General features: G+C 35.6%; 2 protein-coding genes and 1 pseudogene across 2 annotated transcripts in view; 2 read left to right on the top strand and 1 right to left on the bottom strand.

Moving 5' to 3' along the window:
* Positions 1 to 25,077: 25,077 nt before the first annotated feature.
* Positions 25,078 to 25,698, bottom strand: LOC114104677 (septin-2 pseudogene; annotated as a pseudogene).
* Positions 25,699 to 28,961: 3,263 nt separating this feature from the next.
* On the top strand, positions 28,962 to 56,700 carry Alb (albumin). Its single transcript, XM_071614804.1, is given in 18 exon segments — positions 28,962 to 29,040; positions 29,721 to 29,778; positions 30,729 to 30,861; positions 41,568 to 41,652; positions 41,655 to 41,725; positions 41,727 to 41,779; positions 42,656 to 42,788; positions 46,047 to 46,144; positions 47,839 to 47,968; positions 48,904 to 49,118; positions 50,722 to 50,854; positions 51,977 to 52,007; positions 52,010 to 52,067; positions 53,517 to 53,655; positions 54,260 to 54,283; positions 54,286 to 54,485; positions 55,825 to 55,957; positions 56,639 to 56,700. Coding segments are annotated over 18 exon segments (1,815 nt in total). The 3' UTR covers positions 56,681 to 56,700.
* A 12,566-nt stretch (positions 56,701 to 69,266) lies between these two features.
* The window catches only part of Afp (alpha fetoprotein), an 18,456-nt gene continuing 15,633 nt past the window's right edge, over positions 69,267 to 72,089 (top strand). Inside the window, exons 1-3 of the mRNA XM_027950901.2 lie at positions 69,267 to 69,351; positions 70,367 to 70,418; positions 71,355 to 71,487. Coding sequence (XP_027806702.2) covers positions 69,267 to 69,351; positions 70,367 to 70,418; positions 71,355 to 71,487 — 270 coding nt within the window. The remainder of the gene's footprint in view (positions 69,352 to 70,366; positions 70,419 to 71,354; positions 71,488 to 72,089) is intronic.

The following is a 72,089-nucleotide window of genomic DNA, read 5'->3' on the forward strand; positions in this document are numbered from 1 at the left end:
CCTGAAAACTCTATGACAGATGGATATTGACATTTCTTTCTCTTTTCATTCCTGCTATAACATTTTAATCTTCCCCAAAGCATTTAATCTTCCCCAAAGCATATAGGGAAATAAAAAAAGAAAAATATTTTAAAAAATTATTCTCATTAAATGTATTTATTCATGTTTCATTTATTTATTTTCCTCTGCCTTCTTTTTCCTGCCTTTAATAAATTAGCTTTCACCCCTAACATTTTTCAGAAATGATTGTATTCTCTCCTTCAAAAGTTCTCTTCTCTCTTCCTTTAGAGAGAGATTCTTGCAGATCATTGTATCTTCACCCAATTTCTGTGGATGTACATTCATCTAGTTCATGCTGTCTCATTTCATTTAGTTTACCTGCTTTGGTCCATTAACATGATTGTATCTCCAGCCTTTTTATGCCCAGCCCATTTCTTATCTCTTCTCTATACCTCCTTGCCTTGATTTTGCTTACTCTTTTGCTTGTTAATAAACATTAGACATCAATTGTGTACAGCCTTCTTCTTTGGAGCCTTATATTTTACTCATCTGTTGATCCTTCACTGCTTTAAAGAGCTTGCATTTGTCACCTATGTTGGCTGAATGATTCAGATTGTGAAACACTTTCACTTCTAGGTTGTTCTCTTTCTGTACTAAACACAGAGCCAATCACATTATTATAGTTTGGATTTTATTTTATAAGCAATGGAGAGCCATTGTAAGTTTTTGTAAGATAAGCAAATGCATATCAAATTTCAGAAAGGTATTTGTATTTGTGGGAGTAATGTGCAAGATAGCTTATGTTTGAAGTAGATCTATTCCTTAATACATCACTACAATAAAATAGAACTGTGAGAAAGAGAAAGTACAAATAGATTGAAAGAATTAAAAACTTATTGACTGTTTAAAAGGGGGCAAAGAAAAACAAAAAGATAAAAGATATAAAGAGTTGTGAGCAAATAAAAAAGTGCACAAATTTTTCACAAAGAAGATGGGGAATAAGAATAATATGATTTCAATACTGGAGAATATTGGCCAAATTATATTGGTTTATTGTGTACATATATGAATATGTAAGAACAACAATCCCACCATTATGTTCAATGATGATGCACCAATAAAAATATAGGGGAAAAAAGGACATGGTTTCACTGAGATCAATGTGAAAGAGGCTGATCAATCAAATGCCATTGACTGTGTCCTTTCACATGCATGGAAATTGTAGCCAGTTCTTTCTCATTGGGATTGACTAGTGACTTGAATGCAGTTTCAGAGCAATGATGGAGAGTGGTATGACAGAAATGTGTGAATTAGGCCAGGGTAGAACTGTTGGGAATGAAGTTCTGAGGTGAACTGGATGGTCCATGATCTACCTAATGACGTGCAGATTAAAATGCTTTTAAAACATTTTTTACCACCAAGCAAATAACTAGAATATCTATGTAACTGATCAATGAGTTTTAATAATGCATAAGTTAGATTGAGGTGTAGAGGGAAAGACCTCTTGCATTATGGAATGGTCATACAACCTGACTTCTATCAAATGGATGTTTAGGTTAGACCTCAGATCTCAGATTTTATATCATATCTTTGCTTTTTATTGAGTTAAAAGTTTAGGACATGAAAGAGTGATAATAGTTACTCACTTGAATTGTCTCTATCTCTGGATATGATGTTACCCCAATGTTTGGAAAAGGCAATTTTTGCAGTGTTAATATTTATATTTACTCTGAACTTCCCTACTTTCAGCCTACTTGGAAGTAGGAGAACAATGTAGAACAAAAAGATGTTAAACACAAATATGTTAAAATTCTTAGTAAGGAAGGGATAACTGGATTTTCTTAGAATTTACCTTGGTTGTTCATTTTCTCTTTAGTATTTTCACTCCAAAATAAATAGTAGTAATCACAGCCAAATAATATTATTAGTATTATTAACACTATTGTCAATACTTAAAGGCAATTAATTTCATTTATTTAATTAAATTATTGAAAGTGCCTTTAGTATATAATTGTGTGGCTTTAATTGATCAAAAGGTTACATTTTTCCCTATAAAAATAAGCCTATGATGTTTCAAGAAAATCCAATAGTACAACAGAATTACACTATTAGAAAATCTAAGAACACCTTTGCATTTCAATGCAGAATATTATAAAGCAAAGCAAATGAAGTTTATGATACCATAATATATTTTAGCATTATTTGTAAGTAGCTATAACTCAAGATCATACAGGATCATTCTTTTGAAGAATAAAGCAGAAAGGTAGAGGTGTCTTTTTATTTGAAATGTAGGTGCCAGAGAAAATGGGAAATATGGGTAGTTTTTGAACATGAGGGTTATAAGCTTTGGTCTGTACTCTTCCATTGCATTCCTAACCAGTGAAGTTTACTGTTTCAGGGGACAAAACCCCTTAAACAGCATGTGTGTATGTCCAAGGTTTTGTTTAAGTTAAAGAGATACAATATCTACAAGTTTCCAAACAAAAATGGCCAGTTCAAAGTTCTACGAACAGTGGCATATAAGCGAATCCAATGAGGGCAACTCTGGTGATGTTCTGTTAAAATTTCAAAGGTCACCATGCATGGGCTTTAGAATTTGTTTAGAGAAGCTGTGATAACCTTTATGCTCTTTTAGCAGATGTACAATTTTATTAATCTGAGACCCACCCCCTGCATTTGATTTATTAACCTTTACCTTGAGTTTCAGGCAATCACATAATTCTACTTCAGGTTACTTGGTTCTTAAAGCTGGGTAACTATATCTTATTTGCTTTTCTTCATGCTCCACCATTTTAAATTATCTTTCTACAATTTCATATCAGTTAGGATTATTCAACTTACTGAAAGATGGCTGAATGCAGTTAATAGGGATCCTTCCTGATCTCCTTGTAAATAATAGGATTGGGCTTTTGACTTGATGCTAAATTCAAGTTTAGGAATTTATTGTTTTATAGATAAAATGGAAATACATCTTAATTATGTCTTATAAACTAGATGTTCCACCTTTAATTGGAAAGGTCTTTTGTATACCAGTCAACAAACAGTCAAAGAAAATTTTAAAGATAAATTAGTTAAGATTGAACCTCATCAAACTCATTAAATAGGGGTTTTAATGTGCAAGAACATACACTACATGAGTACCTTTGGGTTTATCATTTAGGCTTCCCCCTTTCCATTTTTCAAGTGATCAGTTATCTGTTTTCTTTTATGGTTTCTGAAATACAGATTTGCATTTCACTTTATAATGTGTAACAAAATCACAATTGTTATCTGCTGTTAGTTGTAATCGCCTGGTTTCATCCTTTCACATGCCATAAAAAAATAAAGCTTTTTTTTTTGGGGGGGTAGATGTTACTCTCACACTCTTTTATTTGACATCTATATTTAACATACATATTTCTTGGATATTTGTGAAGTAGTTAGTAAATCTATTATTCTATTGGGTTGCATATTTTAAATGAATATTAGGATAATGGGAGAATACAAGACTTAGAAGAACCAGGTTTTCATCCTGGCCTTATCATTTACTAGCATTTGAACTTTGGGCAAGTTTGTTCTTCTTGCTAGGCTTTCCTCATTGCCTGCCAGTGCTGTTAGAAGAATTGTATTTAATGTTCTACAAGTAATTTGTTGCGTAGATGATCATGTTACCATTCTTGTTAGGTCCTGTAATTAAAGACTAGTTCCTGTTTAATTAAATTATGAGGGTCATCTTTTGAGCAAAAACATTGTCAAACAAAAGATTTAATTTTTCTTTGTGAATTTAAGTGGGAAGACTTAAAATGTATAACCTAAGTTCATATTCATGTATGTTTTTATCTTTATTTTGAAAGATAATTATTCAATTATCTTTATCTGAAGATAATATTGAATATATTAGAATTACATAAAAATTTAGTTTGTTTCCAAAGATTTAGATTGTGATTTGCCATGTGTAGGAATCAAACCATTTCTGAAACCAGTAAATTGATCATTTAAAATATTTTGGGTAACATTTCTCTCTATTAAATGTATTTATTTTGATGCAAGGAGAAGAAACAGTAGAAAATCAATAACTTTTCTAAAAAATAATTGAAAAATTTTTGTTTTTAATTCAGAGAACACTTGTTGCATATGTGCTCACTTATTTAAGATATACTTATTGAATGTGCAATATTTTACTCAATGGAGATAGAGTAAGAATTAAGATGGTTTAAGTCCCAATTCTCACAGAACCTATGGTTTTCAGTGAGAAATGTTTTATAATAAAGAAACGAGGACCATTGAAGGCTTTCAAGAGGAGGATGGGAATTCAGAATATAATAATAAGGATTGTCAAAAAAAGATCTGAATTAATCATGAGCCTTTCATTTTCAAAATATAATAGCAAATATAAACATATATATATATAATTATATATGTATATATATAATTTTTATTTATTTATTTTTTGCAAAGATAGGTTACTTCTGGTTACTTTTAACCAGAGTGTCAATTAAATTTGCAGTGTCAGGATTTCTGAGTCACATTTTCTTTTGGAACTCTGACAACACAATGTTTGTTCAACCCTACTCTTTGCCTTTGGTTAATATTTAGGGAAACTCAAAGAGTTCTATGGGTCTCAAATGATCAATGTTTGCCATGTGGATAAAGTATGAGGTTTCTGTGACTCTAGGCATGCTGCAGAGTGGAGTAGTTAATAGCACTGATTTTTGAAGCCAAAACTGCCTGAATTTGCATCTTGACCCCATTACTTGCTAATTGTTCACTCTTGAAAAAATTATTTGGCCTAATGCTTCAGGCTCTTCATTTGTTGAATGGCATAATAATAGTACTACCTTTTTGTGCAGATTAAATATATGCATATTTGCAGGGTCTGGTCTACCAATGAGTGCTATTTAGGGGTTTCTTTGGGGGAGTGAAGACTGCTTCCCCTGCCTTATGCTGCTCGGCCCTGACTCTAAGTAATTTCTTTTGGTTTTTAGACATGAGGGGAACATCTATCATTTATAATGGTTTCAAAGGAATCAAAATTATAGAAAAGAACCTATGAGTCATCTGGCACAATCTCTTCCTTTTATGGAGGAAGAAATAAAGATTTAAAGAAATTTAGTTATTTGTATAATATCACTTTAAGTAATCTAGTAGGTAGGTCAACTTGATCTAGTTTAGTAATGTTGGTCACCATAATTCAGCAAGGATCATGAAATATCCAAATTATTTGAGCCAGTGGGTTATAGAGATCCACCAAGTTGAACTGAGATCTGAGAGCTTTGGCTTACTCAAGGCTACAAATATACTTGATCTGAATATACTATGATGTGAATAATCACATGTCTACCATAGTGTCAAAGTTGTATTGTTTTAAGGGAGAGCTACTACTTATAGGGTCGGTTCTATAAAAGTATTTTTTATTTTTTCTATAAAGATTTTCTTGTGTGATAATTCTTTATTGGGGTCAACTGAAACTCTTGTTAACTCTCAGTGAGTTTACTTTTATGCCACTCCCCTATGTTCAAAGACATATCTGTGATGAAAAAGAGCTGTCTTTAGAGATAAAGACAGAGAAAGAAAAAGTAGTTGCAGATATAACAAAGTTTTGATGATTATGAGGTCACTCTAAAGATGCTTTGCATATACAAATTTCTAATTTTTCTGAGGCATTTATTTTAAATGAGGATGTTAGAATGTGAAGTGAGACACTCATTCTCTCATTCACTGGACAAATATTTATTATTCATGTACAATACACCAGCCAATCATTTTAGCATTGTTTTGTTGGTTTCTACTTTTCATGAATTTTTTTTCAGTAACTCATTTCTATGTAAATTAAGAAAGTTATGGGAGCTAAGAAGACAATTTTAAGGGACTTCTGTATATTCTCTCATATATTTCAGTCTTTTAAAGGATGTATATTATAGAAGGGTTATTGTCATTAGGTCTAAGAAATGAAGTCTGTCATACTATTTCTACTTTTCCTGATTCTCTAAGTATTTTACTGTTATTAAATATCTCTTAGTTTATTTTTCCAAGCTCTTAGAATATCACTTTTTGTTTAAATGTAAATTGAGTTGAATTAATTTCTGTTAAAACATGTTCTGAATTCATTAGCTTTATAATTTCTTGGTTAGAATAGAAAGCTTGCTAATGTAAACACATAATTTGTCAAAATTTAGTTTTAAAATTCCTTAAGTTGAGACCAGACCATCACAATACAGTGATCAAAAAATTTGATGCATATTCCAAATCGATAGAGTGTGTGAGAAGGTACATGTGATTTCTGAGATGCTAAAATCAGGTTGTCAATTCTGATATTTATTGTTAAGTTGTAAAAATTAATTATTTAAAGCATTAATTTTGCTAGATTCTCCCAGAAAAAGTCTATGAATTTCTAAGAACAAGGGCATTTATATTTATACTCTCGCACCAAACTGACTTGCACAAATAATCCTGTTGGATGGAAATAAATATCAATTTCAAAAATGACCTTTAAGATGTCACAGTTTCCTAATGTCAGATGAACATTTGTTTTATCATTGCAATATTTCTAAATTAAGAAGCTCTTGCAATTGATTTTTAGTGTTATGCATCTTTCCCCCTTTCCTTTCCTTCCAACATTTATTAAATTGATGCTCTATCTGCAACAGATAGCATATTAAAATTGAAGAATAATGTACATCCAGTAAAGTATGAGATGGTCAGTTTTCATTATATAAAAGATATTTAATTAAGAAACAAACAAATTGGGAAGTTATTCCCATGGATTTTGAAATAAATAAAATTCCTTTTCTTATTTCCAAAGGTTTTTGCAAACTGTTGAATTCTAGTACTGTAATCATGTGTACTTATAATCTCCATACATATACTAGATTTTTATCAAAACATATTTACTGGTGGCTTTTTCCAACCATTGCTCATTGGGCTTAGGCAATTTTGTCTTTAACTATTGTACAATTCCTGGCCCACTGCCAGTAGGGACTCTGTAAATATTTGTGGACTGATTAAGTAAAACAATGAATATTTCAAAGAAGCATAATGTATTTTAAAATGAACTCAAGATTTCTCTAAAAAGCTTCACTAGGGTATATGAGTAAACTCTAAAAATATACTTAATAGTGGAATAGAAACAAAAAGATACCAGATTAATAAATTAATATGATTTATAAAATAAGAGAAGAAATAATGCTGATTAATCTGTTTGATGGATTTTCCCCATTATATGTGATAGCTTGAGTCTTTATTTGTATCATGAATTTGTGAAACTCCTGGGGTTTGCTAAACATGTGGGGAGATGTAGATAAATTTTTAAAGCAAAATTAGTTTTAATTTACTTGGCTACATATAGGTATAGGTATATTTGTATATGTGTGTGTTAGATGTGTGTGATGTGTGAGAGAGTTCAGGTGTGTTTTGTAAATAGAGTAACTGTGTAAGAATGTAACTTTCCTTAATTAAAAACTTGGGTATATTTTAGAGCACTTTTAGGTTAATAGCAAAATTGAGCAGAAATACAGAGACTTTGCATTTTCCCTTATCCCCTATACTTAAATGTATTGTGTCCAACATCTTTCACCAGAATGGCACAGTTGTTACAATTGATAATTCTACAAGGACACCTCATTATTCCCTGGAGTTCATAGTTTACATTAATCAGGGTTCATTCTTGGTGTTGTGCGTTCTGTGGGTTTGGACAGGTTTATGGTATATATCTACCATTTTAGTACCACACAGAGTAGTTTCACTGCCCTAAAAATTCTCATTGTTTTGCCCATTCATCTTTCCCTCCCCACCAGTCTCTGGTGATCTTTTTACTATCTTCATAATTTTGCCTTTTCCATAATGTCATATAGTTGGAGTCATATGGGGGTATATAACCTTTTCAGATGGACTTCTTAAACCTAATAATATGCCTTTAAATTTCCTCCATGACTTTAATGGATTGACTTATTTCTTTTGAGTACTGAATAGAATTCCATTGTCTGAATGTACTGTGGTTTATTTATCCACTCAACCACTAAAGGACAGCTTCCAAATTTTGGCAATTACGAATTGATGTTCTACAAATATTTAAGGTTCTATAAACATCTGTGGACAGGTTTTTGTGTGAATATGTCTTCAACTCCTCTTGGTAATCAGCAAGGAGTGCGATTGCTGGATCATATGGTAAGGGTAAGGTATGTTTAGTTTTTTAAGAAACTCCTAACTATCTTCTAATATGGCTGTACATCTTGCAGTCTTGCTAGCTATGAATGAGAGTTCCTTTATACCACATGCTTTCTGACATTTGCTGTAGTGACCATTCTGGAATTTAGTTATTCTAATAAGTGTGTAGTAGTATCTCACTGTTGTTTTAATTTGCATTTTCCAGATGACATATGATGTGGAACATCTTTTCATATGCTTATTTGCCATCTTTATATCTTCTTTGGTTGAAGTGTCTTTGACCTATATTTTAATCAGGTTGATGTTGCCTTATTACTGAGTCTTAAAAATTCATTGTGTATTTTTGATAACAATTCTTTATCAGTTGTCTTTTGCAAATATTTTCTAAGTCTATGGCTTGTCTTTTCATTCTTTTGGCAGTGTATTTTGCAGAGAAGAACATTTTAATTTTAATGCAGTTTAGCTTATCAGTTCTTTCATTTAGAAGGAATTTATTCATGAAGGCAAAAAAAAAAAAAAAAAAAAAAAAACCCGCATGCCTAAGAAGTCACTGCCAAACTTGAGACCTTCTAGATTTTATCTTATATAATTTCCTGGGAGTTTTATAGTTTTGTGTTTAAACTTAGATCTGTAATATTTTTTTAAGTTAATTTTAATGAAATTTATAAAGTCTGTGTCTATATTCAGTTTTTTGAATGTGGATGTTTCCCTGTTCTAGCACCATTTGTTGAGAACACAAACTTTTCTCCAATGTATTTCTTTTAGTCCTATGTCAAAGATTAGTTGACTATACTAGCTGATTATATATATGTGGGTCCATTTTTTGCTTCTCCTTTCAGTTCCTTTGATCTACTTGCCTGTTCTTCTGCCTGTTTACTGTGGGTTATAGTGAGTCTTAAAATAGGGTAGTGTCAGGAGGCTGGGGTTATGGCTCAGTGATAGAGCGTCTGCCTTGCACATGTGAGGCACTGGGTTTGGTCCTCAGCAACATATAAAAATAAAGGTATGGTGTCTATCTACAAATAAAAATTTTTTTTTCAAAATATAAGGTAATGTCAGTTCTCTGATTTTGTTCAATATTATGGCTGTTCTGGATCTTTTACCTCTATATAAACTTCAGATTCACTTTGTCAATATCTACTAAATAACTCACTAGGATATTATATTGAATCTATTAATCAACTTGGGAAGAACTAACATCAGAACAATATCATTTTCCTATCCATGCATATAGAAAATCTGACCATTTATTATATCTTTGATTTCTTTAATACATTTTGTAGTTTCTTATATAGATCTTGTACACAGTTTCCTAGATTTTTATCCTAGGATATAATTTTTTTGGGATGCTCAAGTAAATGGTATTGTTTTTTTCATTTAAAATTCCACTATTCATTTCTGATATATAGGAAAGCAATTTACTTTGGGGAATTAACCTTATACCCTTAAACATTGCTGTAAATACAACAAAATCTTCCAGATTTTCTATATAGATGATTATGATTATGTCATTTGCAACAACTTTTCTTTTTCCTTCCAAATTTGTATACCTTTTCTTCCTTTTCTTATGTTATTGCATTATGCAGGGCTTCCAGTACAATTATGAAAAAAAGTGTTGAGAGGAGACATCCTTGCCTTGTTCCTGAAAACATTCCTTAATTTTTATAAGTCAAATTTGTTTCTATTTTGAACCTGTTGAAGTGGAGAAACTAATTTTTTTATATGCCTGGTAATTTTCTAGGCACTCTGGATATACTTAATCACTGGATCCTCAAAACAAAGTTATGTCCTCAATTTGTGGTTGAGGAAGTTGAGACACAAAAAACTAACTTGTCCAATAGTAAAAACTAGTAAATGGCAGAAAGAGGATCATACTCAGGAAGACCATGTTCTTAGTCACTTCTTTATCTGAATTTAGAAGGCAATATCAGGGCTGTATGTTCTTATTGTACATCATGGTTTTTTTTTGCATTGGGAATTGAATCCAGGAGCACTTTGCTACTGAGATACATTCTCAGCCTTTTATGTTTTTCATTTTGAGACAGGGTCTTGCTAAGTTGCTGAGTATCTTACTAAATTGCTGAGGCTGGCCTTGAACTTTCAATCCTTCTGCCTCAGCCTCATGAGTCACTGGAATTACAGGTATGCACCAGCCTGCTTAGCTTACATCATGGGTTTTTTTTTTCTTTTTCTAAAGAGAGAGAGAGAGAGAGAGAGAGAGAGAGAGAGAGAGAATTTTTTAATATTTATTTTTTTAGTTCTCGGCAGATTATTTTTTAGTTCTCGGCAGACATAACATCTTTGTTTTTATATTGGTGCTGAGGATCGAACCTGGGCCGCACGCATGCCAGGCAAGCGCGCTACAGCTTGAGCCACATCTCCAGCCCACATCATGGGTTTTTGACAGTGGTTTAGAGTGGAAAGACTTCTTTACATAAGCCCAATGTATCTGGAAAAATCTTTCTAATTTGAGTGTAATATAGCACACATTGCAATTTTTTAAGGATTTTTTTTTTCACATTGAAGGACATAAAGTGATATTCGCAGGTATTATAGAAATATGACCTCACCACATTGTCCCTTACAAATATTTCTCCACTTATGTTTTAAAAATGGACTTGATAAAACATGAGACCTAACAATAAAATATTATTTTGATGTTTCTTCAAATGAGATCTTTATATTTAATTGAATGACTGTTTTATTATGTTTTTCACTAGAGGTTTTCAGAGTTTTATACTGTCACCCACATTAGAGGATAATGAGACTCATTTGTTGACCCTCTGCCTGTGAGATATCCCAGTTGATACACAAATGCTGGACTCAGCATTTGTCCTTCCTCCAAACTCATCGTCCTTGGAAGGCATGCTTTTGTGTGTGGACTTTCTGTAATTCATTTGCTCAGTGTATACTTTTCAATGGGACATAGTTCAGTCTTTGTCAATTAGGGTTGTAGAGTATTTGCTGTCTGTCTGGATTTTGCAAATTATCTGTGGCAAAGGATTATAGTGTAAACATCAGGTCAGAGGCCTTTAAAGGCAGTTGGATGAGCATTATATTTTTAAAACGTTTAAATAAATTCATCCTTTAATACATTATAGGATTTCTACAGGAGACTTGTTGTATGTCAAAGTCTCTAACTATGGTCAGAGGTGATGCTAAGGTTTAAGGTGTTTAATATTTCTTAATTTCAAAATTCGAAAGTACTATGAATGAATGGAAGTACATAATGCTTGTAACTCTAGCACTCATGGCCTTCTTTCTTGTATTATAAAGTTTTTTTCCCCCTTGCCTTTGCTTTTAATTTATAAAATCCTCAAAAGGAGTTAATGTACACATTTATATTTTTGTGTGTCTCATAAATACTCAGTACTGTTCCTAATAGGTCATTAACTCTCAAGACAGAATTTCAACTTAACTCTTTTTTTCCAGTCATATAACTATAAGTCTATCTAATTTTTTTTGCACAAGATTATTTAATCTTGCAGTCAGGATATAGAAGCATGGTTACAAAGCAAGTAATAAGTCATTATGATATTGGTTAGTGTGATGTGACTAACCAATAATTGTCCATGAAGATAATAATCAAGTGATATTATGCAAAATTATCCATTGACAACTCAGTAGGACTATAAGTAAGTAAAAATGGAAGTTTATTATCTTTTATATCAAGGTAAATTTGTTTTTCATTGTATTGCATATGTGTTTAATCAATCAACAATAACTTAATGAGTTCTCCCCATGTTTCCATATAGACAGCTCCATTAAATTGTGTTGGTGATAGAGAAATAAAATAATTTAAGGCCTCTGCTGTCTTCAAGGTGCATATAAATTACTTATAAGGTGACAAAAAATAGAAGTCTGGGCTGTGCTACTAACCAGCAACATCACAATGCATGTGTGCCTGTCCTTTTCTAGACCCCTACATCCTGCATGCTCCTGGTTTTTCTGTACTTCGCTGCCCCTTTCTGTTGGCTTTCTCTGTCTCTTCCTCTAGCCCCAGACCTCTAAATGGTATAGTCCTGAGGGTTGCATCCTCAGCACCCAACTCTTTCTTGTCTATACTCCTTTCCTGGGTGTACATATTTTTCAAATCCATCACTTTAAATACTATTTATGTAAGATCTTTTTCAAATTTTACTAGTAGCCAGGATTTGTCCCCTGAGTTATAAATTCATATGTGGAATAACATGACATATCTCTCAGGATGTCTGACTTTAAACTTAATAAGATGAAACAGAAGTATTAATTACCTTCCTTAAACCCAGTTTATATCCTCCCACCTCCCTCTCCCCATCTGCCCTTTTCCTTAACCTTCCTCACCTCATAAATGGCCCCAGCATTATCTCAGCTGTTAGGTCAAAACCTAAGAGTCATCATTGAGAGAACATTTTTTTCCCCTTACACTTCAATTCTGTTGGTTATTGCTGACAGCTCTAATCCCAAAGTACATTCAGAATCTTGCCACAGTTTATCATTTCCTTTGCTATAATCCTGGTACTCTGGACCTTTGTCTTCTCTCGCCTGGGCTATTGCCACAGCCTGCTAGTTTTCTGATCTCCAGTCATGACCACTGTGGATCTTCACATTCGTGATCTTTCTAAAGTTTAAATCAGATCTTCTTATGATGCTTCTTAAGAATTGACCTAAAATACAACAACCAGAATAAAGTTCAATCTCTTTACTGAGGTAGAGAGAGCCTAGCTTCTGCCTCCCTCTGGGCTTCATCTCCCTCGCTCTCCACTTGTTCATTCTAGTAGAGCCACCCTGGTCTCCTTTCCAACCTCTATTAGACCCTTTTCACCTACTGTGTCTTTTGCATTGAGTGACATTGTCACAGTGGCTGTCTGTGTGTCATCATTCCAATCTCAGCTGAAATGTTGCTTCCTCAGACAGGCCTTCTCCGACATCCCTTAGTAAAGTTTCTGCCTTTCACTGGTCACATTCATTGAGTAATTTTTGATTTTATTATCATTAACTTAGTACACAAAAGTAAGTCATTTGCATTTTTGCTTTTACTTGCGTATTTTCTGTTTTCCTTCACTGCATTGTCAATTCCTCCAGGTCAAAGAATATGTAGGTTTTATTTAATGTTGAATCCTCAGCATGTAGAAGAGGCTGGCAGGTCAATAAAAATACTTGTTGGTTTTGCTAACTGGCACTTATTCTTATCTCCAAAACAAAGAACATGGAACCAATTTTCTCTAAAGGTTATTTTAAAATTATTATTAGATTTTAAAATTTTGTGTACTTAATACATCTAAGGACTATTTTATTCTTTTAAAACTGAATTGGTCTGAATAATGAGGATAGTAAAATGTTCAAACTGTACTCATTTTCTAGACAGAATAAGTCAGATCTCTGACCACCTGGTCCCACAGAGCTTTCTCCCATCCTGTGTGGATAGTGTTAGAGCTCCTATTAGGTAATCTGTGGCTAAGCATATATGGTTTTGCCTTGTTAGTTAAGTGATTTTTTTTTGTGCATATCTAAAACTGTATTTTTTAAAAAATACTGGGGATTGAATTCAGGCGTGCTTAACCACTTAGCCTCATCCCCAGCCCTGTTTTAAAATATTACATTGAGAGACAGGTCTTGCTAAATTGCTTAGGTCCTTGCTAAATTGCTGAAGCTGGCTTTGAACTCACAATCCTTCTGCCTAAGTTCACAAGCCACTGGGGTTACAGGCATGTGCCACCACGCCCAGCTACTAGTACAATTTCATTTGAACATTTTGAAGCAAGACTGTACTGGTCCTAGTCCGCTTTCTTTCGCAGTACTAATGATAATGTTTGTTAAAATTCACTGAGTGTCAGCTCTTGCTGTTTATATTGACATGTATTAACTAGTGTAGACCTATTGCTACCCTATCAATTAATATTATCCCTAATTATCAGGAGAGAAAGTCAAAGTCCACAGTGTTGAAGTAACTTACCCAATTCCACACAACTACTAAGTATTCTAAGTAGTGGAGTTGGTATTTGAATTTGGGAAATCTATTTCCAAGTCTGTCCTCTTAATAAATACATAATAATATCTCATATGGTATCTAGAACAGATACTGGAAATAGTGGGAAATATGGCACACACTAAATATTTGAAAGAACTCAATGAATAAACAGAAAAGAAATAAAAATGCACAGACACAGCTTTGTGGAGTGTGTGTATATCACACCCAGAAGACCTGTAGATAATTATGACTGAGTGATGCTCATTCCCCAGGAATACTTTGGTTTTTTTCGGTTTGCTGCCTTTACCTGGCTTACATTTTTACTTACCATTCCAGTCCATTTTGCTTCTGCTTATCCCAGAAATTTTGTGTTTGAGCAACATTCATCTTCAAACAAATTCTAGAAATGTCTTATCTAACCTACTTAGCTTTAAAAGTAATAATTGGAACAACTAAAGTGAAATTATGCTTATTAATGGGATATCATGTAATGTAGAGATACAGATATACATGGTGTAATGTTTAAATCTGGTTAAACACACACACACACACACACACACACACACACTCATACATCATTTATTTGAGGTGAAAACTTTAAAATTTTTTTCTTTTGACTTTGTAAAATGCCCAGTACATTATTGTTATCTGAGGTCATCCTGTTATGCAATAGCACACCAGAGCTTCTTGCTCCTATCTAACTGCAACTTAGTACACATTGATCAATGTTTCCCTATTCCTTACTTCCCTCTACACTATCCAGCCCCTTATACCTATCATTCTACTCTCAACTTCTATGAGATCAGTTTTGTTAGATTCCACATATGAGTGAGATCATCTCTGCTTCTGAAGAGAAATACATCCCTGTTACTAAATATAGTAACTTATTACATTTGTTTTGGTTTAACCATAGCATATATGGGTTATGAAGTCTATGTTAACATTTGACCAAACAAGATTTGTCCTTTTGAGTAAAAGAATGTCACCAACATCTCACCCTCCCTATTCTTGCAAACACATTTCATATTTGATGTCTCCTAGGATTATTCTCAACTCTAAGTCATAATGAGAATGAACCAAGGAATAACCTCTAAGGACTGAATTAGGTTGTTGTGGCTGACATTTTATTTTGGCTATCAAGAACCATCAAGAACCATGGTGAGTTGCTATGAATAAGTTTCTCTATAACAACGGCCCTTGTTTTGCTGTATGGTTGAGTTACTGGAAAGATTTTCATGTTTTAATTTTCTAAGCATCCCTCTTGTTTACTAACCTATAACAGAATACAAAAGAATGTAAGTGGAAATTGTCATTAGGTTGGGACTTAGATTCCTGTGGGGAGTGCAAAGAGGAGCCAGCCATAAGGTACATTGGCCAATATTCTTTGCAATGAATATATCTACTGGGCCAATGGGATATATCATTAACCTGTTTAAAGAGATCCCAGTATATATAATGCTAGTGTGTTTTAGCCTCTTCAGTTGGCCATGGTGAAAACAAGACAGCTACTGCTAACCTGTTTACCTCCATTTTATCTAACCATATTAATACTCATGGCATTCTGATGATAAAAGAAAAATGTGGGAGGACTCCTCAATTGCTCAGGGCCTCTTGCCACATGGGTGTAGTTGTCTCTTTATAAAATTAAATTCAATCAATGAAATTTTGAATAGCTCTTGATCCAAGGTATGTGCTAGACTGTTAGATATAGTGAACATGAGACATGGATTGTGCTTTCAAGGACTTTATGTTGGGGATGTAGGATACAAATTGTAGCATTTTACTTGTAAGAGAAAATTAATCTAACAACCTCAATGGAGGGGGTGGGGAGACAGCGAGGTTGGGGTGAGGGAGAGAGAGCATATTTTTCTGAATAGATAAATATGCATTCCAAAGTTCATGTACCAAAGACCAAATTTCAGGCTGTAATGGCTATTTACAAGAGTCAGTTAACCTTCTGTCCCAGTGGGCTAGGACCTGTGTACCTGTGTGATAAGATCTGAAGCAGCATGGAACTACTGCTTTAGTTTCTTCTCTCCACTTTTGTCACCTCCCTGAGATGCCCTCCATTAGAAACTCACAGAGACACTACTAACCCTTTCTATAAAATTCCTCTACTTTTAGGAAGGCTAGGTGTAGTTTGGGAGTAGAAATACTGCTAAGGAAATTGAGAGTATGGTTTTGAGGTAGGGAGAGACAGTCAGGTTTTGTGATGTTTGTTTAACAAATTTTTGATGTTAATCACCTGTTTGATTTTGCCCACAAGTTAAGAAATGGGAATTTCTGGTTTGAGATATGCATTAAAGAAAAGGCACATGGGAATGACAGACTGGGTAGTAGTGGAGGACTTGGTGCCCCTAAGTCCTAGGGAGGAGACCAAGACAGGCGTTTGAGGTTAGGGTTAGGGTTATAGATTTTTTTTTTTTTTTTTACTTTTCAACATAGCCCAAGACAATAAATCTCTCTACTCAGGACTCTCTCATTCACTATGACTACTTCAAGCTTCTCCATTTTCCTCTGGTATTCAACTCCAAGCTTTTCATTCTTAGGTACTCCTACTTTAAAGACAAAATATTAGGAGTTTTAAATGGATTTTGATTCTAAATGAACAAATCTAAATATATCTACATCTATCCAATCCTCCTTCCCTTCAGTTTTGCTAGGTAAGCTGCTCCCCTGCTTATCTTCACTTTACTTGTGAGCTTATCCTTTCAAGAATTCATCCACTATCTCTTCTATTTTGTATGTTTAATACGTGCCTCTCAGTGGAACGCTTCTTTTTGACTTCTGTATGCTCTCAAGCAAAACTTTTCATTTGCCCTCAACCCTCTTCAGCTGCTCCCTTCACATTCAAATTTCTTGGGAGAGTTATCTATGCCAGTTTCTTATTTTCTTTTTCTACTTTCAGTCCTTTCTGTATCCACTCCAGTCTGGGTTTTGGTCTCATCACTCTACCTAAGTAGCTGTATTAGGGATCTCAGTCACCTTCATGAAACAGATGGTTTTTAAATTCTCATCTATAATCCTAGCTGGTAATATTTGTAATTCTTGAACTACTTTTTTCTCAAACATTCTTTTCTCTGTGCTCCTTAGTATAACACTACTTTGACCTACCACCCCTTACCACTTCTATGGGCTGCCTATTCTTGACTCTTTGCTCAGTAATCCATCATGGGGCTCTCCTTGTTTCACTTTCCTTTCTCCCTGGGATATCTCAATCTTGCCCTTCTTGAAGTTTCACAAAGAATGTTCCAAAGTTAGGCTCATCTCTAGATCCTTATATCTTCAATACCTACTTGACATCTCTTCTTTTTTAAAATTTTTTATGTATTTATTTTTTAGTTGTAATTGGATACAATATCTTTATTTTATTTATTTATTTTGTGTGGTGCTGAGGATTGAACCCAGGGCCTCGCACATGCTAGGTGAGTACTCTACCACTGAGCCACAATCCCAGCCCCGACATCTCTTCTTAAATGACTCAAAAATGCCTAAAACTCAACATATCCAAATCCTACCAATGGTTTTTCTATAGGAAGATTAACGCTTCCTAGACCATTGAATCATACAAAAATTATCGCATTATACAGGCAAAAAATAGTCTAAACCATCATACTTGGAGTTTTGTGATGGGGAGAATTCAGGCCCCAACCCTGGCCCACATCTCTGCTCTGCCCATCCTTGGTTCCTTCATGCATTATATAGAAATCTCACTTCTCATTATCCAGCTCCACCCTTGCCCCCATGAATAGCTGCCTCCTGGCCACTCCTCAGTCCTGATTCTAAATACATCAGTGACATTGTTTACTCATGGGGGGATTTATGCATGTCGGAAGCCCTCTCAGGCTCTAGAAGAGACTCAAGGCTATTTGGATAGGGAATTCTAGAGTCATGGTGTCAAATCATGGTCTAAAAGAGAAGGAAGGCAGACTTTTGTGGTCACATATGCTTGGTTTTATAAACTCTTTGCTCCATGGGGCAGAATATAGCTGGAGAAGGCCACAGGAGGTCTTCTAAGCATTAACTTTTAGAAAAGGGACTCTCTTCTTAGGTGAAAATCCAGTACTACTCTTAAATCTCTCTAATATTTTTACTTCTCTCTATTCCTCCACCATTGATGAAATTCAGGATCTCATCTAGGATTGTTGCATTAATTGCCTGACTAGTCTTATATATACTCCTGCCCTTTTCAATCTCTTTCTCACAAGGCAACCAAAATAACCTTTCTGAAGCATAAATCAGATTCTATCATTGAGCTAATAAATCTATTCAACATCTTATCATTGCTTTTGAATAAAAACCAAAACACTTACTGTAGCTAAGATGACATACAAAGCCATCTTCTACTCTTATTCCCCTTCTGACACTATACTTCCCTCCAACTCAGTGGTTAGACTTTCTTAGTTTCTTTAATGCTGTTTTTATTTTTTTTTTTTGCTTCAGACGTTTGCACATGCTATTTCTTCTGCCTAGAAGGCTATTTTTTTCTCATTATGCATGTGAATTTAAAATATTCTAAGCTCAAAATCACATCTCCATGAAGGCCCTTTCAAATTCTCAGGTGCATGCTATTGGTAAAAAAGTACTGATTGAATCAGGAACACTGTTTCTTCCTTAAATATTCAAGTGATTCTATAGACTTTGTCAACTTAGATATATAATACTCCATGGAAGTTCTGTAGTTTTCTACAAGGATATTATCTTGTGGTTGTGGTGGGGCTTATAATATCAAAATGACCATATCCTCATACTTAGCTTTGCTTGGAAAACCAAATAATTGCAAATTATACCTTTTTTTTGCCAGACTGCTTCTCTTTCTTTCTTAACATTTCTGCAGGAAATTTCATCACTCTGTAAATTGGAGCCTGTTTGCTTTAATTTTTCGTAAATCATATAGAAATTGCCCATCTTTGATCCTCCTTACCTCCCTCAGTACTCTGCCAACTTATTCCATTTCTGCAGGCAAAGTTCTTTCACAAGTTAAAATAAACTCAGTGACAAATTTGAAATTCAGCAGTCTGTTTAATTGCATAGGTAGCTAAAAAGGTTAGAGCCCACAGATCTGATTTATGCACAAGATTGCCTTTCTCCAAGTTCTAACTTGGATTCTACATGCATAGTAACTTATAATGTTGCACTGTAATTATCTTTCAATGTTTGTTGAACTGTGGGCTCCTTGAATTCAGGGACTGTGCTTCATTAATCTTTTGTATCCTCAGAGTTTAGTAAATGCTTGCTTGGCATATAGGGGACATTCAATAAATTTTGAGCCTGAATAAGAATAAGAGACACAACTGAAAGTTTGAGACATTATTTAGTGCCTTGTGCCCTGTCAACAAGAACACGGTTGTATTTAAATAAATAGTTACCTAAAAGTTTACTTCACATTTCTCAATTATTTACTCTGTAGTTGAATTCAGTTCAGTCAGTTTCTAGCTGCAGACTTGAACATGTAGATCTGTATATATCTTCATGCTGCATGAGTCAAGTTGTGTTAAATTATCTTTAATGCAATAATCCAAACAAAGTGTTTGCTGTGATGCCAGAGCATTGTTTGCTTTTAGATACCATCGTTCCTGATATTTTTTCTCTCCAGTATTCTGAATAGTTGCAAAAAGAAGTTTGGACCAATCAATCCAATCATTTGCTTACTTAAGCCATTAAATGCAGAAAGGCTAATTTATATATTTTTTTGCATAAATAAATAAGTAGTGTAAATAAAAAATTAAAATTGCGTTGAAATAGTCATTATATGTATTTAAACTACTTATTTAAGTTATTAATACTAAATATACTTGCCATGTTACAAATATAAATCAGAAGCATTTTGAAAGGACAGCACCATTATCAACATCCTGTTACTAAAATTAGTTCTTTATTATCTTATATTATTGCTAAGTGAACTAGTTTTGCTAAAAACTTCTAACTCACATATATTATTCTAATAAGAGAATTATTTCCTGTTCAATGTCTATATAATTTAAAACTAATTTGAACAATTTAATACATATATATCCTATAATATATTTAAAATCACTTTAAAACATTTAACTTATGTAGTTTTACTATAATTAAGGTAGAGATGAATTTTTCTCCTTATTAAAAAAAGAGCACACAGGCCAATTATTTATTTGATTTATTTTTTAAATGTTTCAAGTTTTTTTTTTTAGTGTATTCCCAGGTGGAGAATGTTTTAACTAAAGACTAGCACTAGAAGATCACAAAACACCTAACAAATTTAAAAACTTTAGAAGATACTGAGGAGAAAAATGTTTTTACCCTTTAATTAAAATATTCTGAATCTGATTCACTGAAACTTAAGGAAAGGAATATTATAGCTATACAACCTTTGTACAAGTTATGAAAATTTAGTTTTGTAACTTTAAACTTATTTTAGTTAGTAAGTCTCTTGAATTGCATTTGGAAAAAACATGAAATGTGAATATACTCTTAGTATTGCATTCATTTCTGCTTTATTTGCATCTTAGCTATCATTATGAGTGGAGTCACTAATATTAATTTCTGTTTCTATGTTTATATATTCTATTTGTTGCTAATTTTTGAAAAATGGATAAGCATAGATTATAGGCATTATTTTATTTTACCTTATTTTTTATTGATTTTTTTAAAAAATGACAGCAGAATGCATTACAATTCTTATTACACATATACAGCACAATTTTTTTCATCTCTCTGGTTGTATATAAAATATATTGACACCAATTCGTGTCTTCATATATGTACTTTGGATAATGATTTCTATCACATTCGACCATCCTTGCTAATCCCCTGCCCCCTTCCTTTCCCTCCCACCCCTCTGCCCTAACTAGAATTCATCTATTCCTCTCATGCTCCCTCTCCCTACCCCACTATGAGTCAGCCTCCTTATATCAGAGAAAACATTTGACATTTGTTATTTTGGGATTCGCTAACTTCACTTAGCATTATCTTTCCCAACGCCATCCATTTACCTGCAAATGCCATGATTTTGTTCTCTTTTATTACTGAGTAAAATTCCATTGTGTATATATGCCACATTTTTTTATCCATTCATCCACTGTAGGGCCTCTAGGTTGGAAAAAAAACATTGATCAAAGTATGGGAAAGTCTCAATTTATTAGTATAGCTTAGAAAGTTTGCATTTTTCATTTTTTAATGTTAAGCTGAGCTGTATAGAAAGTAATGCCTGCAAAGCAACTGTTTAACTTAGGAATGAACAAGCTCTCCAACTTGAATCTCAATGCTCTAACTTGTTCTATTCTTTCTTACCAGTTAGGACTTTTTCTCATTTGATAAGATCATCACATGGGAAGCATGGAATCATGAAATATTCAAGGCAGAAGGATCCTTAAGGATAATTCGATCCTACTTGATTCATATGGCAGAGATATACATAGATCTAACTGTCCAAGCCTAAAGCTAGAAATTATACTGAACTAAATGAAACTATAGAGTAAATAATCAAAAAAAATTGAAGTAAATTGGTAGGAAATCTGAGTGAAAATAGACAAAAATTCCAGAGACTCAATCTAAAATGAGAAAAGGGCAGAAAAAGGGACCCTTTCACCAAGGGAGTTTTTGGGGAAAGGAACTTAAGAGAAGGGACAAGCCAAAGATGGTGATTGTGTATGTGTGTGTAGGTGTGTGTCTTTGTGTAAATACCTAGGCAATAATGCTTTATTGAAAAGATTAGTTTAAATTAATATAAAATTGTTGTGTAAAATAAGTGTTTTCAAAATACAATTGTGTTTGAAATTGTCTTTCAGCAAATGAGCAACCATAAACAAAAGTATGTATTTAGATTTGGGTAGCAAACAACAGGGGATTAAGAAGTGCAGTGTAAGCTCTCTCACCCATCACAATTATTATTAGGTGGCAGTTCTTTCAACCAGCAGTTTTACTCAAATATACATAGAGTTTCACTGATCACTTGAATATTTATTTTTCTTTTTTACAGTTTTATTTTCCTAGCAAAGTTAATAAATGTCAAAACAACTCAAATACTTGACTCTGTATGGATGTACTCTGAAGTCATGTAACATTTTTCTTGGTAAGAACTTCACACAATGAGATTAAACATACAGTCTTTGACCATTCACAATTATGCAACAGGGAAGGGGCAAAGTTAGAATAGATTATTTTCTGAAGTACATCTTTGAAACTAATATTTCTTGATCAACACTGACTTTATTTTATTTTTTTCTGGTCAAAACAATAACAACAACATCAGCTCAACTCAAAGTGAATCAAGAACCTAGGAATTAGACCAGAAACCCTGCGATTAATAGAAGAAAAAGTAGGCCCAAATCTTCATCATGTCGGATTAGTCCCTGACTTCCTTAATATGACTCCTATAGTCCAAGAAATAAAATCAAGAATCAATAAATGGGATGGATTCAAACTAAAAGGCTTCTTCTCAGCAAAAGAAACAATCCGTGAGGTAAAGAGAGAGCCTACAGAATGGGAGCAAATTTTTAACACACGCTCATCAGATAGAGCACTAATCTTTAGGATATATACAGAACTCAAAAAAACTTAACACCTCCCCCCCAAAAAAAAATAACCCAATCAATAAATGGGCCAAAGAAATGAACAGACACTTCTCAGAAGATGATCTACAATCAATCAACAAATATATGAAAAAATGTTCAACATCTCTAGCAATTAGAGAAATGCAAATCAAAACTACTCTTAAGATTCCATCTCACTCCAGTCAGAATGGCAACTATTAAGAATACAAATAAAAAATAGTGTTGGTGAGGATGTGGGGGAAAAGGCACACTCATACATTGCTGATGGGACTACAAATTGGTGCAATCAATTGTGCTCTATATGTGTACTATGAATTAAAATGCATTCTGCTGTCATGTATAACAAATTAGAATAAATAAATAAATTTTAAAAATAACAACAACAACAAATTGCTTTCTCATTCTGGAATGAAGCATTTTTTCCACCTCATCTCTTGCTGTATCAAAATGATAGTATTCACTTAGCACCTGGTTCTTTTTAATGGGTTGTCTCCTTACTGCAGGCCCTCTCTGTGCTCAAGGTTCCTAATGTTAAGCATAAATAAAAAAAAAAAAAAAGCAGCTCCTGAAGTGTGTCATAGGGAGACACAGGAAGAAAGAGCAGGAAAGGGGAAGGACAAGGCCACAATGCACAGAAAACAGTCCAGGTGCAGCTTTGACTGTGGGCAGCTGTTGATCAGCTTAGGCTACGGATTCAAAATGTCTTTCATTTTTCTTCCACACATGGAGAAAATGGTACTACACAAATGAAGAAAATGACAATGGCTGAAAATAGAGAAGACAGTCTGTACTGTCGTTTAAAGATGACCCATGCTGCACCTGGGCTGTAGCTCGTGGTAGAGCACTTGCTTCACATGTGTGAGGTACTGTGTTTGATCCTCAGCACCACATAAAAAAATAAACTAATAAACAGAGATAGTGTGTCCATCTACAACTAAAAAAAAAATTTAAAAAAATGTTACCGCTGTCATTTTCCTCCTAACAGAATAATTATTCCAAAAGGGAATAGTTACAGAAATCCAAGACAGGGCAAACTGGTAGGCATTTGGGCTACCTGGGGGAGGGCAGGCTTTGGGAGCAGGAACTCTGTCCAGTGACAAGGTTAGGTTCAAGGGCGTGCCTACCAAAGGACCTCAATTTCCATTGCTGAGGTGGATCTTGTACACCTGCAGACACAGAAAAATGCATTAAAGTACAGAATGAAATATAAAAAGAGTGATTTCTGAACAGGTCCACTACAAATTTTCCTTAAAAAATTATTTTCTAATTTAGTTGATAAAAATAGTGTACAGATTTAATTGCAGTATGAAAACTGGAGCTCACAGCTGCTTTGATTTTCTCCATAGCACAGTGATAACAGCATTACTGGAGACCATCAAGTAAATTGGCTTGTGGTGTATGCTTCTTCAGAGTGGTTTTAAAAATTACCTAGTATGAAGGGGGACAAATGAATGTCAGTAGAGGGGGCAGAGAGAGAAGAGGGGAGGGGAGGGGAGGGGAGGGGGGATAGTAGAGGATAGGAAAGGCAGCAGAACACAACAGACACTAGTATGGCAATATGTAAATCAATGGATGTGTAACTGATGTGATTCTGCAATCTGTATATGGGGTAAAAATGGGAGCTCATAACCCACTTGAATCAAAGTGTGAAATATGATATATCAAGAACTATGTAATGTTTTGAACAGCCAACAATAAAAAATTAAAAAAAAATTAAAAAAAAATGCTTAAATAAATTTTTTACACTTTAAAAAAAAATTACCTAGTATGAGAATCCAAAGACTTCTTAAAATTTATCCCTAAAAGTGTGTTTTTTAAAAACTATTTAAATGTAGACACTGATCTCATTAGATAATGTTATTTTGCTAACAAATGAGCATATGTGTATATGAAATAATGGTATGTCATAGCAGCAAAACTGGTTTTAAATATTGTATACAAACATAAGATCAAGGAAGTTAATCACATCCACATGGTGTGATTTGACAAGTAAAGAGTTTTTAACCAAGTCAGCACACCTTTTTATATTGCTAGATATATGTCTCTACCATGCAGGAACATTGTAAGTCTGAATGTTCTAGATATAAATCATGAATGACTGTCAATGTAATTATTAGTTAGGCCAGCTAAATCAAAGAAATTCAAAATGTACTATATGCTCTCACTGATTCTTGGAAATCAGTTTTAACACTGGTGATTAGTTAAGGAAGAAGAAAATGAAAATGAAGAAAATATAAATTGTAACAGTGGTGAAACACAAATGTTCAAAGTATATATAGCAGGAAAAAATAAAACAAGCAAAACAAAACAAAAACAAAAAACCAACCCACCATATCTAATGCTAAAAAGAAAAAAAAATAAATTTCAGACAGAGGAAAATGTGGATGGGCACCTGTCCAACAATTTCATGAAAACTCAGAGCTCTAGCACTCATTTAGGGTGTTTTCTTCTTCCTTAATGTGTGGTATTCCAGGTCCCCACCTGGCCATCCCTGCCCTGCATCCTTACAATCACCTTTTTGTGGTGGCAGAGCTCAGCTTCCTTTCCAGCAATATGTGGTTTTTATTCAGGTTGTAGTTCTCCACTTTGCTGCCTCCTCTTTTGAGCCTCACAGAATGGAGGTTTTAATGGTGAAGGCCCTGGCTCACTCACTGGAGATCCAGGATGTGGGTGATGCAAATTGTTCTCAGCTCTATAAAGATGTGTTCTGAGTTCTCCATCTCCACAGTACCCATGGGTGGAGGTGGCCTCTGATTTTCTTTTTTTTTTTTTATTGGTTGTTCAAAACATTACAAAGCTCATGATATATCATCTTTCATACATTTGACTCAATTGGGTTGGTTTCTATCAACTGATTGGATCCAACCACAGAGGGCAGGAAACCGACTTTAAGTCTAGTCTTCTCCTTAAAATCTTTATGTTCATCAGACTCTACATCAGGTGAGTGGTGGATCTTGGTGCTATGTTCTTCAGTTCATCCAGCAACCTGTTGTTTTTTCAACTGCTTCAGTTCCTTTAGAGTGAGAGTGGGGGCTGTTGTAATGACTGGCACACCTTATTGTGCACTGTCTTCATAAATGTCACTACTAAGGGCTTAACTTTTCAAATGGTGAAATAAGACAAAAGCCTCAATAGTCTAGGTTATGAATGATGTGCTGTTGACTCAAGCCCCTCTTGTCATGCAGGTACCCTTTACACTCTCATCAATGTAGGAGATAATCATCTTAAAATAATTTCTGCTGTTGATGGCATCACCATAGCTGGGTATGTTCACCAGTGTAAGGCAAATCTTGAGTCCCACCTGACGACCTTTCAGTCTCAACAGTTGAAGCTGCAATTTGGTTAGTTCTTTCAACTTTCTGTGCAGTCCCAGGTATGATTTTTTCTGGGCAGAGATCAATAAGAAATAGGTTGTAGATGAGAATTAATTTCCTAGACTTGAACACCATTATTGTGAACACTTTTTTCCCCACTCATTTTCCATGAACTTGACTGGGACTATTGCAAGTCTAACACAGTCATTTCTGGATATATAAGTTGAGCTAATTACTACTTAGACATCTTTCATAATGTTTCCGCTCTCTGTGGATCAGTTAAAGAAGAGGTAAATATTGACTACGCCATGGGCTCGCCCCTCTATCTTGTTTTTTATGATGTAAACTTTTCTCTTTCTCATCTCTAATGATACCTTTAGCAAATTCTATATTTCTCACTAATTCAAGTGGATATTTTGGAGGCATTGATGGCCTATGGGAGTGATGTGGGCAAAAATTATGTTTGGATTACAATTTTTATTTACATTGGAAAAGCCTGTATAAGTTTATATATTTTGGGAAATTGGCTTATTTTTAATTAGGACATATATCTCCATAAGTGAATATGAAATTAAAATTTTTATTATATTTCCATTAGTTAGATTCTTAGATCTTTTACTTTTCTACTCTTCTGTAATTTTAGAAAATACTCAGGCCATTTCATGATAGGTGGGGTTTGCATATGTCCATTGTATCTTGAGTGAATGCTAGCAAAAGATCCTCCTTTCCCCTGTCTTCTCTCTTAATAAATACAAATTTCCTGTTTTTTGGAATGACTATAAGTTGTTTTTGGAAAGTCCCTTAAAATATCAAGGATATTATTAGACATTGTTGCCATATTTCATGACTACTTGGGGACCAAGCCTGGTTTGAATGACTCTGTGAGAAGCTTGAGGAATCCCAGGGTAGATGGAAGGTATAAGTTTAAGGTTATGATTGAGGTGGTAAGGAAGTGAGACTAGTCCAATGAGATACATCATGTTCTTCCAATCAGTGCCTTTTCCATTTTGTCAAAATGAATGAAAAACAAAGGACAAAAGGAAGAACGGCTCAGGTTTAATTTCCAGTTATATTTGCTTTTCAATTGGGGCATTTTTTTCTCTTCTAAGTTATTATTATACAATTATACTTTCCAAATAAAGTAGTTTTCTTAACTACTCTCTATTTTTAGACCTGTCCTATAAACATGAGAAAACATTAAAAAATCATTGGAGCTATTTTTTCTATTAAGGTCGAAACTAGACTCTCTAAACTCTTACATTAAGTATTTGCATTACCTTCATGCCAAAGTTCTTTGATGATTTACTAAATATAGAGTTTAAAAATTCGAAGAATAAGGTATTTAGAAATAACCAACAATGATGTGGCTTTATTACTCTCAGAACAGAATGTACATGCAGAATTCTTGCCAGGGTTTTCAGAGAAAAAAACAGGAATTCTTACTTTGATTATCTACAAAAGGCAAATATTCAGATGTTTCTTATTAACTAAGATGAATATTAAGTATGCAGATAGTGTTAAGAATTAAGTATTTTAATTTCTCAATTATTCATTAATCATTAATAAGATACATATGCAAACATCATATTGGTAGTGTTAAGAAAAGGTATCATCATTTTATATTTTAAAGTTATTGGATCTTCATTAAATACAGGAAAATCAATTTAAAATTCCTACTCTATCATAATAAATCTTTTTTAAAGACTTTTGATATTTGTCAATGTATTGAATAATATCTTACTACAATACTAAGTAGATAGATATTATTCTTTTTGTTTGTTAAATGAAAAAAAATGTGTAAAGTATATGTGTGAGTGACAAAGGCCCAAATTTGTGAATTAGTAATATGAATATATTCAGTGATGAGATTGCATGCTTGCTTATACATCTGGGCTCACATCAGGAAAAGGCTAATTTTGGCCACTGACTTCAAATAAATATCATCAGTCTTTGTAAGAGGTTAAAAGAAAAATTCAAATTTAACAAAGAAGAATTATCTTCTCTATTTAAATAGAAAATTAGAACTGTTTCTTTTTTTCTTTTCCAATATTTCTGGCTTTTTTTGTAAAGTAGTTTTCTCTAATGGAAATAATTCCATGAGCAAATCTTCTTTAACTTTTGTTCATTTGTGGCCTGAAAGACAAGGCTGATATTCCCTTTCAGGACTCTGAGTCACTGAAAACAAAAACAAAAACAAAATAATAAACAAAAAGAATAAAAATAATAAGAACTCCTGTCTTTCTAATTTATTCTAGCCTCTTCTGTGCATAATTATTTAAAATAAGGTTGTAGAAAATATATTCCTTTTATTATAAAACTTCTCTTGAGTATTTACTAGTTTCTGTACCCGTGTCATGGAGGTTATTTAGTTAAGTTGAATAACTGGCTTATTACTAAGGCCATATCTGTGATGGAAACATGGAACTTGTTAATATCTATTTTAGTCATTATTGTTGCTATGCTTTTTCTCCTAACTTGTTTTTGAGACAAAAATCAGACTTTTTTTTTTCAGACAGTTTCAAAAGAAATAGTAGCCCTATGAAATGTCTCTTTGTGTAAATGTTTCATTGCCTTTAGATAAAAAAGCATACTTGGAATTAATAGTAGATGCAATTTGGATCTTAACTCATTTCCAAGCAAAATCACTGGGTTGGCTGCATTTTTGCAAACATCAAAATCCCAAATTTTGAAATAGGAAATAGCAGATAAAGAGCACGGTAATGAATAATAGGTACAAATTATTTAAACTGTTATGTAAAAATTTGATAAGATATGTTACATAATTTTAATGAATTGACAACGTCTTGTGGAGAAAACAGTTCCAGATGGCAAACATATGCAAGGGATCTAGTCAAACAATTTTTTTTGGCAAGAATCTTATGATTTTGTAATCAGCTGGGAGCCAATGAAATACAAAGATGAATCTAGTTAATATTCTACAATTATTGGTTAAAGAAGTATATTAGGGCTAATTTCCCTGCATTCATCCTACCTTTTCTATCAATCCCACAAGCCTTTGGCACAATGAAGTGGGTAACCTTTATTTCCCTTCTCTTTCTCTTCAGCTCTGCTTATTCCAGGGGTGTGTTTCATTGAGAAGCAGGTAAGAATTCATTTTTTCTATTGTACAACTTTTCTTTTCCTAATAAAATTTCAGTAAGCCCCGCATATTTAAAGAATTAAGTTTTACTTTAGCATTTATTTCTACAATGTGATGATTTTTTTGGTAAATCCTTATGTGGTTATTTAATTAATATAGTTCAATTATCTTAAGTAGAAACAACACTGTGAGAATCACTTAGTGAATGTAATTTCTTTTCTCTCATGAAGGAATGACAGGCAGAGTGACTTACACTTCATAGAACAGAGAAGAAGATAGGATTCACATCTATCTCTAAGACCTACGTAATGCGCCTTGCTTTATTTAAAGTAAAAAAAATCCTGTGTTATTAATATTATAAATAGGTTTCCATTTGTATTTACTTTTAAATTGTCTTCCCAGTTGCTGTTCATAGGCAGTACAAGAGCATTAGATCTTATTCCCATTAGAAAGCAAATTTATGAATATTTAATGATATTTAAAATAATATTCTTAGTGATTGAATAATTCTTCTTTAAATGCAGAATTAATTCACCATTCTAAGACTTTCTGCAGTAATCAGAATCCAATATTTTGAAGCAAATAAATAACCTAAGTTAAATGAAAAGAAATAATGGAATCTAATTAATTGTTTTCTTCAATACTTAAGCATATCTTGTGTTTTTTTCTCTCCTTTCTCTTAGACAAAAGTGAGATTATTACTCGATTTAAAGGACTGGGAGAGCAACATTTCAAAGGCCTGTAAGTTAAAATACAGAAGGGTCAAATTTAATGTTTCTGATTTGCATTGATTATTACTCTAAAAGTCTTATATTCTCCTGTCATCAGGGTCTAAATTCCAGAGCATTGTTGCCCCATAGAACTTTATGCATTAATGAAAATATTCTGTATCAGTCTAATATGGTTGCCACTGGTCATATGTGGCTATTGAGTACTTTAAATATGCCAAATGCAATGGAGGAATAAAATGTCAAATTGTATTAAAGTTTAGTTAAATTGCATTTAAGTGTATAAATTTAAATTAATTTAAAGTTAAATATAATTTTCATTAAGTTAAAATAATTTAAATATATAGAGTCACATATGGCTAATGGCTACTGTATTGGATAGTTAAAAGCTGGAATTATCATACTACTCAGAAACTCTGGTAGAATGATGGAAGGAACTAACATATGGTTCTGCTGGCAGCTCACTTACTAACTCCCCTTTACGTAGCAAATTGTTCTGTGGTTTCTTGGGAACATTTTAATATTTTTGAAATCTAGTAAAATTGATAAATAGTCTATTTTTTAAAGATAATTACCTTCCTACAGCCTAGTTTAATGAGGTATGCATTTTTGTTTTAAATAACTCAAAGGACTTCTGCAAAGCCTACTCTTGACAATTAGATCTAATTAGTACACAGTTGTTTGTTTTCCTTATGTATGTGCATCTACTGACATGCACTCATACACATTTGGACATGGTGGAAATACTGTCCTTCCTGCCTAGGAATATGTGCCTGCTTAGACCGTACATAATACCTCATATGAATAGGCTTTCTGTATAATTATAAGAAAGATATAGAAAACATAGACTATAGACACAGATGTGATTTGCTCTCTAGCATAACAACTTGTTTTATATCAAAGTTTTATTGTGCTACATATTTCTGTTTTTATTTTATTTGTTTTGTGTGTGTTTTGTTTCAGGGTACTGCTTACCTTTTCTCAGTATCTCCAGATGACTGCATATGATGATCTTGCAAAATTCACAACTGAAGTGATTGACTTGGCAAAAGCATGTGTTGCTGATGATTCAGGGGCAGATGGTAACAAACCACTTGTAAGTTCTGATTTTGAGGACTTTTTTTCCCCTTTAAGTTATTATGAGTATATCAAAGGAAAGATTCTTTTAAAACATTATTATTAAGTAACTGAATTTGTAAGCTACACTTAAAAGTTTCATATGGACTGATGTCATTCACTGTTACTTTGGGGACCAAGATGTTGTGGGTACACCCACAGTTTTCAGAACATTTCCTCATTGAGACCACACATGACAGTCGCTGTGTTTTTAAATGGCAATTTGCATTTGTAAGCATCTCTTTTCAAAATTAGAAGTTTGGTTTCTTTTCACAGAGGCTAATAGTGATAATATATTTTTGTGTATGTATTAACTTTGTTTTATTGTGGTTAGAACACTTGACATGAGTTCTATCTTCTTAAGATTTTATGTGTGAAATACATTATTAGTGACTAGAGGTACAATATTATGCAGTAGATCATTATGAAGCCAGATTTAAAGTTAGGTAGTCAGTGTAGTTAGGTAAATCGGGTCTAATATCAAGTGAAATCTAAAATGGAGGCCATGAGGATGAATGCCCGGAAAAGTTGAGCAACTCTTGAAATGTTAATGAAGTCCAGGAAACAGCCCCCAGCAGATTTGAAGATAGCCCATCCCAAAGAAGTGTTGATGAAGTCCTTCCTACCCAGATTACTTCTTTGGCCCACTTGTGTCCCACCCCTTGGGCCTTCCCACCTACATTCTATCACCGAAAACTATAAAATGGAGAGACAACAGCACTTCCACGGATTCCATTTCTTGGGTCCCCTTCTTCCTCGGGGAGAAGTCTTTTCTGCTGTCCTTTAATAAACTTCTAATTTCTACTCTGACCTTGCCTCCTCGTGCTTCTCTGGTGTTATTCTTCAACATTGGGGAAGCAAGGACGCGTCACCAGTCAACAGTGGTAACAATTACAGTTTATTCATCTTGCTTAAGTGAAATTTTATGCCATTTGACTAGTGAAGCCCATTTCCTCCTTTTCCTAGCCCCTGGCAGAAATCTTTCTATTCTTTGATTCTGTGAATTTGGCTATTTTAGATCCTCATATTAACAGAATCATCCAGTGTTTGTCTTTCTGGATTGGTTTATTGTACTTAGCACAACATCCTTAAAGATCATCTACATTAATTCCAATTTCAGAATTTCCTTCTTTTAAAGGATGAATAGTATTCCCTTGTATATAGATACTACATTTTATTTATCCATGCAATCACATTTTCTTTATCCATTCATTTGTTGATGGACACTTCAGTTATTCCTATACCTTGACTATTGTAAATAATGCCTGACTGAATATAGGAGTGTTAATATCTCTTTGAGGTAATAACATGATTTTTATATTCAGAAAGCACCAACTGATTTATATGCTAACTTTATTACCTGGGTGGAATAACAGTAATATTTTTTCATTATTTTAGGGCCATTGATTCTTTTTCTTTTTCTTTTTTCTTTTCTTTCTTTCTTTTTTTTTTTTTTTTTGATGCAGGGGATTGAACCCAAGGCTTTGTGCTTGTGAGACAAGCACTCTGTCAACTGAGCTACACCTCCAGCCCCTAGGGTCATTGATATTTTTAAATACAATAAAAAAGCAAGGTACTCAATCTCTCTGAAGAACTTGAACGATTGCTTTTCCAAATACATCTTCAAAATATGAGGACTATGTTTCTCTCACCACTCAATCTATATATACCTCTCTGTGGGATAGGCTAGTTTTTGTCATTTATTTACTTTGTTTTACTGCTTTTGTTTCTCCTTGGATGTATCACTCTTTACTGCAGAATAAGTATTTTAACTTCCCCCAATATTCTAGTTCTACATATTAATTTTTAAAATTGCATTAAAAAATAATCTGTCTAGACGAGTGTACTTTCCCCAGGGTTACAATGACTTATATAATAAAAATGAATGAGGAGTAAAAAGATTTATTTAATGGGTGATGTACTTTGAGACAAATATTTGTATAATGAAAAATTCTATATTTTAATGCAATAACAATGTGTAGTAGATTTATGTTACTCCTTAATTTTTAAATGGTGTCTTCTAAAAAGCTGGGTCTCTCAGAAAGAAGCATATTAAATGAGAAAGTATCTGAGTACTTCCTTCTTCAGATGAATTCACCTGTTGCACTGCAGGCTAGTTTCCCTAGTGACAGGTAATAAGCAGAGAAAGGTAACATTCCTTAAAGCCATCAACTTCTTTTTGCCCTTCAGTTTTATTCATCATAAGTAATATTGTGGCAGTTGATTTTTATGACAATTACACATAGATAGTCAAATCAAGGGAATTTAATGGGGGAAGTGAATTTTTGTATAATATCCTTTTTTATTAAAATTTTTTTTAATTTTTATTTTTTTAAATTTTTTATTGTGGGTTGTTCAAAACATTACAAATTTCTTGACATATCATATTCCACACTTTGATTCAAGTGGGTTATGAACTCCCACCTTCACCCCATACACAGATTGCAGAATCACATCAGTTACACATCCATTGATTTACATATTGCCATACTAGTGTCTGTTGTGCTCCGCTGCCTTTCCCATCCTCCCCCTCCCCCCTCCCCACCTCTCCCCTCCCCTCCCCTCCTCTCTCTCTACCCCCTCCACTGTATAACCCTGAGGGTCTCCTTCCATTACCATGCAATTTCCCTTCTCTCTCCCTTTCCCTCACACCTCTCATCCCTGTTAAATGTTAATCTTCTTCTCCTGCTCTTCGTCCCTACTCTTATCTTAGTTACTCTCCTTATATCAAAGAAGACATTTGGCATTTGTTTTTTAGGGATTGGCTAGCTTCACTTAGCATAATCTGCTCTAATGCCAACCATTTCCCTGTAAATTCTATGATTTTGTCATTTTTTAATGCAGAGTAATACTCCATTGTGTATAAATGCCACATTTTTTTTTTATCCATTCGTCTATTGAAGGGCATCTAGGTTGGTTCCACAGTCTTGCTATTGTGAACTGTGCTGCTATGAACATCGATGTAGCAGTGTCCCTGTAGCATGCTCTTTTTAGGTCTTTAGGGAATAGACCAAGAAGGGGAATAGCTGGGTCAAATGGTGGCTCCATTCCCAGCTTTCCAAGAAATCTCCATACTGCTTTCCAAATTGGCTGCACCAATCTGCAGTCCCACCAGCAATGTACAAGTGTACCCTTTTCCCCGCATCCTCGCCAGCACTTGTTGTTGTTTGACTTCATAATGGCTGCCAATCTTACTGGAGTGAGATGGTATCTTAGGGTGGTTTTGATTTGCATTTCTCTGACAGCTAGAGATGTTGAGCATTTTTTCATGTACTTGTTGATTGACTGTATGTCCTCCTCTGAGAAGTGTCTGTTCAGGTCCTTGGCCCATTTGTTGATTGGGTTGTTTGTTCTCTTATTGTTTAATTTTTTGAGTTCTTTGTATACTCTGGATATTAGGGCTCTATCTGAAGTGTGAGGAGTAAAGATTTGTTCCCAGGGTGTAGGCTCCCCATTTACCTCTCTTATTGTTTCTTTTGCTGAGAAAAAACTTTTTAGTTTGAGTAAGTCCAATTTGTTGATTCTAGTTGTTAACTTTTGTGCTATGGGTGTCCTATTGAGGAATTTGGAGCCCGACCCCACCGAATGTAGATCGTAGCCAACTTTTTCTTCTATCAGACGGCGCGTCTCTGATTTGATATCAAGCTCCTTGATCCATTTTGAATTCACTTTTGTGCATGGCGAGAGAAAGGGATTCAGTTTCATTTTGTTGCATATGGATTTCCAGTTTTCCCAGCACCATTTGTTGAAGATGCTATCCTTCCTCCATTGCGTGCTTTTAGCCCCTTTATCAAATATAAGATAGTTGTAGTTTTGTGGATTGGTTTCTGTGTCCTCTATTCTGTACCATTGGTCCACCCGCCTGTTTTGGTACCAGTACCATGCTGTTTTTGTTACTATTGCTCTGTAGTATAGTTTGAAGTCTGGTATCGCTATACCGCCTGATTCACACTTCCTGCTTAGCATTGTTTTTGCTATTCTGGGTCTTTTATTTTTCTATATGAATTTCATGATTGCTTTCTCTATTTCTACAAGAAATGCCGTTGGGATTTTGATTGGCATTGCATTAAACCTATACAGAACTTTTGGTAATATCGCCATTTTGATGATGTTAGTTCTGCCTATCCATGAACAGGGTATATTTTTCCATCTTCTAAGATCTTCTTCTATTTCTCTCTTTAAGGTTCTGTAGTTTTCATTGTATAAGTCTTTTACCTCTTTTGTTAGGTTGATTCCCAAGTATTTTATTTTTTTTGAAGATATTGTGAATGGAGTGGTTGTCCTCATTTCCATTTCAGAGGATTTGTCACTGATATACAGGAATGCCTTTGATTTATGCGTGTTGATTTTATATCCTGCCACTTTGCTGAATTCATTTATTAGCTCTAATAGATTCTTTGTAGAGCCTTTTGGGTCTGCTAGGTATAGAATCATATCATCTGCAAATAGTGATAATTTAAGTTCTTCTTTTCCTATTTTTATGCCTTTAATTTCTTTCGTCTGTCTAATTGCTCTGGCCAGTGTTTCGAGAACTATGTTGAACAGAAGTGGAGAGAGAGGGCATCCCTGTCTTGTTCCAGATTTTAGAGGGAATGCCTTCAGTTTTTCTCCATTCAGAATGATGCTAGCCTGAGGCTTAGCATAGATTGCTTTTACAATATTGAGGTATGTTCCTGTTATCCCTAGTTTTTCTAGAGTTTTGAACATAAAGGGATGCTGTACTTTGTCGAATGCTTTTTCCGCGTCTATCGAGATGATCATATGGTTCTTATTTTTAAGTCTATTGATGTGGTGAATAACATTTATTGATTTCTGTATATTGAACCAGCCTTGCATCCCAGGGATGAATCCTACTTGATCATGGTGTACAATTTTTTTGATATGTTTTTGTATCCGATTCGCCAGAATTTTATTGAGGATTTTTGCATCTAGGTTCATTAGAGATATTGGTCTGTAGTTTTCTTTCTTTGAAGTGTCTTTGTCTGGTTTAGGTATCAGGGTGATGTTGGCCTCATAGAATGAATTTGGAAGTTCTCCCTCCTTTTCTATTTCCTGAAGTAGCTTGAAAAATATTGGTATTAGTTCTTCTTTAAAGGTTTTGTAAAATTCTGCTGTATACCCATCCGGTCCTGGGCTTTTCTTAGTTGGTAGTCTTTTGATGGTTTCTTCTATTTCCTCAATTGATATTGGTCTGTTTAGGTTTTCTATACCCTCCTGACTCAATCTGGGCAGATCATATGACTTAAAAAATTTATCTATGCCTTCATTATCTTCTAATTTATTGGAGTATAAGGATTCAAAATAGTTTTTGATTATCTTCTGTATTTCTGAAGTGTCTGTTGTGATATTGCCTTTTTCATCCCTTATGCTAGTAATTTGAGTTCTCTCTCTTCTTCTGTTCGCTAGCATCGCTAAGGGTCTGTCGATTTTGTTTATTTTTTCAAAGAACCAACTTTTAGTTTTGTCAATTTTTTCAATTGTTTCTTTTGTTTCGATTTCATTAATTTCACCTCTGATTTTAATTATTTCTTGCCTTCTACTTCTTTTGCTGTTGTTTTGCTCTTCTTTTTCAAGGATTTTGAGATGAAGTATGAGATCATTTATTTGTTGTTTTTTTCTTTTTTTAAGGAATGAACTCCAAGCAATGAATTTTCCTCTTAGAACTGCTTTCAATGTGTCCCATAGATTCCGATATGTTGTGTCTGTGTTTTCATTAATCTCTAAGAATTTTTTAATTTCCTCCTTGATGTCTTCTATAACCCATTGATCATTCAGTAACCTTTTGTTCATTCTCCAAGTGATGTATGCTTTTTCCTTCCTTCTTTTATCGTTGATTTTCAGTTTCATTCCATTATGATCAGATAAGATGCATGGTATTATCTCTACTCCTTTATATTGTCTAAGAGTTGCCCTGTGACATAATATATGATCTATTTTTGAGAAGGATCCATGTGCTGCTGAGAAAAAAGTATAACTGCTTGATGTTGGGTGGTATACTCTATATATGTCAATTAAGTCTAGGTTATTAATTGTGTTATTGAGTTCTATAGTTTCCTTATTCAACTTTTGTTTGGAAGATCTGTCCAGTGGCGAGAGTGGTGTGTTGAAGTCTCCCATGATTATGGTATGGTGGTCTATTAGACTCTTGAACTTGAGAAGAGTTTGTTTGACGAACATAGCTGCACCATTGTTTGGGGCATAAATATTTATGATTGTTATGTCTTGTTGGTGTATGGTTCCCTTAAGCAGTATGTAGTGTCCCTCTTTATCCCTTTTGATTAACTTTGGCTTGAAATCTATTTTATTTGATATGAGTATGGACACTCCTGCTTGTTTCCGAAGTCCATATGAGTGATATGATTTTTCCCAACCTTTCACCTTCAGCCTATGTATGTCTTTTCCTATCAAATGCGTCTCCTGTAGGCAGCATATTGTTGGGTCTTGTTTTGTGATCCATTCTACTAGCCTGTGTCTCTTAATTGGTGAGTTTAAGCCATTAACATTTAGGGTTATTATTGAGATATGGGTTGTTATTCCAGCCATATTTGTTTATTTCTGTTACTAAACATGGTTTGTTTTCCTCTTTGATTATTCCCCCCCCCTTTACTGTCCTACCTCCCACTGTTGGTTTTCATTGTTATTTTCCATTTCCTCTTCCTGTAATGCTTTGGCGCGGATGTTTTGAAGAGATGGTTTTCTAGCTGCAAATTCTTTAAACTTTTGTTTATCGTGGAAGGTTTTAATTTCATCTTCCATCCTGAAGCTTAATTTCGCTGGATACACAATTCTTGGTTGGAACCCATTTTCTTTCAGTGTTTGAAATATGTTATTCCAGGATCTTCTAGCTTTCAGAGTCTGTGTTGAAAGATCAGCTGTTATCCTGATTGGCTTACCCCTAAATGTAATCTGCTTCCTTTCTCTTGTAACTTTTAAAATTCTCTCCTTATTCTGTATGTTGGGCATCTTCATTATAATGTGTCTAGGTGTGGATCTCTTATGATTTTGCACATTCGGCGTCCTGTAGGCTTCTAGGATTTGGGATTCTGTCTCATTCTTCAAGTCTGGGAAGTTTTCTCGTATTATTTCATTGAATAGACTGCTCATTCCTTTGGTTTGGAGCTCTGTACCTTCCTGTATCCCAATGACTCTTAAGTTTGGTCTCTTAATGTTATCCCATATTTCTTGGATGTTCTGCTCATGGTTTCTTAACAGTCTTGCTGAGCTGTCTATGTTCTTTTCCAGTTGAAATACTTTGTCTTCATTGTCTGATGTTCTATCTTCTAAGTGTTCTACTCTGCTGGTAGTATTCTCCATTGAGTTTTTAAGTTGGTTTATTGCTTCCTGCATTTCTAGGATTTCTGTTTGTTTGTTTTTTATAACCTCTATCTCCCTGTATAGTTGATCCTTTGCTTCCTGGATTTGTTTGCGTAATTCATTGTCGAAGTGATCTTTCATTGTCTGATTTTGCTGTTTAATGTCTTCCTTGATACTCCAGATCATCTGAAGCATGTATATCCTGAATTCTTTATCTGACATTCCATCTGCTGCAGCTGTTACCTCTTCTAAAGTTGTGTTGACCTGCATTGCTTGTGGTCCTTTCTTTCCTTGTCTTTTCATACTGCTTGTGTATCTTTCCTGCAGGCGCGGGTGGCAGCTCTGCTCTCTCCTTATTCCAATTGGGGTGTCGTGGCTACCACGCCGGCAGGTCACTGGGCCTGTTCTGGGCGCTGGCGGCGGCTCTGTTCTGCCCCTACTCCAATTGGAGTGACGAGTGTACCACGCCGGCAGGCCACCGGGCCTGATCCGCCGGTCGGTTGCAGGTTTGCCTACCCTGCAGGCGCGGGCGGCGGCTCTACTCTGCCCCTACTCCAAATGGGGTGACGTGTCTGTCGTACCGGCAGGCCACTGGGCCTGTCCCGCTGGTCGGTCGCAGATCTGCCCACCTTTCGGGCACGGGTGGAGGCTCTGCTCTGCCCCTACTCCAATTGGGGTGTCGTGACTACCCCGCCTGCAGGATGCTGGGCCTGTTCCTGGCACGGGCGGCGACTCTGCTCTGCCCCTACTCCAATTAGTGTGGTGTGTGTACCACGCTGGCAGGCTCCTGGGCCTGATCCACCGGTCTGTTGCAGGTCTGCCTACCTTGGAGGCGCGGGCGGCGGATCTGCCCTGCCCCTCCTACCACGCCTGCGGACCCTTGGGCCTGATCTGCAGGTTGGTCACAGGTCTGCTCACCCTGCGGGCATGGGTGGCGGTTCCGCTCCGCCCCCACTCCAATTGGGGTCACGTGACCACCACACCGGCAGGGCCTGATCCGGGCGTGGGAGAAGGATCTGCTCTGCCCCTACTGCAGTTGGGGTGACGTGTGTACCACACTGGCAGGCCACTGGGCCTGACCCGCCAGGCTGTCACAGTTCTGTTTACCTTGCAAGCGCGAACGGCGACTCTTCCCTGCCCCTCCTACCACGCCCATGTACCACTGGGTCGCGGGTCTGCCCACCTTGCGGGTGCGGGTGGCAGCTCCGCTCCGCCCTCTCTCCAATTGGGGTCACGTGGTCACCACGCTGGCGAGCCTCTGGGCCTGCTCCGGGCGCTGGCGGCGGCCCGGCTCCTCCCCTCTGGCTCGACGACAAATTGAGGAGACTCGGGTGTCTGTGCCTCACCCCCCCTACCAGGAGACCAACTGTTTATGTCGCCGCTGGTATTGATGAAGTTCTCTCCTCCGCCGCTTTCTGATGACATCAGATCTCTGCCATGTTGGTATCCTATGCGAATGGCAGCATTTCGTTCCCCTTGCCGGGCAACCAAAGCAACGGGTGAGTCCTGACCGGCCCTCAGCAGGACCCAGACCGAGAAGCAGTTTCCGCGGGCTCCTAGCCCCGGGCCAGGGAAGTTCCGGGAGCCGGAACTCGGCCGCTCCGTGCTCGGTGTAAGCTCCTATAAGAGTAGGCTCCAAGAAGCAGTCCCCGCGGGCTCAGTTCCGGGAGCCGGAATTCAGCCGCTTAGTGCTTGGTGTATGCTCTGATAGGAGCAGGGTCCAAGAAGCAGCCTCTGCAGGCTCCGCAGCCCTGGGCCAGGGCGGTTCCGGGACAGTTCCGGGAGCCGGAACTCGGCCGCCCCGCGCTCGGTGTTCGCTCCGATAAGATCAGGTTCTAAGAAGCACCCAGGCACTGAACCCTAGCAATCTGTCTGCAAGCTGCAGGCGAATTGCAGCCTGAAATTACCTGTTCTATGGCTGAATGAGCTGTGGTCAGTTGAAAACAGGGATGGTGACGTCAGCTTTCCAACATGGTGGCTGCTGGCCTCCTCTGTGGTCTGACCGGTGTGGAGAACCGAGATGGACCGCTTCCTTCCCCATCTCGAACCCAGAATTCAGCCCTGAGTACGGTGCTTGCACGGCTGGCAGAAACTGCAGCGCTGTATCCCTGCGTCGCTATCTCCTCGTTTCCCAGCGCGCGCTGCAGACTCTAGCCGCGGGGCGATTTGCTGAATAAGCAGTGTTACCCTCCGTGCCACAAACCTCTCGCATTTGAGTCCCCGTAGCCGATCCTCGTGCGATGGAAATCCTTCCTCCAGGTTCCGGAGCACCCCACTATTGCTGGAAATTCCTAACAAGATATCCTTTAGCCGTCCTGACTTGTCATACTCCCACACAGTGAAGCAGCACATGGGGGCAATGCACTCCCCTCGCCGCCATCTTCCCATTCCTATAATATCCTTTTTTGATGGTTAAATTTTTTTTATAAATATATTAATTTATTTTAATTAGATATACATGGCAGCAGAATGCATTTTGATTCATTGTACACAATTGTAGCACACCTCTTCATTTCTCTGATTGTACATGATGTAGCATCGTGCTATATGTGTGGTCATACATGTACCGGGGTAATAATGTCCATCACATTCCACCATATTTCCTGTCCTCATACCTCCTCCCTACTCTACTCTCCCCTTTGCCCATTCAAAGTTCCTCCATTTTTCCCATGCCCTTCCTCACCTGTTATGGATCAGCATCCACTTATCAGAGAGAAGATTAAGCCTTTGGTTTTTTGGGATTGGCTTACTTTGCTTAGCATGATATTGTCCAACTCCATACATTTACTAGCAAATGCCATAATTTTATTCCAATGCTGAGAAATATTTCATTGTGTATATATACCAAAGTTTACTTATCAATGGATATATATCCATTGATAAATAAATGGATATATATATATATATATATATATATATATATATATATATATATATAGGATGTATATATCCATTATATATACATCCATTATGTATATATACCAAAGTTTCTTTATCCATTCATCTATTGAAAGGCTTCTAGGTTGCTTCCACAGTTTAGCTATTGTGAATTGAACTGCTATAAACATTAATGTGGTTGCATTACTATAATATGCTGATTATAAGTCCTTTGAGTATAGACCAAGGAGTGGGATAGCTGGGTCAAATGGTGATGGGTTTAAAATTTTGTATTTAAGATTATTTATATTTAAATTCATGTTTCGACTCATACATTAAAATTACACATATTCACATACATGATATACCACACATATTTGCAATATAGATGATTTTTATCACCTTTATCTGTATGTTAAATTTTTATAGTGTTCTTTGTCAATAAAGAAAATAAAGTCCTGCCCAGTAATGTGTAGGTTGCTCTCTTCCATTTAGGATACTATCTTTGAAGAGAAAACATGCACAATTGCCACTCTTCGTGATACCTATGGTGAGATGGCTGACTGCTGTAATAAACAAGAGTTGAGAGATACCATTGCCTTGTAAAGTATAAAGATGAGAAGCTCAACCTCCCTCCACTTGATCTAAAAAAATACTGATGCTATGTGCGTTACCTTTGAAGAGAGTAGCCAGAAGATTTGGGGACAGTAAGTTATCTATGTTTCAAAATTAAAAATTAAGTAATAAATCAATACTCATTACAATAAGTACCATACCACAAACCATTTCCAACATTAAGACTTGCCCCTCATTGATATACAAAATTACATATAAGAGAATTTGAGGGGGAAGGGAAAAAAACAAGAGAAAGAATTAAATTACAACAGATGGGGTAGAGAGAGAAGATGGGAGGGGAGGGGAGGGGGGATAGTAGAGGATAGGAAAGGTAGCAGAATACAACAGTTACTAATATGGCATTATGTAAAAATGTGGATGTGTAATTGATGTGATTCTGCAATCTGTATTTGGGGTAAAAATTGGAGTTCATAACCCACTTGAATCGAATGTATGAAATATGATATGTCAAGAGTTTTGTAATGTTTAGAATAACCAATAAAAAAAAACAGAAAAAAAATAAGACTTGGAAGTTTTGATCTCATGTTGAATTTTAAAGAAAAAATATTTCACACCATGAAATTCAACACAACCAAAAATTTGATCAAAGATAATTGATCTTGAAACAGGTTATGATCCATATTAAAATTTGAAATATGCATATTTTAAAAGATTCTGAAGAAATATATAGTTATTCTCAGGATTGATTTCATTTTAGTCAGCAATATTATATCACCCCAATTTAACCATTTATATATGATTCACATACATGCATATCACAAATTCATCCTTTCTTTTCACTGACTTAAAGAATGACAAAGACAAGGCTATCAGACACAAATTGAGCTTCAATGGTAAATTATGTTTTTGGGTTTTGGAAGCTCTGGGGAGAATGTTGATTGTAATTGTTTCTGTAATATTGTGTGGTATGGAAAAGTGACTTACTATTATCCTTTTTTAAATGTTAGGTTTTTATATGAAATTTCCAGAAGACATCCTTACTTCAGTGGCTCAGAACTCATTTACTTTGCTGAAAAGTTTAAAGACTATCTGACAGAATGTTGCCCAGCTGCTGATAAAGGAGAATGCCTGACCCCAAAGGTATTTCCCAAAAAGAAGAATAAAAGAACCAGTTCATAATACAACCTCAGATTTTTAACATCTTGTGGCTGGCTAGATTTAGGAAACCTTAATCTCCTAAAGAAAATCCCCTCCATGTTCAAAAGAGCCTTCCTTACTCTTATGTCCCCCAAAGAAATTTTATTCTCTTTGAAGGCCTCTCCTATTCTTCCTTCCACGTTCTGAGCTTTACCAGTGCTGATCTGATGGAGGGAATCACTGTGCACATAGTTAAATGCCCTGCTCCTCTCTATGGTGAGGATCTCTATAGTGAAGTGTTTGTCAAATTGCACAGCAAGGGCCCATAGTTTTGTTTTCTTTTTCATGAGATTTTTTGTTGAAGAGGGAATTCAAAGTAGAGTATATTACTGCAACTAGAAGCAAGAGCTCGTTTATTCCTTCCATTGAAAAACCAGCCTCTACCTCAGAGCAAAGCCTGTCCAAGGAAGGGACATCACCTTTGTCCTTTGAAAGACCCACAGAGCACTCCTAGGCACATCCCCACCCTGCTAAGTTGTTTATCTACAAATAACAGGAGAGATCTGCTGTGCCAGGTGTCCCTGACTCAGGCTAGGTGGGGATCCATAGCAACCCCTTAGCAGTCACCAATCAGCATGAGACAGGGAAATACCTGGGATGCCAGATGACCCTCCCAGTAGTTTATGGTGGTTGATAACATGTTGGGAAACCCTGTAGTTCAGCACGTACACCCCTCTTGGCTTAAACCAATCAGTTCAAATGAATACCCCTTTTGTACTGACCAATCACCCCTACCCAACTTGTTCCTGCCAGTGAATGTGCTAATCATGTTTTAGAGTTGTTATTTGATTTTCCCGCGGTGTGTGATGATTTGCTAAGAGATGCTATGATGTATGTGGGGGTCCTTGCCTTCCCCAAAGAGTGTATAAAACTGCTGCAAACCCTGTGCTCGGGGCCTCTCAGCGTCACCAGTTGCTGTGTGTGCGTGCGGAGGACAGAGCTAGCTCGCGATAAACACCTCTTTGCTGCTTACATGGATCTTGGGTCTCTGGTGGTCTTTTGGGGGTCCCGAATTCAAGCATAACACCATACGTGCCATAGTCCGGCTGCAGCAAAATAGCCCAGGGGGGTGACGAACAACTTGTGTACATTGATACAGCAAGAGTGGAAGCCCTTTATTGTAGGACGACAGAGGTATTTATACATTCCACACAGCTTATCTTAATTAGCATAAACTAGATACAGCAGTCAACCAATAAGGAATCTCCACACTTAATGGCTCACTGGCGTTACTTCACAAACCACTCCCTCTGGCATTTTGCCAGGTGCCATCCAGACTTGTTTACAGACTCTAACATTTCTCTGGCAAAATGCCAGGCGCCATCCTGACTTGTTTACAGACTCTAACATTTCCCCCTTTTGTTTAATTTAAATAACCACAATAGTGGTTTTTACATAAACACCACAAATAATCTGCTATGAGCAGAAGGGGAGGATACAAAATGTCACAATACCAAGCCAATTGATGGCTCCATGCAAGAAGCCCTTGGAAAAATTATACCAGCAATGACACCATTTGCAAAGATACCGAGTTACAATTTGTTGTAGATTACAGTTTGTTGTCTCAGTCCAGGTAAAGCAGTGTCTCAATAGATTGACTCACAGTCCAGGTAAATCACAGTCCAGGTAACTTCTGCAGGCAGCTAGCTTGATCCGAAGTCTCCTCAGGTTTTCAGCAACACTGGAAATTCTTCCACTTTCGTTTTCACTGGCACTGGGACAAAGGCAGGAACTCCGGATGGCTAAAGAAAATCCTGTAGCATTCCACTAAGAAAACAACCTTCTGAACAATTTAGTAGTTATTGACATTGGAAATGACCAAACCTCAGGGACGCCGGGCGTGTCCTCTGCCGCCAGACCGTAGCATCCCGGGCAGCCCCAGAAGGCCCGGGGAGGGGAGAGTCCGGGGAGTGTTCCGGACTCAAACTGCCACTGGGCACAGGGAGCAAGAGCCTGCGAGACCATGCCTCCGGGTCAGGTTTGGATTTGGGCTCTCGCAGTGGCATCCCGCTCCTGGGCGGGGGGCGGGGAAGAGCCGGCTGCCGCCGCTTGGAAAGTCCTTGCTGCGCCATGACCGGCTCACACACTTGGCAGCCGCCTTGCTGCTTCACGCACACTCCGGTAATGAAAAGTATTTAGTAATAGCCTTTTGCTGCAACTTTTTTCCTGATAATCCTTCTTCTTCTGAACTTTCTTTTTCTTTCTGACTAGAGTTCCTGGGCTTCCATCAACACATGCCCTAACTATTCTTGGTTCCACTGGGGTGCCTCCTTCCCTTAGTAATTTACTTCTCACCCCTTCCATATTTTAATCATAAAGACAATACAATACACTGAGACAAAACAAGACACAAACATACTGTATCAATCTTCTCCATTTCCTCAAAATGGCCATTTTTCCTCTCACCCTATCTGCCTAGGGACGAGCAGATTTGCTCCCGTCCTATCTATGGTTGGGCAGCTTTTTTTTCGTCACTTACCCCCGAGTGTCCCGGGGCTCCCTGTAACGGGCCACCATCTGCCGCAGTCCGGCTGCAGCAAAATAGCAGGGGGTGACGAACAACTTGTGTACATTGATACAGCAGGAGTGGAAGCCCTTTATTGTAGGACAACAGAGGTATTTATACATTCCACACAGCTTATCTTAATTAGCATAAACTAGATATAGCAGTCAACCAATAAGGAATCTCCACACTTAATGGCTCACTGGAGTTACTTCACAAACCATTCCCTCTGGCATTTTGCCAGGCGCCATCCAGACTTGTTTACAGACTCTAACATTTCTCTGGCAAAATGCCAGGTGCCATCCTGACTTGTTTACAGACTCTAACACATACGTATTTATTGTGTGCCTCATTCTGTTTTCTGAGGAGTTGATTGATGTCGTCAGAGGAGGGATTACATGGATTATGCACAAAACTAAGAAGTCAGCTAAATTTTATGTTTGAGGGATATTAAGGTTCACTTTCTCTTTCAGAAGCCTGTTCTCTGGCAATGTGTCTATGCTGATTTTAACTACTCAGAGGCTTCCATTATGACAAGGCTAATTTTTCCTTTTACATAGCAAAATAATTATTTCCCAAAGGGAGTATGTGGGAATTTAGATTGAATGTGGCATAGTCTCATCTGAGTTTATGAAGTTGTGTTTTGTACAGAAATTTTCTTTTCTGCATTTTTTTTTCAAACTGCTTTCTTTCTGTAGATTGAGTGTATGAGGAAGATAATACTGCTTTTTTCTGCCAAATATAAATTCAAGTGTAGCATTATTGAGAAATCCAGAGAAAGAGCTTTCAAAGCATGGTAAATATTTTTTAACACAATTTGTGTATTTATAAAAATGTAAAAGTGATAATGATTCCATTGACAAAAGTATACATTTATGTGTCATTTCTCCCAGTGCTTACAAATATAGTTTGTTGTTGTTGTATAAAAGGTAGAAAATTCTTAGAAGTTAAAATCATAATATAACTAATAACTTCCCATTATTTTCTGTCTTATTTTTCTATGTTGTTAAAGAATTTGGAATACATCATATTTTTTGTCCTAAAAAGACAGACATATAAATTCTACTTTTTTATTAAGACTAGGAATCTCACTCTAATAGTCAATTTTTTAATAGAGCTCTAGTCAGTGTCTTTTATTTAATTTTATTCTGAAGCATCTACTTCTCTTGTTATGTCCTATAATTAAATCCAGTCACCAAGTAAGCCCAATATTCTGAAGCATCTACTTCTCTTGTTATGTTCATTAATTAAATTCAGTCACCAAGTAAGCCTAAGTTACTACTTATAGTTTTCGCCTAGCTCCAACTCTGGTCTTAATCTTGTGTTTTTGCTTGGGCTTCTGTTTTTATACTATTTAGTTGATTCTGGGAACATCCTTCAGTATCTGACTAAGAAAAATATTACCTGCCCTTCTAACCCCTCACTTGTCAGAAAATAATGGGTCAATAGAACAGGAGATAAAATTAAAATAATAGACATTATGCATGCTTTTTAGTAACTGTCAGTTGAAATGTCTTTGCTTATCATTGTTACTGTCCAAGCCATAAAAACCAACCAAAATAATAAACAAAATGCCCATAACGTGAACCAATGCACATTACACAGGCAATGACTGGTTCCGGGAAAGAAGTCTCTATTTCTGTATTTAGACAGCCCTGAAATGATTTTGGAAAGAATGATGACATTAGCCTTTTATATCTTGTCATAGAGCTTTGAGGCGATGCCTGATCAATTTCTTGGTAAAAGTTTGTTTAATAAAAACTCCATCATTATGTAGATGTTATGAAATTAGTTTTCTTGAAGAATTTTAGTAGTCAGGAAAAATGGGTTTTAATGAAGGAAAAAGAGTAACTGGAGTTTGTGTGATACTTCCCAGTTGTAAAATATTTTCACATGTATTATCTAATTTAATCTTCAAATTAGTTCTTCACTTTAGCATAATGTTGTGACACTGAGAAGGCTAAAGCTCAGAGAAGTTAAGTAACTTGCCTAGGTATTACTGCTAAGAAGATATGAAATCAGATCTGGAAGTCAGAGCTGGGCTCCGTACCTCATGCCCCTCATACTGTTGCCCCTTTCAGCATTCCTCTTTGATTGTTGATTTTATACATCATCAGCTTTCCACTCACCACACATTATTTAAAAAAATTTTTTTTCTTATAATATTTTTTGAATTGTCAATAGACCTTTAATTTATTTATATGTGTTGCTGAGAACCGAACCCAGGGCCTCACTTGTCCTAGGCAAGCACTCTACCACTTAGCCACAACACCAGCCCCCACCACACACTCTTACAAAGGATAATTTGAAGTAAACAAGGAAAAAAAAAGATCACCATTTGGTTCAGCTCTAACATTAAAATAACAAATGAATTTAAAAATTTTTCTATAGGTTAGTCTGTTTTGAATTTTTTTTTGTTATAAATAGCATTTTCATAGGGCTTTCACATTGCCTGATAATAATATATTGATGGGGGGATTTCCTTTTCAGGGAAGTAGCTCATCTAAGCCAGAGATTTCCCAAAGCTGACTTTACTGACATAACCAAGATGGCAGCAGATCTTAACAAAATCCACATGGAATCTTGCAAGGGTGATCAGATTGAATGTGCACATGACAGGGTAAAGAGCCATTAATTTTCCTTTTTTAGCTTACATTCTTAAGTGGGTAGAATAGATGTACTTAGCATCACTGGAGACAACTGGCTGTGGTTTACGTGGTCTTCTGGGCTTTCATTTGCTCCTCTCCAAGCTTTTCTTTCTCTATGGTACTTTCTTGTAAACCCTACTATCCTAATTACTAAATGACCTGAAAAACTCTTTCACCCATTTGTAACCTTTTTCGGTCATATTTTGAGAATCTAGGCTGAAAGTGAAGGAGGACAGCTGGTTGCTAACATATTTGTGGTAGGGGAAGGTTGGGTTGGAGAAGGGCCATTTTTCTCAAGAGACCTTTGGAAAGGATATATTTTCCACCTCTATGTTGTCTCCTTTCATTAAGTGTTTTCCCCAAACATGATCTCTTTCCCCAAATTTGTAGTATTGTCTCTCTTTCTTCAAAGATTAAAAATAATGACCATATATCAGAATCTTGAGCTTTCAGATTTTAAGAAATTTAAGACAGATATTTTACACATATAAGCAAAACTCATGACTGTCATCTTGACTCATTTGTTAAAAATCTTTCATGCTTTACTTAGTTATTTGGTTTCAAAATGCCTACATTTATTTTGAGGGAAATATTTGAAAAAGTAGCATGGAGTTTTAATTTAAAAAACAAATGCCTCAAGAGTAGAAATATAAAATTAATAAATAGCTGAGATTAATTAATTATAATAAACAAACAAATGATAACTGGTTTCTAACTAATGTATTTTGATCAAGTAGGTGTGTTTTAGTCGCTTAGAGCCTCAGAAGTACTGACAGAGGATATGTATTCATAGAAGACACATTGGTTGTGAATGAACGAATACAGTGAATGTGTTCTGCAACATCAAAGTCTGGAGAGAAAGTGTAGCAATGCCAATTTATGTTGAACAATGTTGACCTCCTCACAGGTAACCCTTTTCAAGTACATTTGCGATAATCAAGATATAGTCTCCAAGAAAGTGGGAGAATGTTGTGCTAAGCAGGAGTTGGAAAGATCCCACTGCATTGCTGAACTGGAAGAGGATGACAAGCCTGCTGACTTACCCCCACTAACAGCTGATTTTGCTGAGGATAAGGATGTTTGCAAAAACTATGCTGAGGCAAAAGATATCTTCTTGGGCACGTAAGTTAGATGAGGAATTAGCCTTTCATAGCTCTTGATTTAGGAAGATCATGATTTTTGAAGATATGCTAGGCTTTCCTTTTGAGTTACTACAGTTTCCATGTTGCCCAGGATGCTTCTTTGACCTATTGTTTCCCAGTCTTTAAAGGTTAAAAAAACTAAATAATTTCAAACACTGTCATTCAGTAAATATTCATGGTAAAAGTTCAATGTTCCTTACTCCTTAGGAAAATTGCTAGAAATATTTCTAGAAAGATTTTTTATGTATGCAAATTATGTACATAACATTTATTTGTTCAATCATTCATTATGCTAAGTGAAGTTAGCCAATCCCTAAAAAACAAATGCCAAATGTCTTCTTTGATATAAGGGGGACGACTTAAAACAGAGCAGGGAGGAAGAGCATGAGAAGAAGATTACCACTAAACAGGGACAAGAGGTGGGAGGGAATGGGAGAGAAAGGGGAATCGCACAGAAGATGGAAGGAGACCCTCATTGCTATACAAAATTACATATAAGATGGTGTGAGGGGGAAGAAAAAAAAGAGAGAGAGAGCAGTGCGTTACAGTTGATGGGGTAGAGAGAGGTGATGGGAGGGGAGGGGAGGGGAGGGGAGGTGGGATTGGAAGGGTATAGGAAGGGCAGCAGAATACAACAGACACTAGTATGGCAGTATGAAACGTGGCTGTTTAACCAATGTGATCCTGCAATCTCTACACGTTGGAAAAATAAGAATTCATACCCCATTTGAATCAAATGTATGATATATGATATGTCAAGATCATTGTAATGTTTTGAGCAACTAATTTAAAAAAACCACCAAAAAAAGAAAAAAAAGGGTACTTCTTAAATATCTAAAATATATATTAACTTATATTGCCTATCAATCATCTATCTACTCATCTATCTCTATCCATCTGTGTGTTGACAGCAAAGATATATAAAATGAAGTATAGAATATGACACTAGGAGTTTCATACTTGGATGAAAAGGCTAAAAATTCAGTAGCATGACAAGACAGTTAAATAACAAATGATTATATATGATCAGTAAGAATGATGACAAGCATTACAATTTTATTGTTGGATTACACTAGCTACTTTTGCACTAAATTATAATTACTAAAATGATGTATCATATAAGATTTCAATGATATAAAGATAAAAAAGAAAATTTCAAGAATATATCTCTGTCTAGGACAATACTTTTGAGATATAATACAAATAAAACTATAAAATACATAAAAATGACAGGTATGATTCACAGTATATTTAAGATGTGTCAGGTAGTATATGTTTTGCACACATTGTGTCATGTATTTCTTCTCATAATCCAACACATGGGATGAATATTATTATCATTCCCATCTACAGAGGAGGAAACTGAGGCGCTTTAGTTTTAATAAGTTGCCTAATGTAATAGAGTAAAATAAGTGGCAGAACCAGAAATTGGGCCCAAGAAGGAACTCAAGTCTTTTGCCACTAAGCTTCACTGCATGGGGATTTGTCAAATTCAGACCCTGGGGAGATGAATTACACTTGGAGTGAGTTAAGTACATATTATTTCTCATTGGTTCAACTAAATCTATGTTTCTCTTATTTAGGTTTGTGTATGAATATTCAAGAAGGCACCCTTAGTATGGTTCCCTCTTGTTGCTGAGAATTGCCAAGGCATATGAAGCCAAACTGGAGAAGTGCTGTACTGAAGCTCATCCTCCTGCATGTTATGGCAATGTGGTAGGTGTCCTGCAGGAAAAGAAGAATATAGCTCTTTGCTGATTCTAATAATGAGAAAGAAAAACAATATAAGACTGAAATGATACACAGTACAAGTTAGATATTTTCTTGAGATGGATTCAATTCTGAGCTCTTAAACATTTTTCGGAAAATAGCCTTAAATAGAATGGTTAATGAACCTTAGAACAGTTGATCTAGAAAAAAAAGATATAAAGACAGTAATCTCTAATTTCACAAAATCTTGGCCATCATTTCTTTGTTTTCCATATTACCTGAATCAAATAAGATCAGTTAATTTACATGTCAATTAAAAGAGATGTAACTTTGATATGAAGAAAGTTAACCTGACTCAAGATTATATCAAGTACTGGTGATAATATCTTAAGGGAGGTTATGAAACTTATTTCTTTAGAATATTTAAAAATCTTTTTGAGAAGGTTTAGGAAATGTTTTACAAGATGATAAGTTAGAATACATCTGTTCTGGAGAATTTTAGGGTGCCTACTATTATATATTAAAGGTTTCCAAACTGTTATAGAATCAGAGAAAGACTTTTCTTTCCTCTACCAAGAAGCTGCTGTATGCCAGGCACCGTCCTGCAACTGATGCTGAGGGCAACATTCCTCAGAGAGCTGAGGATCCAACTGGAGAGATGGCCTAATAATAATAGTAGTAGTAGTAATAATAATAATAATAATAATAATAATAATAATAGTAATAATAATACTCAGGACCAACATTTATTGGCCTTTTACTATGTACAAGGTGCTATTTTAATTTCATTAGCTTAGTTGATTCCCAGAGCAATTTTGGGTGGTGAGCACTACTTTTACCTCTATTGTGAAGATGAGGATTCTGAATCTAGAACTGGTAAGTAAGCTGCACTACTGGAAAATGAATCAGGTGGCCTGGCTCCAAAGCCAGCCACTGAACTCTGAGGCTGAAGATTATTAACTACGTGCACTATACAGTCTTGTCAAATAAGAGAAACAATTTGATGTGATGTGATAGATGTGGCACTGAACATCTACTCATGTTTTTGGGCAGAAAGAAGGAAGGGGTAAAAAATGACCAGCATCTGGTCCTCAGAAGGATATATAAATGGATTCTTTTATGTTCCAGTTTAAGGAATTTGAGCCTCTTGTGACTGAGCCTCAGTCAAGCAAAGCTGTAATCTCTATGAGCAGGTTGGAGAATATAAATTCCAAAATGCGTAAGTATTTTTGTTTATTCGCTGACTTTTTTCCTTGACCAATTTGCTATTATTTAATACTTCATATATAGGCTGCCTAGCATATGACTTTTAATAGCAAAGATACACATATATTTCTAACCTTTCTTTATTAAGAAAGTCTGGAGAGTAGAGAAAATACAGTCGATGGGATGCAGAGGCCTCTATTTGTGTACAGTTTTTAAAAATGGTCTCTTGAGACTGGGAGTATGAAGGCTGAGAGGGTTAGTGACAAATATTGGGGGTGTTCCTTGAAGATTAAGGGATAGTTTGTGAGTAAGTGAACCCTAGCAGCATTTTACAGAGCAGGAAGTAGTAGGCCTCAAATAGCAGTAGTTCAAGAAGTAATATAAAAGGTAAACCAAAAACATGACAAAAATATGGACTTAGCTAATATGGGAAATTGCATTCCTATTAGTCCATTGGTGGGAAGAGTGGATGTTCAGAAGATACATTAGACTTTGATGGTCATGACCTTATTCTCCTGTGGAATTTCCCTCCCTAGAAGAGATAGAGACAAAAGGACATGCTGAAGTCATGTCCCCATTTAACAGGCTCTTATATATGGAGGAAAAGTCAAGAAAGAAGAAGGGACACATGGTTCAGTAGGAATTTATTGTGCAGTTTATATACAGCGTTAGCACTCTTTTAACTATAGCTCAGGGCAAACATAGTGAATAATACATAGATTCTTCCATTAAGTAGATTACAGTCTTACATTGACTTTACATGGTGATTGGGATTCTTTATAAGTGATTCTTACATGCTGGATAATATGACTTATTCATTGCCTATATTATCACTTTCAATTTAATCCTTGCACCATTCCTATTGAGGCAGGGATATTTCCTCCCATTTTTCACCTACATCTTTCAAATTTATCATAGTCCTGATTTATGTTATACTCTTAAAAGAATTTAATGAAACAAAGATGCAATAATAAGTATACTAATGCCACTGGATTATAATAAAGTAGCTAACCTTCCTGAGATTATTTGGTGCAGGTGGTATTCTAAGCCTTGTTTAATAATTGGTCAGGATAAAGTCTTTTTCTGACACTAAGCCATCATCCTGAAGACTAAGATAATTTTTGGTAGCAGGCACTGGGGATTGAACGCTGGGGAGCTTTACCACTGAGCTACAACCCTATTCTTTAAAAAATTTTTTTTGAGACAGAGTTTTGCTAAGTTGTTTAGGCTCTCACTAAATTGCTGAAGCTGGCCTCAAAATTGTAATTTTCTTGTCTCAGCCTCCTGAGCAGCTGTCTTGCATAACTGCACTTGACTTAGACAAACATAATTATATGATTGACAAATAAGAATACATTAGTTGATTTTAGTTTTATTTGAGTTTTCTCTGCTGATATACTGTATTAGAAAAAGACAATTTCTTGTTTGGCTAAACACACATGGTCTTTTTTTTCCCCAACAGACTTTTAATTCGTTACACTTAGAAAACACCCCAGGTGTCAACTCCAACGCTTGTGGAGGCTTCAAGAGACTTAAGAAGAGTGTCTGACAGATATTGTAAGCTTTCTGAAAAACACAGAATGCCCTGTATTGAAGACTATGTGAGTCTTTTAAAATATAATAATTTTAATACTAACTTCTCATCTTATGAAATTGACAAAGCTACCTTTCAGAGGCAGGAGTGGACTAATGTGTGAACTTGACTAACATGGATGTATCTGTATGTAAATATTTTTGTATATGTGTGTGGTGGTGGCAGTCAGAACTTGGTCACCTATATTATCCTGACTACCAAAGTTAGAATTTAGATAAGATCTCAAAACTTAAACTTATTAGTTTTTTAAAGGATCCCTGAGTTTTCAGTCTTCTGGTATTTTCTAAATTTTTACTTTCTTTGGGGTCTCAGTTTCATATGCCAGTATAAGACTCCTTCGTCCCTATCTAACACAGATACCAGGACATATCATCTCCAATTATTTTGATGAATTATTTTCTCATATTACTCTTCATATGTAGACTTACTTATAAAAGAGACAACTTTGAAGAGTTCCTAATGTTAAGTTCCAAAAATAGTCATTTACTTCCTTTGGATTCATTGTTAGTAGTTTGATATGTCACTTCTTTGGGTGCATGGGAAAATGAGTGTTCATGGAAAACCTTCAATTTTCCCTCTTTTGAATTTCTGCTTTCCTTCCTGTTCTTCAGCTGTCTGCAGTCCTGAATTCATTGTGTGTGTAATGCATGAGAAGAATCCAGTGAGTGAGAGTGTCACCAAATGCTGTTCTGAGTCCTTTCTTAACAAGTGGATATGCTTTTCCGCTCTGCATGTTGATGACACATGTTCTCCCAAAGAATTTAATGCTGAAACATTCACCTTCCATGCAGATATATGCACACTTCTGGAGACTGAGCAACAAATCAAGAAACAAATGTGAGCAGTATTCTATTATCACATGTTTGTAGTCTTGATAATGAGAACTGTTAATTAAAAGGAGCAAACTGTCTCATGTAATGATTATATTCCTTAGAGGAAAGTACTTAAGTATTGGTCTTATTAAGTCGATAAAATTGTCAAGAAAAAAATGAATGGCTTTTTCCCCTTAGAGGGCAAAAACTATATTAGACTCTTACCTGCATCCTAGTGATATTTTGGATGAAAACCATAGTAGAATAAGATCATAGGCCAGGTCCAGTAGAAAAGGCTGAACATTTAATTGATGAATTTGTGTCCAGAGCAAATTAGTTGTATAAATCACAGGGGGATTTATTTCTAGGCATGAAGGGTACTCAAAGTTTGTTCTAGAATGACTCCACAGGTGAGACAAAACCCTGTAATGTGACTTTTGATAATGACAATTGAATAAAAACATCTAGAAAATGTGAGTTTTGAAGCTTCACTCCTCAATGCACAGGGTGAGAATAGCATGAACTTTAGCAAGAGAAAGTTGCTGTCATCTCTGGTGGCCTGTAATCATGGTTAGGAGTTAAAAATAATAATACAAAACCTATTATTCCCACACAACACACTCTCTGTTTCTATTGTCTTTTCAGATGTCAATGAAGGAGAACCACCACCTTACACTTGTTTGGACAGTCTTAACTCTTGTAAACTCCCCATAATTAACCTTTAATAGGACAAATTTCACAGACCAACTTTGAAGATTTTTAGAGAAGATTTTAATGAAATTCAAGGTCATTAAAAATTTAGGGATTATTTAAAACCCTTTAATATCTGTAAAAGTCAATATGACATAACTTCTACAATTTGAATGTCTAAATGCTATGACATATGCTTTCTGGAGATCTAATGAAACTAAGTAAAACATTGAGTGATTTGCACTGATTATCTTATTTGATCCTCCCACCAGCCCTAGTGAAGTGGATTTTAGTATCCTCACATGAGGTTAGAATGGTTTGCCTGACCTCATACCCAGAGCTGCCTGGCTCCAAGATCTATAATCTTTTTTTGATACTGAAGATTGAACCAGGGGTGCTTAACCATTGATCCATATCCCCAATTCTCTTTTATATTTTATTAAGAGACAGGGTCTTGCTGAGTTGCTTAGGGCCTCACTAAGTTGCTGAGGCTGGCTTTGAATTGAGGTCCTTCTGCTTCAGCCTCCTGAACTGCTGGGATTACAGGTGTGTACCATGGTGTCCCACAAGATTCATAATCTTAAATGATGGCACTGATATTCTTATTGTCTTAATTTTTCTTTATGTCATTAAACTTTTTCTTGCTGTTTCTTTCATTTTCTGTTCAAATGCAGAGCACTTGCTGAGCTGGTGAAACACAAGCCCACAGCAACAATGGATCAACTGAAAACCGTGATGGGGGATTTCGGAGCTTTTCTAGAAAAGTACTGCAAGGCTGACAACAAGGAGGCCTGCTTCTCCGAGGAGGTGCTGGAGTTGCTTTCATTTTAATATTTCCAACTTTCATTTTTGTGCATTTGGTCAGTCAGAGGTTAGGGATTTAGGTTTTGAAAGATGTGTGGAGCAGAGATCTTATTCTATGAACAATTGTCTAACAAAATGAGTTTAGTAGTTCTTGGTTTTATCTCCTGCTGCACTGTGGCATACTATTAAATTTTTGTAATGTCTCTTCTGTTCCAAGTTTGTAATTGGTATGAATAGATAGACATATTTATAAGGCCTAAAATGTTTTGGCCAGTAAAGCAAAGCATTAATTTATTTAAACATTTTTCTGAAAAATGCTGGTTTCTCCTTTAATTGAATTTTATAAGTTAGTGGGTGTGGGAATGAACATTTAAATATCAAAATCATTTAATAGTTACCCCTATGGCCTGACTCACTCTCTCTCTCTCTCTCTCTCTCTCTCTCTCTATCTATCTATCTATATAGATAGATAGATAGATAGATAGATACACACACACACACATACACACACACACACTTGGGGAGGATGGTTGTTGGTGAACTTCCTTGTAGTGATCCTGGTAGTAAATGACAATTGCATGTACAATCACTTTATAATCACTTATTTTTTGTATAACCTGCTATTTTTTGTATTCTATGGTAATGCTAATATTTTCTCAACATCTGTCATTTCTTTGTATTCAGGGCCCAAAACTGGTTGCTGCAAGTAAAGCTGCCTTAGCATAAAAACATCACAAGCATCTCAGGTAATTATACTTTAGATTTTTAAAAAAGTAATTATAATTACTATTATTAAAAAACAAAGATGACTGAACACTTGTCAAGAGCCATATGGACAAGCACCAAACACTACTCTTAGCTCTTTATATATATATTAACTTATGTAATTATCAAAATAATGTCTGAGTTGGGTACTCTTGTTATTATCATTTTGTAGATGAATAAATGGACACATAGATAAAAGGGTAGATTACATAATTTATCTACTTAAGGGGTAACCCAGATAGTAAGAGGTGGAGTCATACTTCAAAATTCCAACAAGAGCTTAAGAGTTTACCATTGTCCTCTTCTGACATATGTGACTTGTGTGCAGAGTCCTCTCAGTGATGCCTCACGAGCAGAGACTCTAGGTATTAGAACCATATGAAATAACATTTTGCAGATTAAAAATATCAATGAATATCAGTGGATTCACACAGTTCAACCTAAATACAATTCAATAAGGGATCTATCCTATATGAACTTGTACTATAGAATGAATAATGTGCTGCTAAATTTTCAACATGTTAATGTGCTAAAATACAATAGAATTTCTCTTCTTATGACAAAAGGCCCACTTTAAAACATATATATTTGAGCATAAACATGATTGACTATTTTTTTGGTTAATATTTTGCTGCAGAATATAAAAAATAGAATAGCACTGAAAAAAAGTATTGGTAAAACCAGGTTGTTTAATCATATAATAATTCCTACTTGTGCATTCAAGCCATTTTGTATCTCCCAAAATTTGGTCATTCTCAAATGTGATGTGTTTCAGTCCTAAGAGGAAAAATTTCTTCCTAGGGTTCCAAATCTGAGCTTTTTTGTTTAGGTATGACTTAGGTAAGAGTAGGTGCTAGATAATCCTAAGGAGTGGTGATAGAGGCCTCTTGAGTCTGGTGGAACCAGTGATGAAGAGGGGGCCTCACCACATGTTTATATGTCCTGTGCCCTGGTTCAACAAAAAGGGAACCCAGCCAAGCCTTGGAAGAATCAAATTGTTTCTGCTGGTGGAAATCGCCGAAAGACAATTGAAGCAATTTAGCATTAGTTGTAACAGATTGGAAAAATATATGATGTCTTATAAATAACTCTTCTATTTTCTCCTTTTGTTTTCCAGCCTGCCCAGAGAAGAAGAGAAAGAAACTAAGACTTTATTCATCTGTTTGTCTTTTCTGTTGGTGTAAAAATCAACACTCTAAGAAACATAACTTTCTTCAAACATTTGTCCTCTTTGCTCTATGTTATAATTAATAAAAAATAAAAAGAATCTAATATTGTGGTCCAGGACTGTTATTTTCCAAAAGTGTGTTTCCATCCTGAAAATTTTGTGGATCTGTGAAAGTTTCAATTTTCTGTCTTTCACCCCACTTCAGCAGAGGTCTTCTAGTTCCTTAGAGGATACTTCATGAAAAGAAATGGTATTTCTCATCTGAGTTATGAATTATAAACATTCAAAATAGCATTTTAACATTATGAAAGAATAACACCTGTGGCAGGGATAGGGCATTTACAGCCTGCCCCTTTCTTTTTACTACTGGGACTCTCTGACTACTAGGGAGGGACAAAAGAGATGGAGATGACTTTAAAGGTGGCTAATTAAATTTAAAAAGCATGTTTTTCTCGGAGAAATTTAAGACAATTCAGAATGCCAATACACGAAACACATAAGTTTTAGAAAAGCATTATTGGGAGAAGGGGTTGGGTGATCTGGAGGAACTTATATCCAGGAGTGATTAAACTATATTGCACTAATGAAGTACAAGCGTCTTTATAAGTTTCTTGTAAAGAAGTTGAGATGCTATACCCAATGTGGGTCTCTTTTCCTTTTTCCCGGAAGTAATTACTCATCTCATACTTTTATCTAGGAATTTAAATACTTAGTCATTTATAGTCTTATTAGTTTGAACATTTTATATTGACTTGCTTACTATTTCACAACTTGTTCTTAATAAATAGTGCTTTATAGTTTTATTTGAAGACTAATGCTTGTACAAATTAAAAAAAAAAGTTCCCTTCTTTTCTTGTTATGTTCTGTGCTCCCACATCCCATGCCCCCATCCCTGTGCAACCCCTACTTTGGCCTCAGGTCAAATGAATCAAACACTTAACACATTTGTTGCAACCATCCCCAAAGCAGGAAAGAGCCTAGTGGGGAGAATGAAGACTGGGGTCTCTAACTGAAGGCCTGAGAGGCAGACCTGAAAATTCTGAGCAAGATACTGCTTGTGAGCTGTACCCAAATGAGACTAGTCTAGGTAGCTTCTCTGGATGCCATTGCTAGCACTTCCAGTCACAGGCATCCAAGGTGGACTTAAAACTTTTGGGAAAAGATGTTCCAAATGCACATTCCTTGAGCCCCAGTTTTTCCTGCTTCCCATAGGGTCAGCCAGATTCCTAGAGAAAATCAGACAGTCTGAGCACAAGAAGTCTGGGGTCTGGCTCTGGAAGATGTATCAATCCCTTGTCTGTCTGTCCCAGTATTTATTCTGCTGTATTATGCAGGATACTGGACCACCAATATGGTATAAGCCCACTGATTGTGTGGACCTGTGTGTGAAAAGCTATTCTTATATCAGGGGGCACATGATATATCAGTGTGCTCTGTCACTAGAGATGTCAGATTGATCACTTCACCATGTTTCTCCATTGTAATATTAGTTTCCTCCATTACATACTCTAGTTTGGGGAAGTGAGTAAGTAAATTCAGTTCATACTCATATGAGAGAGGGCAGGGGATTAGGCTTCTGGAATTCAACATAAATTATTTAGAATTTTTCTGTAAGAAAGTTTTGTTATTTATTTATTCAATTGTTTATATCAATGTAAGCTCATCTATATTTGTCTTATACTTTGGGCTATGATCCACTGCTACATTTCTTATTGCTCAAATTATTCCAGATTTTGCTATTGAGACTACTTTCAGTTTGACTCCTGTATCCCTCTAATATGCCCCCATACTTTGTTTTTTGAGTACCTTTTCCTTCCTCACATTATAATATGCTGAGAATTCATTTTATAGTTTCCCTTCTCGGGTGCCTGAAATAGCCAGTTCTCCAAAGGAAGCCTGGTTCTTTTTATTAAAGAATGGTATTACAAAGATATGAGCACTGGTTGTATTCACTGCTAATGATGTATCACTGCTTCTAGAGCTAAGAAATTTAGATATGTATACTAATCCTTATATAAATGTACACTTATGAATAATTGCGTCTCTTTATCTATCTACATAGGTAAATATGAAGTCATTACTGATGTCTCTGACTCAAATTCAGAACTACAAATTTATTCCTGCCCTTATCCTTGTCCATTTGTAACACCCTCCTTTGATAACAAGAGCTAATCTCTCTCTACCCTCTATTTACTTATCTGTTCAAGGCCAGGATACTTGAGAAGCAGTTTCAGAATTATTGATCCACGCCTCCATGAAAATCAAATTTACCACATAAAGCATAGTATTTAGTATTTACGTACAGTTCCTTTTGTCTTTAGCCTTAGAGTTTTGAGTCAAAACATTGCTTTTCAAAGTTACTTGCATCAGCTCCATTTATGCTTTACCCTCTTCTGAAGTTAGGGCAGGTGATTTGACATTGAACAAAAGATGAATTTAGGTTTCTGGCTTTGACTGACTCTTGGACTTAAGCTGACCTATTCAGCACTTCTTTCCTGTATTTCAGCAGAGCAGCCTCTATGGACAGTACAGGTAGGTGGTGTGTGTCTTTTGCCCAATGTAATCTACCAATGGCACCCAGGATGGTCACTTCAATCTCTCCACAAGCTCCACATTAAGTGTCTTGAAGTTTTTAAGGGTGGACTTGACCATCTCTTCCAAGGGCTTTGGAGACCATTGATTAGCCATGTCAGTGGGACCTTCTAGTTTATGTCTTCTCTTGGCTTTACATTGTTACATTGTACTTCCCCAGGTTGATCTTAAGCCCCAGAAATATCTCTTACAGTAAAGTGATGAGTTTTCTCACTTTACTATAGGCCTTTATCTATCCTCTTTTTGGCAGCTATATAAGGTAGGAGTGGAATGATCACTGAAAAGGATCACATTCCATGATTCTGTGATAGTGATTCTTAGGATTAAGAGTTTAGAGGAAAACCTGGTTAGAAGATGTGTTGTTCTTTATTTTTGCTAAAAAAAAAATCTTAAAGGTAAATTTACTATGATTAGAGACTTGCACTTGTAGTTCTTATTGAGTGATTGAAAGCCAGAATTCATGGTAGCATAACCAATGATAATGGTCATAAATAATGATGTAACCAGCATTAAATTAAATAAATGATAATAGAGAACTATAGGGACAAGATTTATTTATGTCAATACAAACAGATTCCCAAAACCATTAAGATATTGCTATATTTTTCTTGAGATAAGAAATACAAAAATTAGCCAAGAATGTGATGGATTTGATAGTGAAGAAGAAAGTATAGTCGTGCATTGTATTACAAGGTTTTAGTTAAAGATAGTATACATATACAATGGTGGTTCCATAAGATTATAATGGAGCTGAAATATTCCTATTGTCTGGTGATGTTGCAGCAGTCACAGCATCATAGTGCAATCACACAAACTTTAAATCACAGAATCATAACTTATTCCTGGACTTCCAAAGTAGAAAATATGGCAAATTGAATTGCATGCATTTTGGATCATGAAAATTTGTGCTTTAAGATAATAATAAGTTTATTTAAATATGTGAAATAATGAAAATTACCCCTAAATTAAATTTATCATGAACTGAATATTCAAAACTGTCAGACCTAGTAATGTACCATATGGTGGTTTCAGTTTTGCATCACTCTAATTGATCTAGGGTTATTCAGATTACCTCTCTTGGGTGAGTAATTGATGAATAAATAGATGAATACTTGCCTGGCACCAAAGAAAATACTTTAGTATTTTGAGATATATCTTGGGAAAGGAAAAATCTTCTAATGAAAGATTTGTATCATTTAATAGAATGCTACTTATGATGATTGATGGATAGGTGGAATAATAGCCATCTTGTTCATTTTATTGAATTCCTGTGAACCTGGTGTTATTTCTTCAACACTAGACAATGGAGCAGTTATCTGATCAATAACTTAAAAATGTTGACTGCAAGTGGTAGGTCACTATTCATTACTTTTTCTCTTCACTCAGGTTACACAGTTATGTTTTTTTCCAATTTTCTTTATTCATTTATTTAGGCAAATGATATCTATTCTCTACAGATTGATTCCTTAAAAATCTGGTCTTAGGAATCTCAAGAGAAGATTTGAATTAAGGAGCCAGTATCACTGGGAAGTAAGGAGTTGAAAGACTGAAGTGTTAGAAATGAGAGAGAAGGAGCCCATCCAGTTTGAGTGCGGAAAGGTCCTCACCCACCTCAAGTGGATTAATTTGGTTGATGATTTGAAGAGCTACACAATTGAGTATTAGGAGTCACATGCCTCTTCCAATAATCAAAAGTGACCCCAGCAAGGTATATATACACTCTCAAGTTTCCATTAATATTAGTCCAAGTTTTGAGGGTTGGCACAAGAGCACTACACAAAGGCTAAAAATGAATGGAGTATAGAATTTAGCTCCAATGGCTATTAAGGATAACATATACCAAATTAAGATGACTCTGCCCTATGGGAAAGACAATCCCTTAATATTTAAAATTTCAATAAGAAAAAAACTTGTAGAATACCACTAACACTAGGTAGATATTAACTCCTCTACGTCTTCCCACTGCCTGAAGGATTGGCTCTTCTATACTTAGAACAGTATAGATGACAGAGCTGCCTTGTTAACTTTGTTATGATGCATTATTTGAAATAAAACTGACTCAATATAAGGATGACCACAAAATATTGAGGATGGGAGTGCAAATGCATTATGAATCTCTTTATTATTTCTCTCAAGGCAGAAATTGTGAAGCCACAGTTAAATGTTACAAATTTCTTAATTACCACAGAATACTAGCACATATGTTATGTTTTCTATGGTACCTGATAAGTAAGAGCATTTTTATAAATAAAGAGGACTTGTTTAGAAATACAATGTCTATGTTCTGGGAAATGGTATAATTTGCTTAATAATGATAGATAATTAAGCTTTTAAGTCATGTATTTCCCATGAGAAGAATATTGATAGGTTGTGTGTGTGTGTGTGTGTGTGAGTGTGTGTGTGTGTGTGTGTCTTATTGTGCTCAGACTGCCATAAAAAGATACTACAGCCTAGGTGACAAATAAAGGAAATGTATTTTCTCAGTTTTGTAGACTCAAAAATTTAAGGTAAAGATTCTAGAAAAGGTCATTTTTTTTTTGTGAGGTTTTCTTACTAGTTTCTATATGGCCTTCTTTTTGCTGTTGCCTCATAAACCAAGGTATCTTTCTGATGTCTCTTCTTAGGAGGGAACTAATCTTACCACAAAGCCCTAACCATAATTATCTCTGAAAGGTGCCATCACAATGGGAATTAAGACTTTAACAATTGAGTTCTGGGGGTACACAAATAGTCCACAACAGAGTGTGAACTTTCTGGACTATGTAGGGGATTTTTCTGAATCACCTATAACAATGGGCTATCACTTAATTTTGTTAAGTGCTATATTTGAGTGTATGTGTCCCTCTAAAATTCATATATTGGAGCCTAATACACAGTATGATACATAGAACATTTTTGGATGTGATTAAGTCACAATGCAGAACGCTTATGAATATATTAAGTACTTCTAAAAAAGAGGTCGAAGGGCATGTTCTAGCTCCTTTTGCCTTTCCATCCCTTCTGCCATGTGGGCATCATGATGGCACCATATATAGAGAATAGACCTTCACCATACATTGAATCTGCTCATACCTTGATCTTGGACTTCCCAGAATGCCACCCAGAGAAATACATTTTATTTTGTTGTGGTTTTACAGACAAAGATACTAAGGAAAGAGGGGGGACCAGTGGTTATGCTGATGATGGTATAAGACCAGACATTCCTTTTGTCATTTTTGTACTGTGTCATAGCTACAGAATAGGAGAAGAGAGGGTCTTCATATGAAAAAGTCATTACATGTACTTAGGAAGGACTTTTCTGTGCAAGTTATTATTCTAGGATTTTAGGAGACGCTTTCAAAACATGGTGCTTCCCTCAGGTAGTTTATGATTTGAGTATGCAAACCAGTTCTGCTCTAGAAGGACCCATGCCTAGCCTATCATGAGCAGACAAGCCAGATAAAAATTAATGCTGTTAATAAAACTTACTTTTGGTGAAATTTATTTCTAATTGATCTTTCATTTACTTTTCTGTATCTCTGCTTAACCTATATTGATGGGTTGTTTCACCTTATTGAACTTGAGACATTTTATCCTTTTAAGTTTGACAAGCAGATCAATTGCCTAATGTGACTCTGACCCCTTTTTCTCTGTTCCTGGTGTAGAGGAAGAAAAAAAAAAGCACCCCCCTAAAAATCAAAGGTAAAACACTTTGATGAAGGAAAACAGTCTTTTTGTGTGTGTTAGCAAAATACTTTGACAAAAAATGTGAAAGGTGAAATCACCTCTAGAGCATAATCTAGATGGGATCAAATTAAACAGAGGGGGAGATTGTTTTTTTCTGCTTAAAATCAGAATGAGGAGAGGGAATGTGAAAACCAGGGCTATATGGGAAGAATTAAGGACAAAGTAACCAGGCAGGAAGCTCTATGTGAAGAACTGATGGTATTTATACAGCTGAAAAGATCTTTTCATGCTTGATTTCTAGTTCTTTGATGCAAACTTGTATTGGTATATCTTTGAAAAAGTGATTGAGAGGGTATCCAATATGGAGAGCAAATATAAGACAGGTAAAGAGAATTTAACAGCACTGGAGAATGAGTGCTAAAGAAGTCAAGGATAAATGCAGACAGTCCTTCTTATCCCAGAGTTCTTGGAAATGAAGCTATAGTGGTGGTTATTCTGTTTCCCCCCCATAAATGGATGAAACATTACATTTGTATTAGGATAAATGTAAATAAATCTTAAGGCACAAGAAGGTCCTAGTGGGTTAAAGGATTTGGGATCAACCATCCTGTTGACCTTTGGGTTATATCTGCTCTACACAGAGTTAATTAAAAAAAAATTCAGTTTGGTTATACATGAACACAATATCTTTATTTTTTTGTTTGTTTACTTTTATGTGGTGCTGAGGATTAAACCCAGTTCCTCACACATGTGAGGCAAGTGCTCTGCCATTGAGTCACAACCCCAACACCCACAGAGTTAATTTTAAGCTCTGCAACTGGCAACCAAGTTCAATGACTTTACCTCAAGACCCTAGGTACCATTCCCTTCTCAGATCTGTGCTGATCTGAACCCTGAATATTATAGAAAATATGAATACAAACATTTCAGTAATGTTTTATAGCAAGATGAATATGATATCATTCATTTGGTCAAAGAATAAGAACAATTAGTGCATAAATTTTGACAATAATTTTTTTCAGCACCATTCAATTTATATTTATAAAGATTAGGCCTGTGTAAGAGGTGCTAAGCAACATAAGAATATTCAGGAAAAATGACTAGCTCACAAATGACTATGAATAAAGGTCAAGTAAGAATTTCCATGAGAAGGCAACCTAAACAATGCTGAAACTTGTGAAAAGTGAGAGGGCCCTTCTCTAGTTCAGGAGTAATCAGAAATATGCTTGTGGAGAATTAGCTACAGGTCTTAAAGGGTGGGTTCAGTTTTTACAAGCACTGAAGGGAAAGGGGAGTAGAAATTAAAAAGAAAATACACTTTCAAACAACAAACCAGTCACACCAGTACACATGGAAATGAAATGGACCCCTGATAAGCATGAAAGAAGAGAATGCATTTTCTAGCAAACCACATATTCAGCTAAACTGTTCTGAGAAAGAATATAGCTAATATTTAACATTAATACCAATGCTAGTAGTGTTATTTTTAATAAAATGCCTGTAGGTGTCAGCATATAAAACACATTATTTTATCTATACATGGAAGTAAAATGGAGGGGAAACATTATTTTTATGATTTATTTGAGGAAATAAAGAATCAAACAGGTAAATTATTTTTCTAACGTCATCTGGCTAATAACAGACACAGTCAAGATTAGAATCTTTCTGATATCAAAGTCCAGTTTACCATGCCATGTTGCTACTGAGCAGTTTCAGGGATTTATGAAAAAGCAAACAGAATCAGAATTAGAGCAATGGAAGGTATTTGATGTGAACTCTGTACTTTAGACAAAACTTTGGGCAATGACACATATGGATTGAGGATTGTTTGCAGTTCGTATACAAACTCTGGTTCAAAGCTCCTCTTTATCTCTTGGAATGCTGGTTTCTCAAGGTTCCTCTCTTCACTACAATCTCTCTCATCTACCCACAGGACTACAACAACCCTCTAGAAGTCATGACTCTGAAACCTCCATCTTCTCAGTCTTGTTCCAGGGACAGACCACACTATCCCAAAGATCATCATCTTCTCCACTTAGATCTTCTAAAGACATCATGAAAACTAGGTGTGTTTCTGTAGTGAAAAGGAAGACTGGTTAATTATTATATTAAGTTAACAGGCATCCACCAAGACTGTTTGGGTAAACTGGTCATTCTATCTTAAACTCTTTCTTAAACTCAATATACACAAAATTAGACATGTACTCTGCTACGTAGTCACTTTGATTTTATCTTATTCATAATACTTAACTTTAGCTACCCCTCTCATTTCCCGTTATCACCAATCTCATCCATGCCACTTACTGGGTCACGTTATTGGAACAGCTTCCTAATTGGTCTACTTATCTCAGCCTTTCCCTCTTTTCTAACAATAGAGACAGTTTCAAAATAAAAATGTGACTTTTATGTGCTTCCTTTTATAGTCCCCTATTGCCCTAGGATGATCTGTAAACTCAATTTAAAAGGTCTTTGAGATGTGGCTCTTGCCAACCTTGTCCGAAAACCCTCTATTTAATAAGTACCCTCATTTTTAAGCTTGGCTCTTTGAAACTGCATTTCTTCCCATTCCTTCAGTACTCCTTGCTCTTCCTCACCAGTGGGCCTTTCCACTGCCTTTTACATCCCTGGAACTCTCTTTTTTCCCTCTTTATTCAGCCTACCTCCAACTTTTTCAAGTCTTTCCTAAAATGTCGCTTCCTCCAGGAAGCCTTACTGACCCCTCCAAAGATGTCAGATATCTTCTTTTTACTCTACTCATCACAACATCCTTCAGACCATGTGGTGATGGCTGAGGCGACTGGTAGGCTCAGCAAGAATGGTTGGACTGTTTCTTGCTGCTGACTATTCCCATCAAAAATAGTGTCTGGTGTGCAGACTTAACATGTTTCTTAAATAAATAAATAAAATACTCATCAATTGAGTTCTACTCTGTGCCAGGCCCTGTTCTGAACCATTTACACTTATTAATTTATTTAGTCTTTATTTAATCAAGAAGGAGGGACGGTTACTTTCATCATCTATATAATGATCATTGTTTACTATTATTTTCATCTACTATAAAATGATGATCATTATATATGATGAAAATAAAGCTCAGAAAAATTAAAAGAGTTCATTCAAAGTCATGCAGTTCATATGTGGCTGGGCAAACATCCAAACCTAGTCCCCAGATCCACATGAATCTGTGCTGCCTTTCTGCTCACAAGGCATGGAACAGCAGAGATCTGATTGGTAAGGGAAAATATGGAAGGAGATTAAGGGATGATACAGAACCAGCACTGTATCAGAGAAAAGGTCCAAATAGGACTGGGCTGACAGTGAGGTTGTTACTCCTGGTTTACTGTCATTAACATCCCAGTGTGTTGGTGGCTGAGACGATACATCTCTGACTTGATGTGTACTTACTATTTGTCGTTATGTACTTATTTATTTTTCTGATTTAGTAAAGGCATACTATTTGCCAGGCAATTTCTGTAAGTTCCTTCTAACCTTTTGTTAAGATGAAGAAGCTGGATTATCCAGGCTTGCAAGTTATGCATATATTAGAATGAAACCAGAAATATGGTTTGTAAAATTACAAAGATCTCAGAGCTCATAGAACCTGGGGTTTGACAAATGGAGCCTCTTCCTCTGCCTTAAACTCTTGTCTTTGAACATATATTCATCATTCACTCAGAAAATGTTATTGAGTCCTGACTATGAACCAGGCTCTGGGGAAAGTTTTGAGATATTTGCCTGTGCTCAGCTAAGCTGCATATAGTTTGCTTCATAAAACTACATTTCAGTTCTTCCTAAGTAGTGCTCCATGACTAATGTCTTTCTGTTATTTCTTCATAACTAATGCTGTTGTTATCATGTTTTTGAGTAAACTCCTTCTCAGGGACAGGAGGATCAGGAGGATTATACTGCATTTACTCTGTTCTGGAATCAAGTGGGTCAGCATTTGAACAAGGTCAGTGATAACAGGTTACTGGAGGGTACATGATGCAGGCCTGTTCCTGTGAGCATATTCCAGAGGAAACAGAATGTCAGGGGCTGGGGGTTACATAGAATAAAGTGAGTAAAAAGTAACAAATGAATGGGAGTCCTACTTGACCAGCACTGAAGACCTTATTCACACTGTGATAACTGTATTGTCTAAAAGTGCGATCAACAAAAAAATTTGTTTAAATGTGTTCCCTAATTACTTGTAGTATCATGTATATTTTTAAATGCACTACTTATTTATTTATTTTATATTTTTTATTGTAGATGGAAACAATATATTTTATTCATTTACTTTTATGTAGTGATTTAATTGGTTTAGGTTACAGTTTAGGCATTGGAAATTTAAGTTCCTCCAATAACTCTAACGTGTAGCCAAAATTTAGAGCCAACATACACAGGGAAAGTTTGAAATCAAGGGTTTGTGTGTGCCTATTAATTAGTATTAACATAATCATCTGGCATTGCTACATGAACAGAGTGGCTGGGCCATTTCCCAGTGACATCCATGCAAAATTATTTTGCAGCAAATAAAATCAGTATATCACCTGGCTTATTAGTTTGTGCTGTAAATTTTACCAACATGTATGTCAGGTGAAAAGTGTTTTTGAGCTAACCAATAAATATATAATAATCAAGAAACGTACTTTTTAATGGAGAGTGTGAATTGGTCCAACAATATGTTCAGTGTCTGGTTTACAAGTTTTTAACTAATATTTTAAAAGAAATAATGTATTTAGTTGAGTTGCATACCAAGATTAGGGTTTTTTTTCTTTATGACATTAACATTTTTAATTTGAAAGGGATTACTTTTTCTGCAATTTAGGGAAAAAGCATCTGTTTGAATACTTTGTCATTTGAGAAGTATATTTGTTATATTTTCACAACAGAATGAATTTGCAAAATGTTTTTCCACTCTGAAGAGGTCTGTGTCCTTGAACATAAAATGCAAATAATCCCTGTGCTGTTAATTATTGGCAAAATGTCCCATTTCCAACCTAAGGAAATAAAGTAATGGATATACTAACAAAAGGTTACTAGTTAACAGGCATTGCCCATGGAGGATATAAAAAAGAGTTTCAGGATGATTTTGAATATCCTGCTCTGCCACTGCCAACAATGGGATACCCAGCAACCATGAAGTGGGTGGTATCGATTTTTCTAGCCTTCCTACTAACTTTTACCGAATCCAGAACACTGCATAATAATGCATATGGAATAGGTGAGATACTTGGTGTCTTTCTTTTTGCCTTTGATCAAAATTCTTAAATTTGTGTTTATTCATTTGCCTTGATGTATTTATTGATTCACACAGAGAAAAAAGATTTAGCTGGTGAGTACATTCAAATGAAAGATAAGCTTATTACTTTATAAGAGATTTACAAAATCATAGAGCTGTGCTTAATATGACCAATGAATGCCTCATTAAATAAATGTACATTTTAAATAATGTACATTTATTTAAAAATAAATGTACATTATTTTTAATTGGTGTATATATTTACTTTGAAAAAAAATCTATATGTATGTATACCAGGCCATAATCCTGGCTCTTTCATCTCTAACATTTCCTCAGACTGTTAAAAGTAAGTAACATTATTATTCTTAATTCAGAAAAATGGATCACTATTTGACTTTCTGAAAAGGCAATACTGTGACTAGGATATGAATGAACAAACTGTGGCATATGTTCAAAATGATGACTGAAATATGTTTTTAACCATTTGCTTCTCAAGCCAAATAGGGCCGGATACAGTGGCACACACCTGCAATCCCAGCACTTCAGGAGAATGAGGCAGGAGGATCACAAGTTCAAGACAAGCTTTGACCAGTTGGAAGATAGTCCTGGCAACTTAGCAAGACCCTGCCTCAAAATAAAAAAAAGAAAAGAAAAACTGGGGATGTAGCTCAGTGGTGGGAACCCCTGTGTTCAATTCCAAGTTTAAAAAAAAATCAAGCCAATTAGAGCATATTTAGGGGGAAACCAAATGATAGGAAAACATGAGGTCCAGATTTTAGTGTTAGGTCTACTATAAACTTTTTTTGTTAACTTCTTTCCTTAGTTTCCTAGTTTTCTCAAGTATAAAATTAAGATGTTTAGATAGGGGATGTCTAATGACTTCTTAGTTCTAAAATTATATAGTTGCAATTTAAATCCAAACATTTATGTAACAGGATTGCTTCTTCCTGGATGCAGTTGAAAACACCACTTTTCATGACTTTCTTTTGTTTTCCAGCTTCCACACTGGATTCTTCCCAATGTTCTGCAGAGATGAATTTAGTTGACCTGTAAGTTTTTCTTATAGAAATGCCCTTTAGATCTGAAAAGCACAGATAATTTTAGTTAGGTAATGAAATGAAATTGGATAGCCCTATGAATTTTTAAATTAAAAAAGCAAATTAAACAATTTCAAGAAATGTTATCTGTACTGACTCTCAAATTGATACTGAAAAGGTAGAACTTTGGCCAATGTTTTAGCTATTAACCTCTAGATGACTTAGAATTCCACGGAGCCAACCAAATCAGATTCTAGAAACTGAAGATTAGTTTCTGATCAATGACAACTATGTATGAATTCAGGAACTTTTCTCATCGATACCAATAGATATAATGTTCCCTTTTCTGCATTCTATTTAAATCTTAGTAGCAAGTTGTAGGAGGTAGTATACTCCATCTTTTTGTTATTTGCAGAAAGCATATTGTTCCTTGGATGCTCTTCTTCTTTCCACATTTTAAAAATTTCTAATAAGGTATTTAAAGGCATGTGTTGCTGGCACTGCTTGATTACAGAAAGTACACACATTGCTTTGAATCAGTCCAGAAGCACCATTGTCTTGGATCAGGCTTTGATCATGAGGCAAGTAGACACAAGTAGAGGTCTAATGACTAAGTCTTTGCTTAAATTAAAAGCAAAAAACTTTAAATATAGATACCCTCAATTATGAGTGCATTACTGTGAGTGGGTGACTGTAAAAGTAGGAACAACTTTTTTGGGAAATCCAGTATTTTTGACTTTTAAAAGCCATATGTATATTTCTGGAGAAATATAAAAAAAGAAAAAGAAACAGGACTGACACTTTCTTCTGGATGACTAGATTCTTTTTTAAAGCAAATATCACCCTCTAAACAAGTTAGACAATAAACAGAAAATCAAACAAATATACTTGAGAAAAGTGTTTGATATGAATCTGCTCTTTAAGCATTCACATGCATTTTTGTTTCAGGGCTACCATATTTTTTGCCCAGTTTGTTCATGGAGCCACTTACACAGAGATAAGGAAAATGGCCAATGATGTATTGGCTGTAATTAAGAAACCCACTGACGGTGAGCATCCTGCAGGATGTTTAGAAAACCAGGTGAGTGAATAATAAAAAAAATCACCGTGATATTGGACCAAAATTTGGAATACAGAAGAGAAGATACAGAGAAGGCATGCATTTAAATATTTAAAGAGTGTTGTGTGAAAGAAGGATTAGATAAATTGTGATTTGCCAAAGGGCACAGATGAAAAAATTAGTAGCTATTGCAAACAATAAAAGCATGGTGACTAGGAGTTCAGATTATAGAGATTCTCTTTGTGACTGTAGGCATATTACTTAACTCCTTTGGAGGGCTTTAGTTTTCTTATCTATAGCACAAGGGACAAGATTAGGTCTAATTCAGAGTTATCATGGAGGTTGATACAATAATAGTAATAGCTGTTAATTTTTATTAAATATACAATGTGCTTGTCATTATTCTAGGGAGTGCTACAAACATACTGATAATCAAAATATGATATAACAGATAACACTGATGAATCAGAATGGTCGTACAGTGCGTGAGTTAAGAGACTCTGGCTAAGACTCTGTGGGCAGAATATCAGCTTTGCTTACAAATACTAATTTATCAAATCTTTATAATAATCCTAGGAGATTGGTCTCATTTTCCAGTTGAGGAAGCTGAAGCACAAGAAAGG

Source organism: Marmota flaviventris, chromosome 7, assembly GCF_047511675.1.
Source record: "Marmota flaviventris isolate mMarFla1 chromosome 7, mMarFla1.hap1, whole genome shotgun sequence".
NCBI lineage: Eukaryota > Metazoa > Chordata > Mammalia > Rodentia > Sciuridae > Marmota > Marmota flaviventris.